Source organism: Salvia miltiorrhiza, chromosome 1 (genome assembly GCF_028751815.1).
Source record: "Salvia miltiorrhiza cultivar Shanhuang (shh) chromosome 1, IMPLAD_Smil_shh, whole genome shotgun sequence".
Classification (NCBI taxonomy): domain Eukaryota; kingdom Viridiplantae; phylum Streptophyta; class Magnoliopsida; order Lamiales; family Lamiaceae; genus Salvia; species Salvia miltiorrhiza.
Genome location: NC_080387.1, coordinates 68625745 through 68697544, shown reverse-complemented (window position 1 = coordinate 68697544; position 71800 = coordinate 68625745). Strand labels below are relative to the sequence as shown.

The window sequence follows — 71800 nt, the reverse complement described above, 5'->3', positions numbered from 1 at the left end:
GTTAAGCGGTTGTATATATACACTCCACACAATATATCTATATATGATATCACATATATAGCATATATTGATTGTATGATATTATAAAATGAATCTTAGGAACTAGCATAAAGGTTGTAGTATAAATTAAGTCCACATTTTAGATGTCTTTGACCCGCTATTGCAATCTAATTTAGAATGGCCATAATATCAATGAGTGGATTGTATACGGATAGATCCAAAATTATTGATTATCTGTTAAGCAATAGAGTAGTGATTTTAGTTCTAGTTCTAGACCAACTCGTTCAAACTCGAAACCTGGTCGGTTCAGACCCGATTCGACCCGCTTGTTTCGGGTCAGGTTCGATTGATTTGTGATTTTTTTTAATGATATTTTAAAATGATTTCAGAAAATATTTATAATGATGCAATAATATTTTCGGCCAAAATGAAAAGGTACTAATAACTTAAACATATACAAAGTTGGATTCAACAATAAAACTGCAAAAAAGGTTATGAAACCTGTAATTAAGTTCCATCAAGGCAAGCAAGAGAGACTCAACGGCGGCAAAGGTGAGCATCAGCAGTGAAATTTTGATTTTTGAATTGAATAAGGTTCTATCGTCCGCGTTTCTTAATTTTAGGTACCACCCATATAATACCTATTGGTTAATCCACCCAGACCGTTTCATTTTATCACTTAATAGTTAGGATCCAATCTAATTCCAATAACTAATGAGTCGATTCTTAACCTGAAATTGAAACAATATTAATGGCTATGATTCGGATGAAATGCGCCGATTAACATCCCTAGCCCGTATTATAAATATTATTTGTATTCATTATTTGGTCTTTGATAAGTATGTTGTGATTTTGGAATCCACCAATCTCTCCCCCCAATATTAGTGATATTGATTAGGGATAGGTAAATTTTGTGTTCTCAATTTTTGCATATAAAAAATATCTCCAATTTATGTGTATTATTAAAAAGTTTATCCCAATCAATTCTAAAATCATGCAAAAAAAAAAAATAGTTTCAACATCGAATGAACGTTTGATTCTCAATTCTAAAATCATGCAAAAAAAAAAAAATTAAAGAAAAGAAAAGAAGGCACTGTTGAAACATTTTCAAACTTTGTTCTAATTTGCATTCAAGGATAAAGGTCCAGAGCTATTCCCTTCATCTGTAGATAAGTGTCATATGACATAAAATTACACATATTAAGGAGAAGTATAATTTCACATGCATGTTCTTAATTATATTTTCTAACTTCAAAATTTCATTTTATTATAATATTAAGACATAGGTATAATTAGAAGGTTGTCCACGACACAATACTTGAAAAAGGACAAAAAAAGAGAGTTAACAATGCGACAATTATTAATTCGAATATGGAGGGAGTAATTAGTAATTATCTCATGATTTTAAGATTCGTTTTATTAAATCTTCATTTCATTAGATTGAGCAAACGAAAGCTTTAACATGGACGGGATAATTGTTGATGAGTCATGAATGATGCTGCATGATATAATAATTTGTACCAAGACAGATGTGCTAATCAACTCCAACCACAATCTATATATTTTTATATAAAGATTATATAGTGGAGTTGACTCACAAATAGTGTTTGACCACCAATGCATCAAAGCCATCAATATTTATTTCTTTTTAGAGCAAAGACCACTGCACTGAAAAGTTATTACTCCTACTAGATTTTTCTAAAAAGCTTCCACTTTGTTCATTTCTGGCATCATAATTTCATAACCTATACTATATTAAAAAGAGAGTTTATAATTTAAAATTAATTTGAAATTAATTTCAAAATTAAATGATAATTTTATAGTTATAATAAAATTGAAGGTTTATGTTTAAATTATATATTTTTATTTTCATTTTCTTTATATTTCTTTTCAAAATTATGAAATTCGATTAATTATAAAATATTTAATATGCATATCAAATTAAATATCACGATAAGAGCTTTAATATAATACTCCCTCCGTCCCACTTCAATTGGCACATTTGCCTTTTTTCTTTGTCCCACTACAATTGACACTTTCACTTTTTCTACACACATAAAAGAAGTGAACCCTACCTACTTTACACTCTTTATCCTTTATTCTTAATCTCCGTGCCCACTTCAAAAGTGCCAATTGAAGTGGGACGGAGGGAGTATATTTTATGAAAATATTTTATTTAAAATGTTAAAAATAAATTTATTTGAATATTAAATTTTTATAAATTTATCTCTCCTCTCTCATCTATTTTGAATAAATATATTTTTAGTTTTTTTAATTAGTATTTATTTTAAATTTTTTATCTTATTTTTTTTATTTTTGTTTTTCATAATATCAAATTTTATAATTGTGAATTCTTTTTTTTTCAATATTCAATTCAAATATATTCAATTAAAATTAATTTTTTATTATATTTATAATTATAATAATTGAATGAGTATTAATTTTATATAAATATAAAAATAAAAAATATTTCACCGTGCATTGCACGAGATGCAAATACTAGTTTGGTTAAAAAACCTTGGTTCTAATTGGTGGAAACAATTTATAATTTATTTGTCTAGTTAATCAATATTACGCGTACATTCATGATACAATAATTTACCCTGCAATACTATAATTTAGAGATTTTTCAAACTGATTTTTTTTAAAATATATATAAATGACGGTATTGAAAAGAGGAGCTCGCATTTTTGTATGAGTATTTATTGTCAATTAAATAACGCAGACATATATTCATCTATAGTTGGGGGAAAATAATAATTTTGTGAAATTATTTACCCGATAATTAGTTTTTTAAAAGGCAATAATTTTATTATTTAATTGTCCTCTCTGAGCCCATGATAATTGAAGGGAACCATTTTTCGTTGATTTATTGGCGTAGAGGCAACGTGCCATATTTTAAATTGCTTAAATATTGTGCTTCACCTTCTCCCCCAATTCTACAGAAACATTCATTAATGAACTGACAAATATTGCACTTCTTTTCTTCACGCTGACGCTGTAAATAATCAGATTAAGACGTGTTGCCTACTAATTCATTTCTTATTTTATTTAATATAAAAAATAAAGTTATTTCGATTACAAACAGATCAAAATATTAGCATGTGAGATCATACTCTTTTTTGAGTCATTTTGAAGTTATAGTGTGAACTTTGATCACATGTTAGTGTTTTAATTTGAATTTATAAATATTATAAATATAATCAATACTTATTTATTTTGTCCAATTAATAACCATGTCAAAATTACATCATATATCAACTTCCGGGTGAGATATATGTCACTTTAGTTGGTCAAAATATTTGATTCAAGTTGTTAAATGAACAACGCAAATAAGTACAGATTATATTTATAATAATTATAAGTTTGAAATAAAAAAAAAATCACTATGGATCAAAATTATAACCTATGAAATGGCCCGACCTATCTAGCAATCGTAGAGCGACAAATTCGACGCGTGACACGATTGGTGAGTGAAGCACTTTAAAATTAAAATGCTATAAGTTGGAATCGTGACAATAGTTTTCAATTGAAATTTCTATAAATAAAGTATTCCCACATGTAGCAAAGTATTCCCACATGTAGCTACATACAAAAATGAGTTGCTTAAATCCAAACAAATTCGTAAATAGCGGATAGGTAGAAGAAGAAAAAATCGAGCTATTTATAACGTACTCATAAATAGTGAGTTTTAAAAGAAATCAACGTGTGATGCCTTTATTCAATCAATTACCTTGGTATGTATAAAAATATCGAAATTATTTAAGCACAAATTAAATTCAACGCAATTGATGACCAAACTAAAAAAATGAAAATGAAAATAAAAACACATCTGTCCAATTTGATACGAGTTGTTTTCATACACTAACCACCTCTTTTAAAGTGATATACCAGAATAATGTGGATTCAAAAAATTTAAATATTTTAATCAGCTTAGAGCATCTGCAATGAGCTTACTTGATAGCGGGCTTACTTGATAGCCTACTTGATAGTGGGGGACCACATTGAGTAAGTAGTGCTGCATTGGGGTTACTTGATAGCCAACTTGATTTTTTTAGTTTTGATTTTTATGCTTTTCATTTAAATTAATTTTACTCAAATTTAAATAACATATTTTTCTAATAATTAAAAACTCCATTAAATTAAAAATCCTAAAAAATGTGGTAGGGAGAAAGGGAAGAGAGGGATTTTTAAAGAGGAGAAGAGAAAATATATATATATATATATATATATATATATATATATATATATATTGGAACGATCAAAAGACCGCATTCCAAGAAAATGCAACGGCCAAATCTTTTTCAAAATTCGATTTTTTTTTTGTTTTTAAATTCAGGCGCTCCAATTCTCTCTCTCTCTCTCCCTTGTGTATACTCGAAGGCTCGAGTAGGCCTCGAGTAAGGCCCCTCGCAACGCCCTACTCAAATAAGCGCTCGAATAGGAGCGTTGCGGGTGCTCTTAGTTACAATATCATGTTAAATGACTACCTCTTAAGTCTTAACTATATATATAGGAGACCAACATTTAATAGATAGGTTCACTTCACTAATTTCTCATGTTGTTAGGCAAGCTAAAATTCTAGCCAACGTTTGTTTCCTCCAAAAGTTCTTATGTAATTCACTCATAGTCTTTTCCTCAAAAAATAATAAAAAAAAAAAAAAAAAAACGATTCACTCATAGTTTCAAAATTACAATAAGAATTATATGTTGTTGTATCTACGTATCAAACCGACTAAAATTTTCCGTTTGTAGTACTGGAACCATATCATTACTCCAAATTAACTTTTTTAGAAGTTCCTACCAAATTAAACAATTTTACTTGTGATCAAATATTACTCCTTCATTCTCTTAAAAACATGTATTTATTGTCATTTTGGATCGTTTTATAAAAGCATACATTTTTTATTATTTAGCACTACGTCCATCATGTATTTTTCAGAAAATGAGACTTATTGCACTACAAAAAAACGCGCAAATAGCGACGAAAACTACCGACGGCGGCGCCGCCGCCGGCAATTACCGACGGCACGGCGGCAGCAAAAACGGCGACCCGCCTTTTGACTATTACCGGCGAATTACCGACGGCAAAACGGCCGCCGCTAATTAGCGGCGGTTACGCCGTCGCTAATTTAAATATATATTAATATACATATATATTATTTATTACCGACGGCAAATGCCGTCGGTATTTACCGGCGGCAATCGGCCGCCGCTAATCGCCACCGCCGGTGACATCCGGCGATAGCACAACCGCCGTCCGGCCAACGTTACCGACGGCATTTTTCCGCCGCTAATTACCGACGGCGAATGCTAATTACCGACGGCATTTGCCGTCGGTAATTAATTTTATTTTTTTTAATTTTTTTTTAATTTTTTTTTAATTTTTTAATTTTTTTTTTCATTTTTTTTTAATTTTTTTTCATTTATCATCTAATAAATTGATCAAAGATAAAAATACAAAAACATTGAAATCAAATATATATTGAAATACAAGTGAAAATTTAAACATTGATTATTACTAATCTAAGATTATTACTAAGAATTCAAGATTCTTAGTAAGAATCTTATAATTATAACTTAATAATGTTAATTTGATTAGTGATTCACTCATCAATCATCACTAATCCAAAATTATTACTAAGAATTCAAGATTCTTAGTAAGAATCTTATAATTATAACTTAAGAATGTTAATTTGATTAGTGATTCACTCATCAATCATCATTAATCCAAGATTATTACTAAGAATTCAAGATTCTTAGTAAGAATCTTATAATTATAACTTAAGAATGTTACATTGATTAGTGATTCACTCATCAATCAACACTAATCTAATATTATTACTAAGCATTCAAGATTCTTAGTAAGAATCTTATAATTATAACTTAAGAATGTTAATTTGATTAGTGATTCACTCATCAATCATCACTAATCCAATATTATTACTAAGCATTCAAGATTATTAGTAAGAAACTTATAATTATAACTTAATAATGTTAATTTGATTAGTGATTCACTCATCAATCAACACTAATCTAATATTATTACTAAGAATTCAAGATTCTTGGTAAAAATCTTATAATTATAACTTAAGAATGTTAATTTGATTAGTGATTCACTCATCAATCAACACTAATCTAATATTATTACTAAGAATTTAAGATTCTTAGTAAGAATCTTATAATTATAACTTAAGAATGTAATTTGATTAGTGATTCACTCATCAATCATCACTAATCCAAAATTATTACTAAGAATTCAAGATTCTTAGTAAGAATCTTATAATTATAACTGAAGAATGTTAATTTGATTAGTGATTCACTCATCAATCATCACTAATCCAATATTATTACTAAGCATTCAAGATTATTAGTAAGAAACTTATAATTATAACTTAATAATGTTAATTTGATTAGTGATTCACTCATCAATCAACACTAATCTAATATTATTACTAAGAATTCAAGATTCTTGGTAAAAATCTTATAATTATAACTTAAGAATGTTAATTTGATTAGTGATTCACTCATCAATCAACACTAATCTAATATTATTACTAAGAATTCAAGATTCTTAGTAAGAATCTTATAATTATAACTTAAGAATGTTAATTTGATTAGTGTTTCACTCATCAATCATCACTAATCCAAGATTATTACTAAGAATTCAAGATTCTTAGTAAGAATCTTATAATTATAACTTAAGAATGTTAGATTGATTAGTGATTCACTCATCAATCATCACTAATCCAAGATTATTACTAAGAATTCAAGATTCTTAGTAAGAATCTTATAATTATAACTTAAGAATGTTAATTTGATTAGTGATTCACTCATCAATCATCACTAATCCAATATTATTACTAAGCATTCAAGATTCTTAGTAAGAATCTTATAATTATAACTTAAGAATGTTAATTTGATTAGTGATTCACTCATCAATCATCACTAATCCAAGATTATTACTAAGAATTCAAGATTCTTAGTAAGAATCTTATAATTATAACTTAAGAATGATAATTTGATTAGTGATTCACTCATCAATCATCACTAATCCAAGATTATTACTAAGAATTCAAGATTCTTAATTAGAATCTTATAATTATAACTTAAGAATGTTAATTTGATTAGTGATTCACTCATCAATCATCACTAATCCAAGATTATTACTAAGAATTCAAGATTCTTAGTAAGAATCTTATAATTATAACTTAAGAATGTTAATTTGATAGTGATTTACTCATCAATCATCACTAATCCAAGATTATTACTAAGAATTCAAGATTCTTAGTAAGAATCTTATAATTATAACTTAAGAATGTTAATTTGATTAGTGATTCACTCATCAATCATCACTAATCTAATATTATTACTAAGAATTCAAGATTCTTAGTAAGTAACTTATAATTATAACTTAAGAATGTTAATTTGATTAGTGATTCACTCATCAATCAACACTAAGGTTATGAATGGTGTATAAACTAGATTGATAAAAAAAAAAAAAAAAAAAATCAAAAATTAATAATAAATTAATTAATAAATATTTTTCCGACATAAAAATAAGAACGGAAACGAGCCCAATCCGTAATTAACAACATTTTTTGTATATCATCTCGACATATTCTAAGGTTATGAATATATATGATATTGTATATTGAAGTAGACTTTAAATGAATTAATTGATACTATATATATCAATAATACGAGTGTTCTGTACTGGTGACAATTCGAAAAGAACTTCAAGGTTAAGCGTGCTTGACTTAGAGCACAACTAAGATGGGTGACCGACTGGGAAGTTCGTCTAAATTATGCAATACTGTATAAATACCGAAATAAATTGTGGATATACAATAAAATAAATAAATAAATAAAATAAATAAATAAAATAAATAAAATTAAAAAAATAAATTAAAAAATATTACCTAGGGCAAATGCCGTCGGTAATGCCGTCGGTAATTACCGACGGCATTTTGCCCTCGGTAATATCGTGAACAACCCCGGCGTGTGCGCCACCACCGTCCGGTGGAAATTACCGACGGTGATCTCGCCGCCGCTAATTACCGACGGCAAACGCCGTCGGTAATTTTCCGGCAAGTCTCCGCCGTTCAACGGCGGTATTTAACGGCGGAAATGCCGGCGGCTTCGCCGCCGTTAATTGCCGGCGGCGGCCGATCGCCGTCGGTAATGGCGTTGCCGACGAACCGTTTAGCGACGGCGAGTTGCCGCCGGTAACGCCGCCGGTAACACTATTTACCGGCGGCCGTCTTTTGTTACCGACGGCATTTCGCCGTCGGTAATCAACGATTTTTTTGTAGTGTTGAACATTGAATTTATTTGTAATACGCCCCATTCATAGGAGTTATATGTGTTTATTCATCATAAAAATAAAATAAGGTTAAATCACCGAAGTTCAGTTCAATTGGTAAGACGTTTTCTTTCCAACTATTCGATTGGAAGTTCAAGTAATCACGGATAAATGAAAAATTATTATTTAACATTTTAAAAAATCACGAATATAATAGTGCTTCCCAAAGTTAATTATGAAAATGACCTTTGTATAATTGAATATTTATTCTGGTACTCATACGTCCAACTCAGATTTTGAATGAGGCCTCTTAATTACTACATTCCCAAAAAATAAAACAAAATTATTCTTAAGATTGTTCAAATCAGTCCCATACGTTTTCCCTTCTCAACATATTCTCAACACAAGAACACAATAACATGGATATTAAATATTGAACAACTGCATTTATTTATTGATAAACTATGTCCTTTTCCAATTTAAATGAACGTGTTATATTTATTAATATCAATTTATACATAATAATTAAAAATGAAAATCGTATATCGGAGAAATTATAGAAAATATCTGTTGGGTATCTTCGCCTTGCCGGGATTACTCCTCTTGTTTCCCGAACCTCCGGTCCGTCTCACTTCGTGCTCAAGCACTTCTTCTTCTCCTCCTGTTCTTCTCTTCTCAGTTCCTCCTTCCCTCTGTCAGATCTGCACAAAAATAGACAAGCAAGGAGTAACAAGATACTAGAAAGAAAAGAACAGAAATACAGGAGTAAAAGTTCAGAGAAGGGGAAAAGGTGTCCTTCGGGACACAGGGGGCTCAGATTTTCCCCTTTAACTCAGCAACCCTTCCGGCAGCTGAATGATCAACGGCGAGGTAAGGACGATGGAGCAGCTTCACAGATCTCAACAGAGCCACCAACAGCAGGAGCCAAGGTCAGAAACTCCGGCGGCTCAGATCTTCTCAGGTAACCACCAAACAGGGCTCCGATGGTCAGGAAAACCCGGTGATACCTCCACCCACGTCAGGGAATCCCGTATTATCAAGGAGTTACTCACAAAGGAATAGCAGAGCCTTTCAGTCCTTGATAATCCGTATTCCCGGCATGAGAAAGCATCAGAGATTTAAAGGGAAGAGGGAAGAGCTGGACAGCAGTAATGGAGATGGAGGAACCGAGGGGATGGGCGGTGGAGCGGCGGAGAAGATGGAGAGTCAGGGAGAGAGAGGGATTAGGGTTTGGGAGAGAGAGCGGCGCTGAGTGAAAGTGAGAGAGAGAGAGAAGCGGGAGTAATATATCCGGGGTGTGAGTGGGCTAGGGTTAAGGGGATGGGCTGGGATGGGAGATTGGGCTCGGTTCTGGGCCCTGAAGTTGGCCCAGACCCAAAAAAGAAAAAGAAAGGGAGAAGGGAATGAGAAAATGGGCCAACCTCACATATCCACCTTTGGCACATTGATCATTCTGTCACCAGGGAAGGGTCATCAATAGAGTTGGAGTTATCATCACAGCCCTAATTTTTACTCTTATCTGCCACAAAGTCAAGACAAGAGAGGGTGAGAGAAATATTAAGCATATTTAACTCAATCTCAAACCACAGAGACCAACCCAGGGTAATCACCAATTTCTCAAACCCAAAGGGTTATCATTGAAGACACAGCATGCACACACAAAAGATCCACTCAAGGAACACAAAAGAAAAGAACAAGACATAGAGACAAGAGAACAAAACAGGACTCTCAACAAACCAGACACACAGAGTAAGAGAGAACAAGCAGAGCAGGCAAACACAGGACAAAGCAGAGGAACAGACTCAACACATGCAGCAAATAACAACAGACAAGAGCAGAAAACAAGCAGCCACAAAGGCTGAACTTGTCACAAAAGCACAGAGATTTCATCCAGGCCCAATGTTCAAAGTCCTTTTGCAAGATTCCAGCTTTGCAACTGGTAGGCACTTAGTGCCCATATCTGCAGGATTGAACTGAGAAGGGATCTTGTTTAGAATGACATCACCTCTTTCAACAACATCTCTGATGAAATGATACTTGACATCAATATGTTTAGTTCTATCATGAAAAACAGGGTTTTTGCACAGTTGTATAGCAGACTGACTATCAGAGAAGAGCACAGGTTTGTCATCAATAAAGTTAATATCAGAAAGCACACCATTCAACCATATTGCTTCTTTCACAGCTTCAGTAGCAGCTATATATTCAGATTCAGTAGTAGAGATGGCCACAATGCCTTGTAACTGGGATTTCCAACTAATACAAGCATCACACAAAGTGAACACATATGAGGTGGAAGACTTCCTACTATCTCTATCATTAGCAAAATTAGAATCCACATAACCCACACATTTCACATCATTTTTAGACTTAGAGAAAAGCAGACCATGTTTCATAGTAGACTTAAGGTATCTGAAAAGCCATTTCACAGCTTCCCAGTGAGGGAGACCAGGATTTGACATGTATCTACTCAAGCATGAGACAGCATAAGCAATATCAGGTCTAGTGCTTATCATCAAGTACATAACAGAGCCTATAGCATTTGCATAAGGTATGTTTCTCATTTCTTCAAGATCAGAATCAGAGGTAGGACATTGCTTCTTACTCAGTTCAAAATGGGATCCAAGAGGCACATTGACAGGATTACAATCAAACATGTTGAACTTATGCAAGACTTGATTCACATATTCAGATTGATGCAGCAAAAGGGTGCAGTTTTCCCTATCTCTTTCTATGCTCATGCCTAGAATCTTCTTGGCATCACCTAGATCTTTCATGTCAAACATTTCACAAAGGCACTTTTGAACATGCTGAATAGTTTTCAAGCAAGGACCCAGAATAAGCATGTCATCAACATACAAAAGCAAGAACACAGGAGACTTACCACTCAAGTGATACAAACAATGATCAAAACTGCTCCTAACAAAATTCATGCTTTTCATGCATTGATCAAATTTCAAGTTCCATTGTCTAGGTGACTGTTTTAGACCATATAAAGACTTTTTGAGTAGGCAAACATGATCAGGAAAGTTTTTATCAACAAAACCTTCAGGCTGCTTCATATAAATGTCATTTTCCAGCTCACCATGCAAGAAAGCAGTTGTAACATCCATTTGTTTCAGTTCCCAATTAAAATGAGCACAGAGAGCAAGCATGATGCGCACAGTAGTAAATTTCACAACAGGAGCAAATATTTCATTGTAATCAATGCCCTCTTTCTGTGTAAAACCTTTGGCAACAAGCCTAGCCTTATACCTGATACTTTCCACCTCATTTTTAATCTTAAACAACCATTTGCATTCAACAATAGAGCAGTCAGCCGGTTTAGGAACCAAAATCCAAGTGTTGTTATTATGCAGAGAGTTTATTTCAGATTCCATAGCAGTAATCCACTTAGCAGATTCATCAGAGTTAACAGCCTCAGAATAAGAACAAGGTTCAGCTTGATCCACATTGTTAAACACATTGAAAGCATACATGGACATATTGTATTCATCATACCTAGCAGGCTGTCTAACATGCCTTCTCTCTCTATCTCTAGTAAGTTGATAATCATTCAAGTTATCATTCACTGGCACATCATTTAGAGCAGGCTCTTGCACATCATGGTTATTCACAATAGTTTCAGGAATTACTGGGTCAAGGGGAGGAGTAGGTTCAGGATTGGGCTCAGGTTCCACCTCAAAAGGAATTACAGGAGTAAACATGAACTCATACCTAGCAGCATCATAAGCATTTATGTTCTCCACCTCACTTGGAGCAGCAGATTGTGAGGAATTCAATAAACAAGGAAAACTCAGCTCATTAAAGGAGACATCTCTGCTAATACAAGTTTTGAAACCTGGTACAGACCTATCCCACAACCTGTACCCCTTAACACCTTCAGGATAACCTAAGAAGATACACTTCTTTGCCCTAGGTTCCAGTTTATCAACACTTTGATGCATATAAGCAGCACAACCAAATACTCTCAAGTTATTCATGCATACAGGTTTATCCCAAAACACAGACTCTGGAAGCTTACCAAGCAAAGGCACAGAAGGAGATCTATTTATCAGATAGACTGCAGTCATAAGGGCTTCACCCCAGAAATGTTTTGAAAGACCAGAAGCAACAAGGAGACTCCTAACTCTCTCAAGAAGAGTTCTATTCATTCTCTCAACAACTCCATTTTGCTGTGGAGTATAAGGGACTGACTTGTGCCTAATGATGCCTAACTCAGAACACCATCTATCCATGGAATGATTACAAAACTCAAGACCATTGTCAGTTCTTATGCATTTAATCTTCTTCCTAGTTTGGTTTTGAATCTGCACAGCCCATTTAGACAACTTATCAAACACCTCAGATTTATGCTTCATGAGAAACACCCAAGTTTTCCTAGAAAAGTCATCTATCACAGACAAGAAATACACATTGCCACCATGAGTGGGCACCTTTGCAGGGCCCCAAACATCAGCATGCAAATATTCAAGGATTTCAGTGCTAACATGCTTTCTTGGATAGGGAACAGATGTGGGAAATGCAGACTTGTGGTGTTTTCCTAGAATGCAGGGTTCACAAAATGGGATGTCTGAAATCTTGTCATTTCCAAAAACTCCAGTCTTTTTCAGGATATTCATGCCCTTATTGCTAATATGACCTAGTCTAGCATGCCAAAGTGCAGACTTATCATCATGAACCACATTAGCAACTTGTAAAGGCACAGATTCAGCATGCACAACATACAAATTTCCCTTCCTAAGTGCAGAAAAGACATGCTCAGAATCTTGCTTGAATTGAAAACTCAGATGATCAACAGATCCAGTTACCCTATTATCAGCAATTTGAGATACAGATAACAAACTGAACTTCAAGTTGGGAACATATCTGACATCAGTCAAAGTGAGATATTTTCCATTTTCAAATCTTAAACAAACATCACCCTTTCCAATAATTTCACAATTTTGACCATCAGCTAGAGCTACATGACCAGACTTGACAGGTTGTAGGTTAAGAAACATGTGCTCATGAGGAGTAACATGAAAAGTACAGCCAGAATCAATGAGCCATTCACTGGAACTCATAGTTTTTGAAATAGCATTTGAGTAACTGATAAACTGAAAATCAAGGTCATGCATCATGTAAACACAATCATCCTCAAACACATTATTGGCATTCTGACTAGGCTCTTCAGGGGTGGGTTGCTTTTTCTGCTTAGGAAGTTTACATCTGTTTATGAAATGACCTGGTTTTCCACAGTTCCAGCAGACCTTCCTAGGCTTTTGATCAGAGTTTTGGTTCTGGTTTTGACCTCTATACTCAGAATTCTGATTATAAGGTCTCATATCCTTAGGCCTATCCTGGTTCTGACCTCTATTGAAGTTCTGGGGTTGGTTTTTATTCACATAAAGGATTTCACCATGCATAGGTTTTGACTTAACCAAATTTAGTTCACTTTCTTTAGACTTAAGACCATTAGTGATCATTTCACAAGTAACTTTTGACCCTCCATACTTCAATGCAGATTTTACCTCAGCAAAAGGCTCAGGTATAGAGTTTAAAAGAATTTGGGGGGCATACTTCTCAATAGAATCATCTCCAGCAAGCTTTAAATCATGCAGGAGTTTATTGAAATTTTCCATGTTAGTGTCTACATCCTTAGAAGGATCCATTTGAAAAGACATGAATTGGTTTTGCAAAGACCATGTTGACACTTCAGAGGGAGCAGCATATAAAGCATTTAAATCATCCCACAGGTCTTTTGCACAAGCATGATGAGCCACTTTTCTGACCACAGAACTGCACAAGTTTAACAAAATAGTGGCCCTAGCACTATCATTCATTTCTTGTAATTTAACATCAGTAACAGCCTCATCAATTTTTGTGGTTATTGCCTTCTTTACCTTTTCTTTAACCAAAATGCACTCAATTTTAATTTTCCAATCCTGAAAATCGTCCCTGCCATTAAATGGCACTACATGCATGTTGTTCATGTTGATGCAGATGAAAGTAAAGGAGATCACACAAGCACAGAGCAAGAGACACCACAGCAAAGGTCACCAGGACCTTAAAGAGGAAACAAATGGAGTTCAGGAGCAGGGAAGAGCCCAGATCTCAGCACAGATTTATCTGTGGAGCAAGGATACACACTGGTCCCTCCAAAAGTTCCAACAGGACTTAGCAGAGTCCAGAAACTCTCAATCTGAGGGAGTTTTCAAGGTATTCAACCTTTCAGAGAACAAAACAAAAAACACAGAGCACAAAACACAACAAAGGTTACAGGTGTACTACTGTAAGCCTCGTATCAGTCAAGCTATCCAGGCTACCACGCACGAGAAGACACTTTAAAGTGAATTCAGACGGACTGGACCGTAAGCTTAGACCAACGGTGAGCTTTTGAATGCTCTTGAGGTTACAGGAGATAACACAAGAACACAGACAGAGAAGAACAGCAAGCGGAAGCAAACAAGAGAGCAGGATCGCAAGATACCAAAAATAAGAAAATAAAAGCAGCACCTTGACCAAGCCTAAAAGCTAGGAGCTAGGGTTGCAGCCGATTTACCAGAGCCGACTTCCCAGGTAGGGGAAGAGTCGGTCTTACCAAAAACCTTGCTCGTCGGGAGCGAGTTGGCGCAGCCAAAGGGCGGCGGGGTGAGAGGGATGTGTTCGGGGGGAGCCCCGGCAAGGTCCCCGTGGCTCTGATACCACTGTTGGGTATCTTCGCCTTGCCGGGATTACTCCTCTTGTTTCCCGAACCTCCGGTCCGTCTCACTTCGTGCTCAAGCACTTCTTCTTCTCCTCCTGTTCTTCTCTTCTCAGTTCCTCCTTCCCTCTGTCAGATCTGCACAAAAATAGACAAGCAAGGAGTAACAAGATACTAGAAAGAAAAGAACAGAAATACAGGAGTAAAAGTTCAGAGAAGGGGAAAAGGTGTCCTTCGGGACACAGGGGGCTCAGATTTTCCCCTTTAACTCAGCAACCCTTCCGGCAGCTGAATGATCAACGGCGAGGTAAGGACGATGGAGCAGCTTCACAGATCTCAACAGAGCCACCAACAGCAGGAGCCAAGGTCAGAAACTCCGGCGGCTCAGATCTTCTCAGGTAACCACCAAACAGGGCTCCGATGGTCAGGAAAACCCGGTGATACCTCCACCCACGTCAGGGAATCCCGTATTATCAAGGAGTTACTCACAAAGGAATAGCAGAGCCTTTCAGTCCTTGATAATCCGTATTCCCGGCATGAGAAAGCATCAGAGATTTAAAGGGAAGAGGGAAGAGCTGGACAGCAATAATGGAGATGGAGGAACCGAGGGGATGGGCGGTGGAGCGGCGGAGAAGATGGAGAGTCAGGGAGAGAGAGGGATTAGGGTTTGGGAGAGAGAGCGGCGCTGAGTGAAAGTGAGAGAGAGAGAGAAGCGGGAGTAATATATCCGGGGTGTGAGTGGGCTAGGGTTAAGGGGATGGGCTGGGATGGGAGATTGGGCTCGGTTCTGGGCCCTGAAGTTGGCCCAGACCCAAAAAAGAAAAAGAAAGGGAGAAGGGAATGAGAAAATGGGCCAACCTCACAATATCTCATGCCGATTCAATTTCAGGACGTCAAGATTTTAAAAGAAAACTTTGATTTTCTATTGAAAACAAATTTAATTTGCATTAATTATTTTTATCTCTTAAATAATGGTAATGTCGCATTTTTGTTGTTAATTGTCAGTAGAATTTATATTTTCTTTGACGGGAAATTTTGTATTTTAAAAATGAAAATGTTAATTGGGTTTTCCTAGAAAGAAAGGGAATGTACTTAGTTCTATAAACTCAGTAACTCATAGTTCGATTTATTTTTATTTAATCAAATATAAGTCACCTGTAACCACTACATCACAAAAAAAAATTACATTTATTTTTATTTAATCAAATAAGTCACCTGTAACCACTACATTACACAAATATAAAAAAAATTACACTGTACGCAGACAAGATTGAACCCAAAACATCTCATAAAGGTGAGTCTTTGAGTACATCAACTTTGCCACTTGAGCTAGGACTTATTAGCACTTATAATTCGATTTATTACTACCTTTGATTTCCACCTTGACTGATGGACATCGTACAGATCAATCAAGGCATTGTAATTAATAATATACTCCCTCCATCTCATTTCCCCTTGTCATTTTGGGTTATCCCATTATAAATGATCATTTTCAAAAAAGGAAATCCGTTGATCTCACAAAAAGTTGTGGGCTCCATCACTTTCTATTATTTTCTCATTTAATCACTCATCTTCTTAATAACGTGCCAAAAGTAAGGAGTCGTGCTTAGTGGGACGAAGAGAGTGCTTTTTATTTTTTATAGATTTTTTACACCTTACTTATAAGTCAAATATATACTCTCTCCATTCCAGTTTTTAGTACTCATATTTCCATTTTAGTAAGTCCATATTTTGGTATCCATTTCTATTTTTAGTAAAAAAAAAGGTAAAACCCTTACTCTATTTTAATTACTTTTACACTCATATAAAAGTTGGAATTTATTCCACTCACAACAGACTCAATCACTTTATTAAAATTCATGTCACTCTAAAATAAATATTAAAAGTTGGATAGTATATCTTTACTCTCTCTATATATATATATATATATATATATATATATATATATATATTAAAGAATAACATATATGATAAAACCAATACTATTAACACCTTTTAACTTAGAGGCACTCTCCCGTGCAACCGGTTGCACCGTGCAATTGGTTTCGGAATGACACTACTTCAACATACAAATGACACTTGAAGAGTGTCATTTGTATGTTGAAATAGTGTCATTCGAAAATGTTCAAGTGTCATTTACCAAATAAAATAGTATCATTCTGAAAACTAATTACACGGTGCAATCGATTGCACATGAGTATTTGTGTTTAACTTATTAACACTCACATGATTTCCACCTTCTACCCACCAACAAAAATAAAAGAACTATCAATACACATAAAAGAATTGCACTATTGCAATAAACTACTAGTAGCTATGTATTGATAAATTATTTTTTCTGAAACCATATATTTATTGATTAATATTATATATGAAGTGTTACTTTCGTAGGATAAAATTATGAATATTTGTTTCAAGTTGGAGATGCTGTCCAGCTACCTCCTATAAATGGGAATTATACATTTATACATATATATACTCCTGTCACACCTACGCCTAAAATATACTTTTATATACATTCACCGGATATATAATATGTCACACAGACACATACACCTATATATATATTGGATTAAGATTATACTACAAACTTATTTAGAATTACGAAATTATTCAACAAAGCCGAAGCGATGAATTCATTGTAAATCTTCACTAATTTATATTTTAAAATAGTATTTTATTTTATCAAATCTATATATGCATATTTGTAGTATGAGTATTAAATATTGCATACTTGAATCAGATTAGCGTCATGTTCAATCGCGCGCATTTCCTTTGTTTTTTTTTTTGGTTCTAGTTAGTTAATTAGGTATTCGCCTCCAAAAAAAATAAAAAAAAATAGGTAAGCATGTATAAATATCGAGAACATTTAACGTTATTAATGTCTGCCATAAAATTTCCACCCAATAATTCGTATAAAACGGTTGTGAAATTGTTAATGAGAGGTAATAATTATTGCGAAGTATGATTGCCTGATTTACAGCTTTACAACTGATTTTTAATGCAATTTCTGGTTGGTAAATAAACAATTCTAACGTAAAATAAATAAAGAGAATCCTAATCTTTGCTCATAATTACAGCACCACCAGTAACTTAGCTGGCAATTATTTGAAGTCCAAAAAACTTAGTAACACCCTTCTCGAAAATTTAATAACTTTCTATTTCAAACCGTGCAATTGAAATGAAAATTTTAATAGCAACTTCTTGATAATTTTTTTATAGGGAAACATATTTATATTTTCTATTTCGTGGGATTATCGGTGCATGTTGTAAGATAAGATAATTAATTTGACCACCTCAACAAAAAAAAGAGAGGCTACAGTGAAATTGTGTCCAGACAATTTAGCTGCGATATTTAGGTCAAATATCCAATATATATTAATTTTAGCTCACTATCTATAGGTTGAATTTTTGTAGTATTCAATCTCGATATAATATATAGATTTAAATTTAAACTACACATTTTATTTATGTGACACATTAAAAATACAATACATGATAGAGTCTTCTAGTACCAAAAATATAGAGGGGTAAAATATGAATTAATAATTAAAAAAAAAACAGGTGTATCATTAAATTCACGAGGATCTCAAATTTATGAATATTTGTGTTTAACTATATGCATATTGTGTTCAAACAATTTTATGTATGACATATTTTTATTTTTTGGGATGACAACCAGTGCAAGATGTGCAACTATTATCGCCTGCTCCTCATCTCTATTATCCACCGAACAATTTATTCTAACAACTGACTTGGCCGCCGCCATTTAGCGTCATTGGCCCACCTTCGACTCACAACCAACAGTAGTCTAACGTCATCGTCATCAGACCAAATCTTGCTTTGGCCGACATGAGCAGTACACAACCATTGTCGTCGTCTTTATACCCTTTGCATCGTACACACCAACGACACCACCACCACCCATAATAGATAAACACACCGTAGGATAAAGAGAAAATATGAACTATAATTGATGGCAATAGATTAAGACTTATACATACTTATTTGTATGCAATATTATGCATATTCATATGTAACATCATATATATTTATGTTCAACAGTATAAATATTAAAAACACATTAAGAAATTAAAAAAATGCAGAAAACCCCAAATCATCATATTTTTAAAAGATAATAATACATCTTCGAGTTTTTTTGGTCTCTGCCACATGTTGCTTTTTTATGTCTACATAAGTATAATGTATGATCCAAATTTGAATCTATATATTATCTAGGGAAAGATTATCTATATGATTCATTTACTATATATATATATATATATATATATATATATATATATATATAATATATATATATATATTATATTTTTCAAGATCCATTCCTACGCTAGTATAGTTAGTATTTTGATGTATTGTTTGCGTCTCATTAGTAAATCTCTGGGAAAAAAATAGTCCTTTTATGATTAATTCAAACTTAATTAAGTACTCAAGTTTTTGTACCAACGTGTTTATCGTAAATAGACAACTCTAATGATGAACGGACTTATCAATTGACATATCTTAAAAAGAATAGTCGTACTCTCACTTTTGATTTTACTTTATTTTTAGTCTTGTATGGTACTTTAATATATAATTATTTTGAGGTGATCGTGAGTACAATCGAGTGTACCGTACAATCGGATTACACTCTCACTTAGATCCTAATCGGCACTCTGATCCGAACCACCCGTATCTTGATTCGAACCTTATAAATAACACTATTACCCAAGTCTTTGTGAATTATTTTTAGTCTTACCAATTGACATATCTTAAATGTGTAATATTTATCAAGAAAAATTTCTAATTATTTTTGAAGATTCAAATAGATTATAGTCATTCAATCAAAATAAAAAATAAAAACGGGCAAGGATGTAGTGAAATAAGAAACAAAATGATCGACACGAGCCAATTTTAACTAACCTATCAACTACGATGTCTTATTCTGGCCAAAACTTCTAGTAATGTTTTTAGTTTAACTTTGTTGAAACTAATATTGCAATTGCGTGTACATTTGTTCTATACATTAATAATGATAATAATAAATAAATAAATCAAATCTAAAAGCCATCTTAGAATTGACAAAAATTAGACAAAACAATAAAAAGGAACTCCAATTTCATTAAACCCAAAAAAGAAAAATCTAAAGAGCATCAAATGCACAACTACATGAGCGAGAAAGTACAATGATTCGTGGCCGAAGAAGCTCAGTCACCGCAGTAAGGTATAGATCCATCCGACGTCGTCTCGAGCACACTTAGTCTCGGAATCCGAATTCGCGATCCATATTCAAACACGACCCGACCCGTCAGAAGCTGTATCAGGCACCGCCGGCGAGTGTTGCAAAGTTGAAGAGAGAGAAAGAGATAAAGAGAAAAGAAAAAGGAAAGCTTTTACTGCGCAGCAGTGTTAATTAGAGAGAGAGACTATCCATTACTATTACTGACTATTCTGCATTTCAGTAAAATCACAACCCGATTTTCTCCTCTCCCCACCTAAAACCCAAACGATTTGACTTGTTATATTAAATCCCCTTTCTCTCTCCTCCGTCGTCGACTGAAGCAAACTGAAAGAGGAGAAGACAATCAGGAGAGAGAAAGTGAAAAGAATATACTATAGAGCTCTGAAGGGGAGAATCACATCACAACTTCTTCGGATTCACTTTTTCTCATCATCCATAAAGGTGAGCTCCCCAACAAAGCTTATTTCTTCATTTATTTATCGTAGCTTTTCTCGAATGCCCGCCAAGATTTAGACCAAAATGCATACGCGCACAATTCCTGACTTCCTACACTTGCAAACGATGCTTGAATGTATGTACACGCGCATGAATGTGAGAGGAAAAATTTCTCGTGAAGCTCCATGAGGTTTGAGCAGAAATGGTGGATCGGTGGAGCAGAGTAGTTTACATTTGTTCAACTTTGTTGTTTTTGCTGTTTGGTTGCACAGTTGAGCAGCAATTCCTGATTTCTAGGCAGGAGAGATTGGCTCTGCTTCAGTTGAGATCTTCATTAGGGTTGAGGACTAGGGAGTGGCCGATAAAATCCGACCCGTGCACTAATTGGGTCGGTATCCAATGCAGCAACGGCAGCGTTTCGGGAATCAACATCTCAGGGTTCAGGAGAACTAAGAGGGGAAGTCAAAACCCTCGATTTTCAGTTGATGCCCTTCGGAATTTGACCCTCTTGGCGTCGTTCAACGCCTCAAATTTCGCCCTCCCCGGCCCGATTCCGGAGTGGCTGGGGCTGGGGGTTGCCTCCTTACGAGTGCTTGATCTTAGGTCTTGTTTGATCAATGGCTCAATTCCATCAACTTTAGGCAATTTGAGTAGCTTAGTTGAGCTCTATCTCTCTAGCAACGCTCTTGATGGTGCCCTTCCCATGAGTTTAGGCCAGTTGGATGGGCTGTCTGTGCTTGATCTCTCTAGGAATGCACTTACTGGCTTGATTCCGGTGGCTTTTGGTGATCTCCGGAACCTCACCGTGCTGGACCTGTCGTTGAATCATTTGTCTGGGGAGATTCCTCCTGGGATTGGGACATTGTCGATGTTGAGGGTTCTAAATCTCTCGGGGAATAGCTTGTCATCTTCGATACCTCCACAGCTCGGTGATCTTTCTAGTTTGGTTGACCTTGATCTCGGATTCAACTCTCTGTCGGGGTCTGTGCCCCTAGATTTGAGGGGTCTGAGGAGCTTGCAACGGTTGATAGTCGGGGACAACTTGCTCTCGGGGCAGTTGCCTGAGAATTTGTTGCCTGCTTTGACTCGCCTGCAGTTTTTGGTTTTGGGCAGGAATGGCTTCGATGGTGGCGTTCCTGATCTGCTGTGGTCGTCTCCCTTGTTGCAAGTCCTTGATTTGTCCGTGAATAACTTCACCGGAACGCTGCCAATGAATGTCAGTGCAAGAGTTAATAGTACTAGTAGTGCCGTAGCTAACATCTCTCACAATTTGTTTTATGGAAATATTAGTACACCTGTAGTTAGGCGGTTCGATTTTATTGACATGTCAGGGAATTATTTCGAGGGTCTGGTTCCTGTATCTGCACGTGGCAGCACGTCACTTGGCACGAACTGCCTCAGAAATGCGACTAGTCAGAGGAGCAGGATGGAATGTGCCACATTCTATGCTGAGAGAAATTTGGTATTTGACAATTTTGGTGAGCCGAGCGCCCCTCCTTCGCCTCCTCCAAAACCCGACAAGAAGAATCACAAAGCTGTCATTTTGGCTTCTGTGTTTGGAGGTGTTGGACTCGTGGCACTTGTTATATTTATCATTGTGTTGTGCATTATATGCAAGCGCAAGAGTGGCACGCCTAACCAGAGAGATATTAGTGTAGGGCCAGTTCCAGCTGGTGGAAGCCCTCCTCCACCTGGCGCATCATTGAATTTTTCGAATCTTGGAGATGCATTTACATACCAGCAGATTCTCCAAGCCACAGGTGAATTCAATGATGCTAATTTAATGAAGCATGGCCATTCGGGCGACCTTTTCCATGGAATGCTTGAAGGTGGGATTCATGTAGTGGTAAAGAAGGTGGTTTTGGATTCATCGGTCAAAAAGGAATCTTACATGTCGGAATTGGACCTATTTGGCCGAATCTCCCATCCTAGATTGGTACCCCTCTTAGGGCATTGCTTGGAGAATGAGAACGAGAAGTTTCTTGTTTACAAACACTTGCCAAACGGGGACCTGTCTAGTTCTTTATTCAAGAAAACAGATTCAGAAGATGGTTTACAGTCACTGGATTGGATAACCAGACTCAAAATTGCGATTGGAGCTGCAGAGGGTCTTTGTTACCTACATCACGAATGTGTTCCACCACTTGTTCACAGGTACTTTACGATTCATTCATGTCTATCCACATCCCAACTGCGTTATCATCCTTACATTTTATATTCCTTTAACAAGAATTCCAATCTTGAACTCGTAGCATGTGGATATTCATGTTGGAAGTGCAATGGTTGCTGATTAATGCGAATTAAATGAGTGACAGAGCTATCTGCCAAAAACACAACGCAGCGGAATATTTATTTTATTTTCTTGTATGTCAGCTTGGTGCCACGCGTTGAAAAATGAATTCACATAGATGGGCTAACCAGAAGAGCAGTTGGCTGTTTTGAGAATAGGAACATGGTTGATACATTTCATATCATATTTAAGTCACTAAGAATTTACTTTGTGAAATGTATGAATCCACACAAATAACTGCCTGGTTTGAACCTGGACAAATTCGTAGGATTCACCACTTGGCATTTATAAAAGGTGTAGATTTTGTTTAGTATCTCATTCTGTCTTGGTATTTGATTGATTGTTCGAATCCAGTTTAAGATGGTACTCATTTATGTCAACCGTTGTTTTAGCTTATTTCCTTAAATGGACTTGAATTAATCTGAATGCCATACCCAACTGGAAAGTTGGCTAAATGAGAAAGAGACAGAGAGTTTTCCAGGAAACTAAGAGTTAATGCTGTTATTGTACTAATTATCGTTTGGATACAAATGCTTATCTTGGTGGCTGTATATGTTTATAATTCTATCAAACTTTACCCTTATTCCATTATTTGTTTTACATTTCTTGATGATTTAGTGGTGCCTTGGGTGTCATCTGTGTATAAATTTCTTTAACCACACACTCTGCATAAATGAGTAGAAAAGGAGACCGAACAAGAGAGGATATACAATTTTTCAAGACTACGTTTTTTAGTTGATGAGTGTGAATATTGCTAGTGCTGACTCTAGGAAATTTTGCACTACATAATCTCTCTAAAAAATGATCAAATTTATAACTGTCCATACTCTTTTATATTTTTTAAGGGATGTCCAAGCCAGTAGCATCCTTCTTGATGATAAATTTGAAGTACGATTTGGAAGTTTGAGTGAGGTTTGTGCTCAAGAAGGTGAAATTCATCAGAATCGGATCACAAGGTTGCTGCGCTTGCCACAGTGAGTACTTACTCTTGCAATCCCGAGCGCTGGATTCATTTTATAGTATAGACAAGTCAATGCATCATCATCCTTTTTGATATCATTTCAATTACTATTATTATCTTAAATGTCTATTAGGTTTGGCTCATATTGTAATATGAAGTTAGGATTAGTAACTTAAAAAATAGCTTTTAATAATGGTGGTGTGATTTAGTCGTTGCTGTGTTGCTACACTGTTCTGACCTTTTATTTCCCTTTGTGCAGGACGTCGGATTCAGGTGCTTCAGGTACATCTAATTTCTGTGGTTATTTATTTATTTATTTATTTATTTATTCCTTTTCTTCATTAGTTTCTCTGTGTTTGTATGCTATCCTCCTATACTGCGTGGGTTCTGCAAAACTATAAGAACAGTTTAATGGTGTTCCTTGTCGTTGTTTTTTTGTTTTGGCTGCTCGGGTTAGACTTCGTTCTTGGTCAACTACTAAATTCAATAGTTGGTTTGGGCAACCTTCGGAGGTGAAACCGAAACTGACCTTGTTATCGGGGATGCTTTTGATACCTAACCATAAACCGGCGGTTTCCCCTCTTTAATTATTTTTATGGATTTTGTAATGAAATATGTACGGACTATACTAACTTAAAATGTTTATTTGAGGCTTTTGAACTAAAAATGATGAACAAAAGTAAAAGCTTTGCAAATTTGACAATGAATTATGTGTCATTACATACATATGTAGTGCTCTTATGATCATTATGCTATGATAATGTTGGTAGTAAGTGCATGTTGTGGTAGTAAATTTGATAAACGCCTTAATATGCTTCTAGTTTTATCATCTGAATCTCTTGTGTAACGATGGCCAGGTACGCCGAACGCAATATGCGCGTACGATGTATACTGTTTTGGGAAAGTTTTGCTCGAGCTCGTCACCGGTAAGCTGGGCATCAGCTCGTCCTCGGATGTGGCCATGAAGGATTGGTTGGAAATGACATTGCCTTACATCAGCATATATGACAAGGAACTCGTTACGAACATCCTGGACCCATCGTTGATTATAGACGAGGATCTACTCGAGGAGGTCTGGGCCATGGCGATCGTCGCCAGGTCTTGCCTGAACCCGAAGCCCACGAGGCGGCCGCTAATGCGATACATCCTAAAAGCCCTAGAAAACCCTCTCAAGGTGGTGAGGGAGGACAACACGGGCTCCGAGCGGCTGAGGACCGCCTCGTCAAGAGGGTCGTGGAACGCCGCCCTATTCGGCAGCTGGCGGCACAGCTCTTCTGACGTGGCGAACATACCGGCCGCTCAGAAGATCGAAGGCACGAGTAGTTTCAAGCAGTCGGGGACGACGGGGTCGCAAGGGAGTGGCCCGAACGGCGACGGCAACGGGCACTCGTCTTCGGCTAGGCGGCACTCGAAGGAGATATTCCCGGAACCTTTAGACGAAGAGGATGTCGACGTCGGGAGGAGAGTGAACGAGGATTAGGGTTCGGAAATCGGAGGTTATATTGTTGATTCTTTGGCAATAACGTGGATGTGTTGCCCCATGTACATTCTCCTCTGCCTTGGGGTGGCATTGGCAACCCACCATTTTTTTGTTGCTCAATTGTTTGCAGGTTTAGGCACAGTTTCTCTCTCTTCTTTCTCTCTCTCTGCAGGGGTTGGGTAGTTGTGGTTCTTTGTATGTTTGAAGGCTTCTTTCTGGGTAGACAAAACCACATATATTTTTTTTTTGTTTTTATTTATGTAAGTTACATCTTTCAACATTGGTCTTTTTTTGGTGAATTGTAAATTAATTGCTCCTAGAAGTTGGGAGGAGAAAAGAACCAACTACAATTTTTTGGCCTACATAAATCCAAGGCTGGAATCGAGATTATTGTGATTGTTTATTTCTCGTGTGTTTTAGGGGATCTTGAATGAGATGTTGGTTGGGATGCTTCTAGATGTTTTTGGCAGATGTATCGAAATCATATAACTTGTGCAAGATTATTTCATTGCCAGATGCTCAACATCCGCATCTAAATTTATGTTTTAACAGCATATATTTGTAATCGAGTTGGTATTTATAATAACAATATGTAACCAAAAATGAATTTAGATATGGATTTGAATCTTGATTCGTCTCACAGCAAAAAAATATCTCACACAAAACTCACGTATTTGAAATTTTCGTAAGCAAAGTGAATATATTTTGAGGAAACACGCTCACAGCTTAGATTATAATGCAGTGCTACTCGTAGTGAGCATTTAAAAACTTATATAGATAAAAGGGGATTGTAATTTTCTTTCATTTCACATCGACGAGGGAAATGGGAGAATAATTTTTTTTTGTAAGTTAGAAGTTGATTCTTATGCTGCAAAAGCAAAAGGACTAACATTTTCTATCAGTTTGAGTAATATCGTTTCAGTTATTATTTATTCGTTTCAAAAACAAAAATGTTGTTTCATTATTAAATGAAAATAATATGAGATGTTATAAAAAAAGGTCCTACCGAGATTTGAACTCGGGTTACTGGATTCAGAGTCCAATGTCCTAACCACTAGACCATAGGACCAATTTGGAATAAATGATCTTTAAATATTTTTTGTTGTTTACTATTTTCACATATTTTTCGTTATTATACCATTTCTCTTGTATTATAAATTAAATAGGACGTGCAACATTAGTTGTTACGTTGATGCTTATATACTACACTAAGCTGACAATTATGGAGCAAAATTAGAAAACTCCAATTATCCAATATCATGCACGTTGTGTAATATCCAACACCAAAAAACAAAATCATATTGTAGTAAGACTATAATTGATATCTAATTATAAATGTACTATCTATCATATTTGTCATACTTTACCCAAAAAGAAAGCTAGACATGTCGATTTCCAATTATTAGTTGTATATTTTAGCGTTTCATTGCAAATTTGCAATGCCATGACCTTATAGCAATTTTATGAATTTGAAATGATATTTGTCATTCTTCAAGTAGAAAGTGAATTCTTTTGAAAGGATTGGTTTTTCTCTATCCACGGACGATGTTTTATCGATCCCACTCTTTCGCTTCCAACAAAAAAAAGTGAAATACTTCCTCCGTCTAACTTTTTAGGAATGAGGAGCACTGGTTTTAAGATAAAATTGTTGAGTATATTAGAAGTGGTGAAAAAATATTATAATATTAAAAGTGATGAAAATGTGTTATAATAATTAACATATATATATATATATATATATATATTGGGAGCGGTGAAAGTAAAATTAAATGAATTATTATTAGTGATGGATTGTTTTCCAAAATGAATAGAAAATTATTTAGGGGACGATTCAGAAAGGAAAAATAGAAAGTTATTTGGAGAAACGAAGCGAGTAATAAATAGAGGGAATTTTTCCCAAACTAGAGAAATTACAAAACAAGGAAATTCATTAACTTATTATTTTAGGATTACACAAAGGATGAAAATAAATATACCCACTTTATTAAATTGTATATGAAAAATATTTACTTTTATAAAAATATGTAAAAATTTACATAATTTTAAGCGAAGAGATAAAAGGTCATTTATCGAAACAAATCATTAGACTTTTGTGTGTCCTCATTTAACATTGAGCATCATATGATATATCTATAATTTATATAAAAATTTGTATTTTACATATGCACTTATTAAAACGTGAGTAGTTTTATCTGTTAACAGCGAACAAAATGTAGTCAAGTTTATGTCTGAACCAAAACGACATTAGCCAGTATCAGTCCCGCTCTATCCACACTGCAAAAATGCTGGTGTCGCCACCGCACCACCACCACCTCTCCGCCCTCCTCCACCTCCAAGACCGCCGCAATTCCCTCCCACCACCCACCTCCTCCAAGCGCCACATCACCCTCCCCATCTCCTCCTCCTCCTCCCGCCGCCACCAGGCCCTCCCACCCCACGACAACGACGCCGCATCCACCAGCGAAACCCACACTCGCCGCACCCACAACGCCCGCTCCGCCGCCCTCCTCCTCCAACACCTCTCCCCCCAAACCCCAGACGAAGAAATTCACGAAACGCACCTCCCGCTGCTCAAGCAAGACAAGGAGAAATTGCTCGAGATTTCGCTGCTGGGCAAGAGGACTCCTCAATTTCCCGGATCAATCTACGCGAACCCTAATACTTCGCTCGTGCAGAGCGTTTTCAGAAAGGGGAAACCCGGCGATGCCGATGAGGTGGATGATGAAATGCTCGTGAGAGCGCTCGAGATAAGGAGGAAGGTGACTGCCCAGATTTTCAAGGAGGCTATGAAAAGGGGCAAATTTGGGATCACTTATTGTGAGAATTTGGTTTCGACTATACCTGAGTTCATCGATTATGTGATGATTAAGGCGGTTTCCATGAAGGAATTGCCTGAGTTTTCACGGTCGTCGTATAATATTCGTGCAGAGTTCTTCATTCAAGAATGTAGAGTCGTGCCGCTCATAAGGTGCTTGTTTTAACTAGTGTAGTTAGTGTGTTTGAGTAATTTTGGTTCATGTTTTAACTAACTTACCATCTTGGTTGAAGTGATGTTGTGTAATGGATGTCTCATTCAAGAAAAAAGATTAAGTTTTCAAAACACTATGATCTTATGAAATCTCAATATCTAAATATTTCATGGTAGGTGGTTGAAGCACAACTCTCTATCATACCCGCAAATTGGGAAGCTTATAAGTGCATCAAAAGGGAATCTTGATCACTTAAGGTGTGTGGCAGAATGGTTGAAGACGATCCATGTGAATGGGAGGTACATAGGAGTCACGTTGACTCGGGCTGGTGGGAACGTGTTGGAACGCAGCATGGAAGAGTTTGACGAGCTTGTTAAGTATTTGGAGGACAATGGAGTGAGGAAGGACTGGATGGGGTATGTAGTTAGCCGGTGTCCTGAGATACTGGCTTTTAGCATGGACGAGCTTAGGAAACGCGCTGAGTTCTATTTGAATATGGGGATGAATAAGAATGATTTCGGAACCATGCTTTACGACTGTCCAAAGGTGATCGGTTACTTCTCTATGGAGGAGATGAACCAGAAGGTACCTTACTAACTACCCAGAGTTTTTTGCATTATGAGGCAATATTATTGTTTTGCTACTGCTCTTGCAGTAGTTATTCATACAATTATGAGAAATTTCATCAGTAATGCCCCGTGTGGACTCTTGTTATTGGTGTTAAGTGTAAAGACATAGAACATATGAGTATGGATAAATATGATTTTTAGTATGTTATGTAGGAGATGAACTAGAAGGTACTAACTACTTGAGTCTTTTGCAATATGAGGCAATATATCGATTGCTACTAATCTTGTAGTAGTTATTTCCACATTTACATGTAGTAGTTATAAAGATATCCCAAGGTCCTTGACTTTTTCTAAAGGGGTAATTTACTTGATTTATATCCTCTTGAAAGGGCTAGGATTGGAGGAATCCATGTGACGAGGATAATGTATATTGTTAATCATGAATGGTAAACGCTCCCTGAAGAGAAATTTAATCAGTAATGTCTTGTATCGACTTTTGTTTTGGTTTGAAGAGTTGATGTTAACTCTTGTTTTAGGTTACCATGTTCAAGAATCTGTTTGTATTTACATACAAACTGCGTTTATTGCAATCTATCTATAGGTATCATATCTGAAGGAGTTTGGGCTCAGCAATGAAGATTTGGGAAGATTATTAGCCCACAAACCGCAACTGATGGCGTGTAGTATCGAGGATAGATGGAAGCCTCTCGTTAAGTATTTTTATTACCTTGGGATCCCGAAAGATGGCATGAGAAGAATCCTCACCTTCAAGCCAATCATATTTTGCATTGATTTGGAAAGCACCATTGCACCAAAGGTATGCCTTGTTGTTGCTTCACTACTTTAGCAACGCACGAGCTTTCAAATCCCTTACCTCTAAATGGGTTATCATGAGTCTTGATATTGTGATCAGCGTGTATTCTCGTGTAGTATGGTTGCTAGAGGACGACTCTATGCTGCTGCGACTAATTTCACCCTGTTCGTTTTAGGTTCAGTTTTTACTGGATATAGGCGTTCAGCAAGATGCAATTGGAAGCATGCTTACCAGATTTCCCTCTCTCATGACATATAGTCTCTACAAGAAGATACGGCCTATGGTATGTACTCAACTAGGAGCCTATGTTCGTCTACTTTTTACATGAATAAACAGGCAAATGGTGACGAGAGGGGCGTTTTTTGGGTTGTGGCAGGTGATCTTCCTCTTGACAAGGGCGGGGGTTTCTCAACAGGACATTGGGAAGGTGGTAGCCCAAGCACCGGAGCTCGTTGGGTGCAGCATAGTGCATAAACTAGATCACAATGTGAAGTACTTCTTTTCTCTTGGGATAAGGCTACCGGTGTTGGGGCAGATGATCGCGGATTTCCCCATGCTGCTCCGCTACAACATTGATGTCCTTCGCCCCAAGTACCGTTACTTGAGAAGGACGATGATACGACCTTTGAAGGATCTCATTGAGTTTCCAAGGTATATATACTTATGCATCATCTCACACACACACTAACACTGAGGATGAGTTTCAATGGCTGATTATTGAGGGTACAACAGGTTTTTCAGCTATTCGCTTGAAGAGCGAATTATCCCTAGGCACAGGATTATGGTGGAAAACCGGGTTAATTTTAAGCTACGGTACATGTTGGGAGGCTCGGATGAAGATTTTCACACGAGAGTGAGGGAGGCGGTCGAGAGACGAAGGCGATTTGAATCTGGTGCTGTTATAGGTGAAGAAGAAGCATCAGATTCTGAATATGATGATCAACCAGATATGAAGTCTGTTTCTCAATTACCAAATGACTTGGAAAATGATTCAGAGCATTATTAGCAAACAGAATTTCTTCATTTGTTTTTGTACATTATGGTTAGTTACTAGTTCAATAACATGTATAGCACTACGAAATTTTCCTTGTGCATAACATAATGAATGAAATTGAATTATGCTTATAAAAAATTTCCCTTGATATTAGTTATGAAAACCCACAATGAAATGGAATAAAATAATACAGCATAGAAACATGATAGCAAACAAAAGATCAATCTCACTATTGCAAATGTATTATTTCAACTGGGACTGTACTAACACCCTATGAAGCATAACTCAATTCAGTGCTGCTGTCAGTGACAACATATTACATCTAAGCAATCAAAACACAATAACTTGTTTTTAGCTTTCAACATGTCTAGCAACTTATTTCACCAAACAGGATGAAAAGCTTGCATTACCATGTGACTACAAACCTTAGTTAAGCTGCTGTCTTCATCTCAGCAGCAGCCGCGTCGCCCATGTTTGCATAGACTGGATGCAGTTCGTGACCTTCCTTGGGCTCAACATGAATCCACTTGCGTCCAGTTAGCTTGTTGCGCTCAAACTTGACGCATCCTTCCTTCAAGGCGTAGAGGGTGTGATCTCGACCCATGCCAACATAGTTCCCTGGATGGAAACGCGTACCCCTTTGACGAACAATGATGTTTCCGGGAATCACTCTCTGCAACATTCGCCACACAACAACATCACATCAACAGAAATGAAAATTCTCAAGTTTCAAGTGCAAGATTCGATATCAATGCTCTCACCTCTCCACCAAATTTCTTGACCCCGAGATTCTTGGGCAACGAGTCGCGACCATTTTTCGTGGATCCTGCCGTTTTCTTGCTAGCCCATCGCCTCAACACCAAACTCAATCCCTCCCCGGATACATCTATAATCTCAAAATATGTACATTATAATTTATGTTCCAAGACAATTGCAACTACATTATAATTTATGTTCCAAGACAATTGCAACTTCACTATTTTTGCATAAAAAAGGGGATAAAGTTCATACCAGTAGCTGAACTGTAAACAGGCGTGTTGGAGATCAGATCCCTAATGCTTAATCTTCTGTACAGAGATGCAACGGAATTCATGATGTTTGCTTAATACGCAGCAGTAGATAAATCTGATTCAGGATAACATGATGATCAATGTCAATAATTCTGAATTAAAAATTATCACACCGATTTTAGCACTTAACAGAATCAGAAAGCTGAAAATCGAAATACAAAGAGTATAAAGCTGAAGAATACAGCCGATGCCGGTAACCCTAAAAAATTATGGTGCTAAAGTACAAATTTGCAGAAATATCGCATAAATTTGGGGGCGTGGGATGTCAATCTCCATTCCTAATTCTGAGAAACTACAATGTGAAAAAGAGGGAGACAATTGTCTTTGAAATAAGTGGTTCAGACATTTCATCAAACACCTTATACGAAAGCACAGCATAAGGCAGCATAAAGCGAGACGCTTCACACTCCTGGAAAATTTATAGTCCACCGGAATTCCACCGGCGGTGAGATGAAGAAGAAGACTGACTGCGTGCGAGCGTGTGTCTCAGTGAGAGAGAGAGAGAGAGAGAGAGAGCAAACCTGCGACCCGCCCCAGTGAAGATAGGCGGCCCAGTTTGTAGAAAGCGGTCTTTATATGCGGCCAATGAACCGGGCCCGGGTCTGTTTAACGAGAACAAATTATTCCCTCAATAAAGGAAAAAAAGAAAGTTAATTAATCAAATCTTTATTATTATTAGTAATAATAATAGTATAATAATAATAGTAGTGATAGAAAAAGTAGTAGTAGTATTCAATTCTATTTTTTTATATAATAATCTTCTATATATATATATATAAAAGTAAAATAAGCTATATCCTACGTGGCGTAATAGAATCACTCGATTCTTATTTTCCTCAATTCTCATTCATTCTTATTTTTTCTAAATTTTTAATCAATAAATTTCTATATATCTAAATTTTTATTTATCTAATTTCGAACCTATCATCAACATCAACAATATATAAAAGTAAAATAAGCTCCATCCTACGTGGCGTAATAGAATCACTCGATTCTTATTTTCCTCAATTCTCACTTTTTCTAAATTTTTAATCAATAAATTTCTATATATCTAAATTTTTATTTATCTAATTTCGAACCTATCATCAACAATATATAAAAGTAAAATAAGTTCTATCTTACGTGGCGTAATAGAATCACTCGATTCTTATTTTCCTCAATTCTCATTCATTTTTATTTTTTCTAAATTTTTAATCAATAAATTTCTATATATCTAAATTTTTATTTATCTAATTTCGAACCTATCATCAACAAATTTTTATATCTAATTTCTTATGCATTGATTTCTGGCGGCAGCAAAATCTATTGTTCTTACTATAATATAAATTATCTATTTATTAGTCTACGTAATGATATTCATTCAATCGAATTGGTTTTGGGAAGAAGGAGCTGCGTATTATGATTATTTTTATGAATCAGTGTTGTTCTTTACTTGCATTTGATGATGCAAATTCTTAGACGTGATCAAACTTAATTTTGTTAATCAATTTACTACCTCTTTCAATGTCTGTCTTTTTCCTTTGCAAAATAATTTTCTTGGCAAAATAAATCTTATCCTACGTGGTACCGTATAATCACTTCATTCTAATTTTCCTCAATTCTCATTCATTCTTATTTATTTATATATTTCTAATCAATTTTTTACATTATAGCAAAATAAATCATATCCTACATGGCATCGTATAATCACTTCATTCTAGTTTTCCTCAATTCTCATTCATTCTTATTTATTTATACATTTCTAATCAATTTTTACATTTAAAAATTATTAAATAATCATATAAATTTATAGATAAATTCTATACTATTAAATAATCGTATAAAATTATTAGATAAAGTCTGTATTATTAAATAATTGTATAAAACTATTAGATAAATCCAACATATCTATTTAATTATAAATCCTACATATATTATAGCAAAATAAATCTTATCCGACGTGACATCGTATAATCACTCTATTTTAATTTTCTTCAATTTTCATTCATTCTTATTTTTTTCTAAATTTTTAATCAATTTCCATATCTAAAAAAAATTATATTTGTATTTTATTTTATTATATAATATTAGTTTAAGTTTATCACATCATACTCACAAATTAATATGTATATATATAATACATTTATATATAGATGTATTTACTTAAATAATTAACTGTATATATATATATATATATATATATATATATATATATATATATATATATATATATATATATATATATATGATTGAATATGATTTCAAATTTGACGATGTTGTTTAAAGTTTGAGACGAGATTATTCTCATAACTTAATTATAGTTTCACAAATTCTAGACAAAATGATACTTACAAGTAAGTTATAATCTTCAAGCTCCATACAAGATGATGCTCAAAATTCAGATGTGGTATTTCAAACTCCAATGAATATGGTTTTCAAAATTTTGACGTTCAAATGTCGCATGTGGTTTTTAGAGCTTCATATGATTATCTGGTCTTATTAGGTCCATATGAGATGATACTCAGATGACATATGCTTAATTAAATTATTTCTTATCCGTCGAATTTAAAGAATTTGAACAAACTTAATAATACTCAATCCGTCCTCCAAACATCTTCCTACCAGAGGATGACACGTGTTTTAATAAAAGTTAGTTATGCATTTGATAAGTGAAGAATGAGTCTCACAAAAAGTGAAATTGTATGAGTGATAGTTAGTGAAAGTGGAGAATGGGTCCCATAAAAAGTGAAATTGTAAGAATAATAATTAGTGAATTTGTTTTCAAAAATAGGTTAGGAAGATATTTTGGGGACGAACCAAAATAGAAAAAAACAAAAAAAAAGGAAAATGTTTAAGGGATGGAGAGAGTAAATATTATCGATATACGATTAACAATAAATGTGACACATCAATCATACATCATATCATACTTCAAATTTACATTTTTTTTTTCTTCTAAAATATTCAATCCCACATCAACTTTTTATAAACTTCATCAAATGAATATTTATATAAAAATATAGTTCTATTAGCACAACCTACATTTAATTGAAAAAAGTGATTAAGATTAATATTATTTCAAATATTGTATTACTAATTTAATTTGATCACATCAAATTAATTAAAGAAATCATTTATATATAAACTATTTCACATGCTATAGTAATAAAAATAATTATAAATAATGACATAAAATAATTCCCGTCGAATTTCGACGGGAAGAAGGAGCTGCGTATTATGATTATTTTTATGAATCAGTGTTGTTCTTTACTTGCATTTGATGATGCAAATTCTTAGACGTGATCAAACTTAATTCTGTTAATCAATTGACTACCTCTTTCAATGTCTGTCTTTTTCCTTTGCAAAATAATTTTCTTGCCAATCATGTGAATAATAGCATAATATTTGATAATTTATTTACTTACTCTAAATATAGGAAATGTCGACGAATAATGAAGCTATTCGTTTGAATGCCATCAAGTCAAAAATACGAAATAAATATGTGGTTGTCATAATTTTGCATTAAAAACTTTCAAGTAGTGGAAAACAAGCCTAACTTCAGCATGCAAAAATCAATCATGAGTGGAAAATCGGTTTTAACCTTCCCGCTCCTCTTTCTTTTCCTTTTTGTTTTCGTTTTAGACGAGTACTATTTTTTCCTTCTATGGTTTTTCCTATCGGGTTTTCCGTAAAAAGATTTTAATAAGGCTCGGCCCTTAGTCTGCTTCTTTTGTGCTTTCAAGGGTTTCTTAGGTTTTTCTTTTCTTTTATATATAATCGCATTATAATAATGTGTTATATGAGGATGAATATATTTCATCTTTTACTCTATCATGTTTGGCTTGGAACTTCGAAACTTACTTTTTTTTTTCTTTTTTTTTTTTGAGGGGGAGACATAAGTTGACTTTTAAGCATCAAAAATTTTTAAAATCACCATAATCAGATTGGATTGGTGGAAGTGTCTAAAATTAGTTTCTTACAATTAGCTTCTGAGTTGAGAGAATTGTTTGACTAAAAATTAGTAAAAATATAGTATTTAGTTAACATCTTTTACTTTAAAACAAATTTATTTAATGCTTTATTTTAATGAAAAAGATTCATCAAATAAAAAATGTATTGAATAATTACAAATATTTATATGTTTTCATTTATTCCCGTCGATATTCGACGGGTTACCGACTAGTTTAATGTTATAACGTATGAAAGGTCTACGTAAATATACGATGAAAGATTTCATATATCAATTCATCAAACATTGTATATATTAACATATCATTAGTCGGATATTTCTGAAAATACCATTGGTCGGAAAAGTTTCTAAAACAAAATGTTGCCTAAATTGCATTTAATGTAAATTTACATTTTTCTAATCAAGGACAATTTATATAGAGTGTTTACTTAGTTTTGCTACATAAAAATAATAAGGATAACTTATTGTTTATTTTGATGGATTAAAATTTGGGATATTTCTAAATTTTTAATTATTTATATCATTTTTGAGCTAATTTTACTTGAATCATATCTCATTGAAAAAATGAAATGAAAAAAATTATACTCTTAAAAATAAAAATATTCAATAATACAATGCATTTTATTAATCATGCAAAATAAACGTCTACATAGTATTCGATGATGTCTTAAACCTATTGGAATTGAGCCGTATAAGAAAAGAAAAAAATGATTCAAAATAGACATCATTCAAAATTTTCAATGAGTGAAAAAAATATAACGACACGAATTTTTCAAGATTTGACGATTTGTTTATTGAGAAATATTGCCATAGAGGAAAAAAGAATTATGTCGAATATTTTTGGACGTGCCACAAATCTAAAGTGAAATTATCATCGTAACATTTTATAATTCATGCCTAGTATATATCAAAATTAAATCGAAGTAACGATTACTTTTTTAATTTACCAAGTGACCCTATCTTTTTTGAGGTTAGCATTCCGTACACTTTATTTTCATGTATTTTTTTAACAATAACTTAATATAATAGATAATTGTTTGCAATTCAATTTATGCATTCTTTTAAAAAATATATTTCATTTTCTAAACAAATAAACTAACTTTCATTGTTAATAATTAGTAATTTTACTTTTAACTTAAGAATGGATTCAAATTCAACATTAAAAATTAAATAAGATAAAAATAACATAAATATAACAAATCAATGTACTAATGGAGTAATTAATATGGATAGTTGGATACATATAAATAATGTATTGTATTTTTTCTTATATTTCTTATTTATATACACATATACATATACATATATATATATATAGATATATAATATAAAATATATATCTATATTAAATTTTTTTAACTCAAAAATTGGGAGGGGGCTTCAGCCCCCAGCCCCTTGAATCCGCCACTGTTAACACACCATAATCTACATATTTGATTATGTCACTAATAATCCCTGCATATAAAAGAATATCATTCCGTTGATATGAGGCGTGCGTGAGTGAGAATATATGCAAATATATAAATAAAGATAATTAATTAAAACGATACTAGTGTATTACCCGTCGAAATTCGACGGGTACATATTTTTTGTAATTTATATATTTTATGTTATTCTTATGATAATTATATAAAATAATTTTTTATGTAAATTATTTATATAATTAATTAAATTAAATTAAATTAGTAATACATTTTAAATTATATTAATCTCAACAACTTTTAGCAATTAAATTATTAATTTTGTTGAGATCATAAAAATATCCATTAGTTTTCATATGAAATTTTATAAAAAGTTAACGCATAAGAAAAAAAAAAGAGTAGAAATACATATAAATTTGACATAGGTATGATGGCGGATTGATTTGTTGCATTTGTTGTTACAAGATTTATTAATTTTGTTCAAATTTTTTTTTATTTTGCCTTTTGACCATAATTTTATATGGAGTTTGAAAAATCATAATTGAATTGTGAGTATCATATAATTCCGAACTTCTAAAATCATAACTAATTATGAAAATAATCTCGCCTGATATTTAAAAGACCATAATTGATTTATCGAACATCGTATCATTTGGAGTTTTAAGACCAACCAAGTTGTGGGCATCATCTCGTCGCAAACTTGACAGATCATCTCTAACTTCTGAGCATTATCTTGTCTGAAACTTGAAAGAGAATCATCTCGTCTAAAACTTGAAAGAGCATCATCTCGTCCGGAGTTTTGAGCATCATCTCATCTAGAGTTTGAGAGAGCATCATCAAATATGAAATTATATTCAACCATGACTCCAATTGTCAACTATCTAACAAACATAAAACAATTTAGATATTTTATTTATATATGTAATTTTATTAGTTCAAACTCTAGAGAGAAAGGAAAGAGAAGAGATCTTAAAACAGTAAAAGAGAGTGCGTGTGCTTTATTTCATCATCGTAGGTATTTATAGGCATTACAGTCGGGGTAAAGTAGTAAATTCGTTTGGTCATCTATTCCGCATGCTCGCCATTAAACTAATTAAGGCTATTATTAGATTATAACTTGTCAGGTCGTTGTCCCCTAATTACAGAGCTAGATTCTGTCCTCATCATCCCGCTCTGTCTAGTAGCTCTGGATTTCCTTCCTTGGGGCAGACTTTTACTCTTTGGCTCCGCTCTGCTAAATAGCTCCGCCTTCTGGCGAATTGTCTCTGACGTGTGGCTCCGCGCTCTGGCTCCAATAGCTTAGCTCTGACTCTGGATCTGGCGATTTGGCTCTGGCTCTGACTCTAACGACTTAGCTCTGACTCTGGATCTGGCGACTTGGCTCTGGCTCTGACTTTAATGACTTAGCTCTGGCATCTCTGCTCTGGCAACTTGGCTCTGGCCCTCTGGAAGCTCTGCTCTGGTTAGCTCTGGCTCTGGCAGCTTTGCTCTGGAAGCTCTGCTCTGGCAGCTCTGCTCTGGCAGCTCTGCTCTGGAAGCTTTGCTCTGGCATCTCTGCTCTGGTTAGCTCTGGCTCTGGCTAGCTCTGGCTCTGGCATCTCTGCTCTGGCAGCTCAACTCAGCGGTGACTCGGCAGCGGACGAACCGCAAGCTCAGCGGCGACTATTTTGTCGGAGTTTAGAAGAAGGAACGACAATGGGTTATAGGAAAAAGAAATCTTAGGGCTCTTGTATTAATTGCTTCGAATGGAGAATTCTCATGGGTTTAAGAAGTGGAATCAGAATCGAACTAATTAAGGAATGGAAGAGGGAGTTAGAGATGAGGCGGAGTAACGCCGCCCTTAGGACGGCGGCGACGCCTGAATTTAGAGGGAGAGAGAGGCGGGCAGTTTAAGGGGGGAATTAGGGCTCAATTTGAGTGTGCAATCGACTTTAGAGAGAGAAAAGGATTGAGAGAAGAGAGAGACAATGAAGGGGGAGACGACGCCGACCTGATTCAGGGACGGCGGCGATGGGGTGAGGAAAATGGAGGCGTGAGGAAGAGGGAGGCCTGACTTTTGTTTTAAAAGTGAGAATGAGAATATATAAATTGGATTCTCAAATGCCACGTTGCAGATTGAGATTGAAAAGAAAGAATTTGAGGCCTACCACGTAGGCTAAGGCCTAATCGTATTATAGAATAGATATTATTATTATTATTATTATTATTATTATTATTATTATTATTATTATTGTTGTTGTTGTTGTTGTTGTTGTTGTTGTTGTTGTTGTTGTTGTTGTTGTAGTAATGGACACACAGAAGCAAATAAAGTTTGCAGAAATGAAAAATATATTTTTCTTTCCTATATAAATAAAATGTATGGATTTATTTTATAAAAAATAAAAATAAAATTTTAATTATTTTGATAGACATATAATAAGATTTTGTTTTAAAGTAATCAGTTTATAGAATTTGTGCCTTATTATGCAAACATGTAAATCAATGACCGGACCCGTTTATAATTTACATATACGTGCATGTCTCAATTCAAACTTAATTCAAAATTAATTTTATTGAAAATTAAGAATATAAATATTATATATATATATATATATATATATATATACAATATAATATATTGCAACATATACATATAATATGTACGCTATTGAGAAATATAAAATTAATAACAAATATACATCTAATCACTAACATTCAATTAAAATAATTTATCGTATATAGATTATATATAATTTTTTTCTTATCAGACATGTAAATCTAATTTTTATATTGAAAAAATAAATAATAAAATTTATTAATTTAGATTATATGTAATGTTAATATTATATATATATATATATTATTAATTATATTTATTATGATTAATGAATCTTTATATAGAATGTAATAGTTAATTAATTAATAAATGATGAAGATTATATATGGTAAATTTTGAAATGGTGAGATTTTAGATATGCCACATAGGTTAAGGCTTAATCCTATTATATAATAGATTGAGTATTTCACCAGCTTCAAGCCATTTAAAAATGGTGTTTTCGCAGCATACAAACCAAACAAATTTAAGACAATGCTGCGGCTGATTAAGAAGAGAGGCGACGATCGTCGTCGTAAAAAAGGTGGAAGAGTTGTATTGCTTTCCGATTAATTAGTTTCATTTGGAAATGGAAGGAGGTATTAAATGTTGAATTTGTTAAAGTTTCAGCAAATTGCTCTTGGTTTGTGGCGATTGAGAAGCGTGCTGTTTTAACGGAAGTTAGGAGTTTTGGTGATCCTCATTTGGATAAAGCAAGATGTTTGCCGGTACTCTTTTTTATTTCTGCAGCTCTAAAATTAATTTCCAACAGTTTTTAGTTAAAATTATATAATTATTTTGGTTTCTGTATGCTTTAGATCATCAAAAGCTTCTATATCTTCTCAATCAGGGTGAAACATTCACGAAGGTCACTCTCTCTCTCTCTCAACTTTTTTATTCGAAGTATTTCCTGTTTTCCATTAGGCATTTTGCGATTCATGATATCTGAGAATTATCTGTGACTTGAATGCGTTAAATGTTTCGTGTAAATCCTTTTTTTTTTGTGTTTATGAATAGTGTAAGGATATTTCTGTCTTTGAATTTTCAGCTTTGCACTCACGAAACTGTTTAATCTTTTCAGTTTTCCAAGTAAAACATTTCAAAAAAGTCATCAACATATGAAGAAAAAGATTTCAAAATTTTTGATCAACATATGATTTTCCAATTTAGTTGAGGTTTCCACATACTGGTGTAGAAAGTGGTAACCCTTAAATTCAAATATATATGTGTTAGGATACCATTTGCTTTTATTAGTGTAACTAGTAAGATGATTACGTGCATATTCCTATTCTTCATTGTATTGACATCCTAATCCCGTTTTGTAGACTGAAGCTGCAGTAGTACTTTCTTCTGTTATAAAGTTATATCGATTTCAAGATATTCATTTGAGAAGAATGTTCTACCTAATAGCAAAGGAGCTCTGCCCTGTTGCAGATGAGGTACATAATTCCTGGTCTTTTAGTTGCTTCTACTTGTTCTTCTCCAATCTAGCTAGGATTTAGGTTTTATTTTTCGCTTTAAAGGTTGAATTGGTCACTAGCTCCATACTCAAAGACACCAACAGCCGCACTGTTATTTATCGAGCAAATGCTATCCGTTTACTTTGTCGGATCACTATTGGCACATCTTCAACTGCAACCCAAATTGCGAAATGCCTCAGCGATGCTTTTGGGGACAAAAATCATATTGTTCAAAGTGCTGCCCTTGTGTGTGCTATTAATCTGATAAAGGTATTATTACACGTTTGAGGAATTGCAAAAGTTGTACAACTAGTTGAAGTATTTATACTTTTATACTTATATTCTTGACAGAGAGATCCAATGACGCGCTACAGAATCATGATCAGAAACCTTAGAAAAGTGTTTCGTGCTCCAGCGTTTGTGGAGTACCATACCTTTTATCCAACTTTTATGGTAAGATGTTAAATGGTGCATGTATAGACTTAATATCCTACCTTTATATAGTTGGTTCTTCTAGTAGAGTTATATTTCTTTTATGAGGGCACTGGCTCGATTCACTTGGATTTACATGTTGTAAGAGCTTGCAGTTGCGGATAGCAGGGGACAATGTGTTGGAAGGTGAAACGTTGGTTAGCATTTATACAGAGTCGATTAACGATATTGGGTTTGCTCGTTATTTTTCTTCTCCTCTGAGCCCATGCTTCCTGGCTCGCCTCATAAGACAGGTATTGTTATTGTTGCTAGTATAATGATCATATCTGGTCATGTTGAAGGGAGGGGTGATTGTTTTTAGTGCTGATATGATATCGATTGAGATGTGTAGATTTCCCGAGCTAGGCATGTCAGTGTGGTGTATCATCCAAGTTACTTGGAATTCCTCAAGTCTTGTATCTATCATGAAGATGAAAGGGTTGCAATAGAAGGATTTCGGTCACTGCAAGAGTTGAGAGACATCAGTTTTAGCGAGATTAAACCTGCACTGTATGTTATACAACAATTTTGTTGTGTTTCTCCCAAGCCTGTGCTAAGGTTTGGTGCTTTCAGGGCATTGCAAAAGGTTGGTATTCCATTTGTTTGCTCTAGGTATTTAAATTCCTAATTTCTAATCTTGCTTTCTCCTCTACGTAAGTTGATCGAGTTGAACTAATCTTTTCTCCAAATGTAACTTCTTTTACTCAATTTGCTGCTAACAAATCATAATAATTTGTACATTTCCTCAAATCTCATTGTGATGTAGCAGGTGTGTGCGGCGCAGAGACAGGCGTGGGCAATTCCTAGAGATTATATTGCAATATGTCGGGACGAGAATGCAATCAAGTTATATCATGCGTCGGATCATCGTGTAAATCATGGATCCATCAATCTGCATTTTTAGTTATTTATGGCAAGGACTAATATTTGTTTTTTGAACAATAGGAGAATGATGCTCGAGCTGATGTGACTCAAGTGGTTAAATCTCAATCTTATGCAATGAAGGAAGCTTCTACTCATAACCTTAGGAGGAGACAAGTGCAATTGCAGTATATTGGGAATCATCATCTGCACAAGATGTAATTGATTAGTATATCATGCATTAAGGTGCATGTTTTAACTAGTTTATCATCTTGGTTGAAGTGATGTTGTATAATGGATGTCTCATTCAAGAAAAAGGATTGAGTTTTCAAAACACTATGATTTTATGAAATCTCAATATCTAAATATTCATGGATGGTAGGTGGTTGAAACACAACTCTCTATCATACCCGCAAATTGAGAAGCTTATAAGTGCATCAAAAGGGAATCTTGATCACATAAGGTGTGTGGCAGAATGGTTGAAGACGAACCATGTGAACGGGAGGTACATAGGAGTCACGTTGACTCGGGCTGGTGGGAACGTGCTGGAACGCAGCATGGAAGAGTTTGACGAGAATTGTGAAGTATTTGGAGGACAATGGAGTGAGGAAGGACTGGATGGGGTACGTAGTTAGCCGGTGTCCAGAGATACTGACTTTTAGCCTGGACGAGCTTAGGAAACACGCTGACTTCTATCTGAGTATGGGGATGGATAAGAATGATTTCGGAACCATGCTTTATGACTGTCCAAAGGTGATCCGTTACTACTCTATGGAGGAGATGAACCAGAAGGTACCTTACTAACTACGCAAAGTTTTTTGCATTATGAGGCAATATATTGTTTTGCTACTAATCTTGCTGTAGTTACTCATACAATTATAAGAAATTTCATCAGTAATGCCCCGTGTCGACTCTTGACTTTTTTTGAAATTCTGGGTAATTTACTTGATTCGTATCCTCTTGAAAGGGCTAGGATTGGAAGAATCCATGTGACGAGGATAATGTATATTGTTAATCATGAATGGTAAACTCTCCCTCAAGAGAAATTTAATCGGTAGTATCTTGTATCGACTCTTGTTTTGGTTTGAGAGTTAATGTTAACACTGCAAGGTTTTTAGGTTACCATGTTCAAGAATCTGTTTGTATTTACTTACAAACTGAGTTTATTGCAATCTATATATAGGTATCATATCTGAAGGAGCTTGGCCTCAGCAATGAAGATTTGGGAAGATTATTAGCCCACAAAACGCAACTGATGGCGTGTAGCATCGAGCATAGATGGAGCCTCTCGTTAAGTATTTTTATTACCTTGGGATCTCCAAAGATGGCATGAGAAGAATACTCACCTTCAAGCCAATCATATTTGCATTGATTTGGAGAGCACCATTGCACCAAAGGTATGCCTTGTTGCCTTTGCTACGTTAGCAATATACGAGCTTTCAAATCCCGGACCTCCAAAAGGGTTGTCGCGAGTCTTGATATTGTGATCAGCGCATATTAATCTCGTGTAGTATGGTTGCTAGAGGATGACTCTATGCTGCTGCGACTAATTTCACTCTGTTCGTTTTAGGTTCAAACTATTTACTGGATATAGGCATTCAGCAAGATGCAATTGGTTGGAAGCATGCTTACCAGATTCCCCTCTCTCATGACATATAGTCTCTACAAGAAGATACGGTCTGTGGTATGTACTCAACTACGAACCTATGTTTGTCTACTTTTTATATGAATAAACGGGCGAATGCTGACGAGAGGGGCGTTTTTTGGGTTGTGGCAGGTGATTTTCCTCTTGACAAGGGCGGGGTTTCTCAACACGACATTGGGAAGGTGGTGGCCCTAGGGCCGGAGCTCGTTGGGTGCAGCATAAACTAGATCACAATGTCTTGTTTCTTGGGATAAGGCTACCGGTGTTGGGGCAGATGATCGCGGATTTCCCCATGCTTCTGCGCTACAACATTGATGTCCTTTGCCCCAAGTACCGTTACTTGAGAAGGACGATGATACGACCTTTGAAGGATCTCATTGAGTTTCCAAGGTATATATGCTTATGCATCATCTCACACACACACTAACATTGAGGATGAGTTTCAATTGCTGATTATTGAGGGTACAACAGGTTTTTCAGATATTAGCTTGAAGAGCGAATAATCCCTAGGCACAGGATTATGGTGGAAAACCGGGTTAATTTCAAGCTGCGGTACATGTTGGGAGGCTCGGATGAAGAGTTTCACACGAGAGTGAGGGAGGCGGTGGAGAGACGAAGGCGATTTGATTCTGAATATGACGATCAATCAGATATGATGTCTGTTTCTCAAGTAACAAATGACTTGGAAAATCATTAAGAGCATTATTAAGCAACAGAATTTCATCATTTGTTTTTGTACATTATGGTTAGTTACTAGTTCAATAGCAACATGTATACCACTACCAAATTTTCCTTGTACATAACATAATGAATGAAACTGAATTATGCTTATAAAAATTTTCCCTTGATATAGTTATGGAACCCACAATGAAATGAGACAGCATTGAAACATGATAACAAACAAAAGATCAATCTCACTATTGAAAAATGTATTTTCGACTGAGATAATACTAACAACCTATTAACAACATTTTACATCTAAGCAATCAAAACACAAAAACTTGTTTTTAGCTTTCAACATGTCTAGCAACCTATTTCACCAAACAGGATGAAAAGCTTGCATTACCATGTGACTACAAACCTGAGTTAAGCTGCTGTCTTCATCTCAACAGCAGCCGGGTCACCCATGTTTGCATATACTGGATGCAGCTCGTGACCTTCCTTGGGCTCAACATGAATCCACTTGCGTCCAGTTAGCTTGTTGCGCTCAAACTTGATGCGTCCTTCCTTCAAGGCGTAGAGGGTGTGATCTCGACCCATGCCAACATAGTTCCCTGGATGGAAACGCGTACCCCTTTGACGAACAATGATGTTTCCGGGAATCACTCTCTGCAACATTCGCCACACAACAACATCACATCAATAGAAATGAAAATTCTCAAGTTTCAAGTGCAAGATTCAATATTAATGCTCTCACCTCTCCACCAAATTTCTTGACCCCGAGATTCTTGGGCAACGAGTCGCGACCATTTTTCGTGGATCCTGCCGTTTTCTTGCTAGCCCATCGCCTCAACACCAAACTCAATCCCTCTCCGGATACATCTATAATCTCAAAATATGTACATTATAATTTATGTTCCAAGACAATTGCAACTACATTATAATTTATGTTCCAAGACAATTGCAACTCCACTATTTTTGCATAAAAAGGGGGATAAAGTTCATACCAGTAGCTGAACTGTAAACAGGCGTGTTGGAGATCAGATCCCTAATGCTTAATCTTCTGTACAGAGATGCAACGGAATTCATGATGTTTGCTTAATACGCAGCAGTAGATAAATCTGATTCAGGATAACATGATGATCAATGTCAATAATTCTGAATTAAAAATTATCACACCGATTTTAGCACTTAACAGAATCAGAAAGCTGAAAATCGAAATACAAAGAGTATAAAGCTGAAGAATACAGCCGATGCCGGTAACCTAAAAAATTATGGTGCTAAAGTTCAAATTTGCAGAAATATCGCATAAATTTGGGGGCGTGGGATGTCAATCTCCATTCCTAATTCTGAGAAACTACAATGTGAAAAAGAGGGTGATAATTGTCTTTGAAATAAGTGGTTCAGACATTTCATCAAACACCTTATACGAAAGCACAGCATAAAGCGATACGCTTCACACTCCTGGAAAATTTATAGTCCACCGGAATTCCACCGGCGTCGAGATGAAGAAGAAGACTGACTGCGTGCGAGCGTGTGTCTCAGTGAGAGAGAGAGAGAGAGAGAGCAAACCTGCGACCCGCCCCAGTGAAGATAGGCGGCCCAGTTTGTAAGCTGCGGTCTTCATCTCAGCAGCAGCCGCGTCGCCCATGTTTGCATAGACTGGATGCAGCTCGTGACCTTCCTTGGGATCAACATGAATCCACTTGCGTCCAGTTAGCTTGTTGCGCTCAAACTTGACGCATCCTTCCTTCAAGGCGTAGAGGGTGTGATCTCGAACAATGATGTTTCCGGGAATCTCTCTCTGCAACATTTGTAAGGTTGTTTCCGGGAATCTTTCTCTGCAACCTTACAAAGTAATATGATGATCAATCTCAACAATTCTGAGTTCAAAAAATGTCATGCCGATTTTAGCAGTTAATTAAAATCGAAATACAAAGCGTATAAAGCTGATCGAATTCAGTAACCTAAAAAATTATGGCGCTATAGGAAATCACGAATAAGGCAGCATAAAACGAGACGCTTAACACTCGCGGAAAATTTCTATTTCAACGGAATTCCCCCGGCGGCGAAGAAGACGACTGATTGAGTGAATTGGATTATACACAGAAAAGGATTATATACGAAAAAGCATAGTAAACATAAGAAAACTAAGGGTCTGTCTCACCCCGTTAATAACATAATAGATAAACAAACGTATTCACATCACTTACACACACTAGCAAGCATGCTTGCTTTCATTCAACATACTAATTACTATATCACTAGCATCACTAACGGTAAGCATATATATAATAATAATAATGTAGCTCCAGCATTCAGTTGACGCTGCTGGCATCCTTCGGAGTGGAGGGAGCACTCGGTGGCGGGATGTGCGGGACGATGAACTTAATGACATCACCGACGAGCAAATTGGTGGCCCTCTCAATCCATGCAGCAAATTTCCCTTTCTCCTCCAGCTTGGGCAGAAGCTTCTTTCTCTTATCCTGCGAGCAAGTCCATGCAGCCGAGAAGAGGTTGGTGAGAACCGTGGACACCAGGATCATAAAGAAAGCCTCCATCACGTTTGCCCCCGAGGTGGCCTTTGACAATACATACTTAAACACCACTCCAATAGCAATTGGAGTGACCAGCAGTCCAAGGGCCAGCCCATGAAAGTGACGCCTTTTTTGCTCGTGCACCGTCTCAATTTCCTCCTGTACGTTCTTCACCATTTGGTTGGCTTTCCCGTTCAAATCAGACAGCTTGGAGATCAGTGTATCCATCTGCTGGTCATACCCCGAGTGAGTTAGGATGCTCTGCCCCAACACCGACTTGATCCTCTCCATCGAGAGGATCGTTTCTCCAGCCAGCACCGCACAGCTGCCGTCGCCGCTTTCGTCATGGTCCCGGACCCAGCACATCAGCTCAACAGCCCTCTCGATCCCCGAGGACACATAGCGAAGCTTCTCCTCGAGGCTCGAGAAGGCTGGCGGCTCTGGGATGGAGGCGAAGCGGATGCGCAAGTCGTAGTTCGCGGAAACTGAGCTCGCCATTGCCTTAGCTAATTTTCAAATAAGTGATTGCCTTAGCTAATTTTCAAATAAGTGGATGCATTGATAACTGGTATGGCTAGTATATATAGAACCTACTGATGATCATCACTTTTCTTAATACCAGTGCATGCGACTGCGAGATTGGCAATCACCATCAGCAAAATACTATATATGTAATTCGCATTAAATCAAATTGGCTAAACCTAAATCTTAATGAGAAAATTATTAGCCATCCATGGACCATGTGTGCTTTGACCTCATGATTACTTATGATTCGCTATATATATACATTTGTAAATAGAATTTCGAAATATGTTTGAGGTAAAGAAAATTAGCACTTTGATTATAATATGATAATTCTCTCTATTATATATATATATATATAAACCAATATTAACATGAGAAATGAGAACTAATTTTGATCATGTGATTTTACAATTCAGTGGTTATAAAGAATATGTCAAATTTTAACGGTTTTTTTTAATCTTTTATTTAAAGTTGTATTTTATTTATTTATTTATTTATGCATAAGAGGTTAAATATGTCAAAATTACTTATTTTTAATTAAAGAAACATGAGACTTTTAAGGGATTATGTAATCCATCATCTATCAATTTGGATTATTTTCAACTGTGAAATAAATTAGTGTTGTTCATTTTGATGGTGGTCTTTGTGCAAAATGATATTGCACACATGATAGTTTTAACTTGCACGAATTCTGTAATGTGTGGGAAGAGTGTTAGTATATTTCATAAATTTAAATAAAAGATTCTTGTTGCATTTGTTAAGGTTACTAGTTGCACTGAAATATGTAATATGTGTTGTTGCACAGAAACGTGTTAGTTGTTGCACGGTTGAAGTTAATTTTGTATAAGGTTATAAATTGTAATTTCCTTAAAAATCACAATAATCGTACAGAATAACACTATAATGTGTGCAACAAAAAAACTTAAATTTTTTCCACACATTTCAACCATACAAAAACTAACACATCTCTGTGCAACATCAAATTTATATTCAAGTTCAAAAATATATAATACTAATATTTTTCCCACACATCACAATAATCGTGCAACATAACATCAAATTTCTTCCTAAAATCATGTTACAATTATTAAGTAAATGTTTATTTACATTTCTATCTTTTTTTATATTTCTATGATTTATTATAATGAAAACGTGTGCATCTATTATCTCAGCCGTTTAGTTTTTTTAAAATCAAAAGTTGATATCGGTTCTTAGTTCTCTTAGAGAGGGTTTCTATGTTAACCCTATCCTATCTCAGCCGTTTAGTTTTTTTAAAATCTAAAGTTGATATCCCTTCTATTCATTTTGTAAGTCGTTTTTACTTTTTATTTATTTACAAATTAATTGTCGTTTAAGTTTTTAGAATCAAAATTACCTCTATTTATTGAACACCTCGTTAATTTTCAGCTTTCCTCAAAATCATTTTTTCGTGATTAAAAACACTATGCAGAAGCCTCAAGAAGATGAAGTGTTTTTCCTTTTTTTCGCGTACAAAATAATGATTATATGATTAAGGATAATTATCATTAATTAAGGTAATTTTGGGTAATTTTTCTTTTTATTAATTTGTGTGTCAAGCTTAGAAAGACTTATAAATTGAATAGGAGGGAGTACTTCTTAGTCATATGATATAAGTCATTTTGTAACATTTGATTGTTTATATTTTAAATAGCATTTTGAAATTTAATACCAAAAGTTGCCTCATTAATTCTCCTCATTTATGTTTTTTTTTTAATGTTTTCCACTAGATAATAATTGTTCAATTAAAGATACATTATCATTAATTAAGATTAGTTTAAGTATAAATTCTTTATATTAATATGTATACAAAAGTACACAAAGACTTATATTAATTATAAATAGGAAAAGTCTAGAAAGACTTATGAAAACATTTTAGTAAGCAGTCAATTTTCAAAAAGATGTCAACATTAATAGCTTGTCCTAGACTCAGAGGAAAATATTTGATGTCAAATTTAACAATACATTAATAGCTCATCGTAGACACAAAGGAAAAATATTTGATGTCAAATTTAAAAAGTCCATTTTCTGTAAAGAGTGAGATAACCGAATAAGGTAGTACAAGTTTATTCGGCATTTCCTTTCTTTTTATTTTATTTTTTTAATTTCTTTATCTGTCATTATCCTTTTTTAAATATATAATTACATATATGTGAAAATGTATAAAATAATCTCTACACCCATAATATAGTACCATGCATGCATATTGACATTTGCTTTTAAGCATGGCTAATAAAATAACGGTAAATATCATATTAAAGCCTAAATTATATTCGATTTATCAAAAATATAAATTATAAAAAATATTTTTAAAAACCTTAAACTATTAAGTTTGTATCAAAAATATCTCATGTTCATTTTTTGGTCTCCGGAATCAAGATGTGGCTCAACAGATGGCATCGTATAATACATATTTTATTGTTTTAAATGACATGACACAAAGCAACATCGTTTTGTGCCATATCATTTAAAAAACGACATCATTTTGTGCCACATTAGTTGATTCAAATCACATTAAAGGTCAATTTATCTAACATCAATTTTAAAAAATAACGTGATTTTGTGCCATGTCATTTACAAAAATAAAATATAAACTATACGATTCACGACATAATTCCGGGGATCGGAAAATGAACACAGGACATTTTTTATACAAACACAATAGTTATGGCTTAGTTTATATAAACTCGAGTTTGTGAAATTTTTCGTTTAAGAGATATGTGAATTTGCAAATATGGAATTCGTAGTGATGAGCATCACTTTCATTAATATTTGTTTCTAGAAAAAGGGATTCATGCAGAAGCAACTAGGGCTGAAAAAATATACCGAAAACTCGATATACCGGCCATACCGTACCGTAAAATATCGGAAAATGCCGAATTTAAGGTATACCGATTTTTTTGGTAAGGTATGATACCGTACCGAAAATTTACGGTAAGGTAAAGGTATGGATTTTCCAGATACCGGGGTATACCGGTGTATACCGATACCGCGGTATATATCGGTAGAATCAATAAATACCGTATTAAAGGTATATACCGGAACACGGTATGATACCGTATTACTGATATACCGAATATTACTGTATATACCGGTGATGCGGTATCATACCTTATTCTAGTATACCTTAATATTCGGTATATACCGGTAATAAGGTACAATACCTTATTCTGATATACCGCAGTTGTCCGTATATATTGGTATACCGAAAATCACGGTATATATCGTATCAAAATTTATAGTTTTAAAATATATAATATATATTTTTATGTTTATATTTTGAAAAATATTTATAAATTTTATAAAATGATGTATATAATCTATATTATGTGAATATATACAATTGTATATGAATTTATAAATATCATCAAATGATACATAAATAAATAAAATATAGTATATAGTATAAGTAATACAATAATATAAAATTGTTTATTTTGATATTATAGTATAGTTGTAATATATAACTAAAATTATTGTTTTACAATAGACTATACATCTAACTTATATTAGTTACATATATAATAGCATAGTTATAATATTAGTATTATATTATAAATAATATTACGTCTAACATATAAATTATATGTAACTTATAACATCTAGTATATAATTTACTATATATTACATGAATGCATACAAGTATGCAAATATAAATATCATCAAATGATATAAAAGTGAATAAAATATAATATAGTATGTAAGTTATATAATTTAATATAAATGAATTATTTATATTTATATCATAACACAGTTATAATATAATATTCTATATTATATAACTAAGATTATTGTTCTATATTAAATTATACATCTAACGTGTAACATCTATGTATATAATAGCATAGTTATAATTAATATTGATATTATATTATAACTTAGATTACATCTAACTTATAAGTCTCATATAACTTTACATTGATATCATTAATAATAAATGTATTACTTTTTGTTTATTTGTGATATATTTTAATTATTATGTCATTATTATATTTGTTAAATATTATTCATTATCTAAACATGTTTTAAATAAATAAGTTATCAATTTTTTACCGTATTGAATTTTTTCAATTTCGGTAATACCGATTATTTTGGTATACCGTTAAAGTGCGGTATACCGTGAAAGTACGGTATGCCGAAATTCGGTAAGGTATACCGAAATAAAGGTACGGTAAAGGTTTTGTATATTCTTCATACCGTACTTAAGGTATACCGAACTAAGGTATACCGTAGGTAAAGGTATAAATTTTCTCCATACCGGAGGTAAAGGTAAGGTATAAGGTATGGTCGATTTAATATAAGGTATACCGTACCGTCCCACCCCTAGAAGCAACAAAAGTAGTTAAATAAATCTCTACTCATAACCTTAGGAGGAGACTAGTGCATGCGATTGCAGGAGATTGGGATTCATCATCACTTCATCAGCGTAATATGTATACATTAGTATACGTACCATGCATTAAATCAAATGGTCTAAACCTAAATCTTAATGAGAAAATTATTAGCCATCCATGTGTGCTTTGACCTCATGATTACTTAGGATTTGTAAATAGAATTTCGAAATAGGAGTATATTATATTCTATACTAGTACTTCTTAGTCATGATATAAGTCTTTTTGTAACATTTGATTGTTTATATATTTTAAATAGCATTTTGAAATTTAATACCAAAGTTGCCTCATTAACTCTCCTCATTTTTTTATTTTTTTATGTTTTTCACTAGATAATAATTGTTCTATTAAAGATACATTATCATTTTTTAAGATTAATTTAAGTATAAATTTTTTATATTAATATGTATAGAAAAGTACACAAAGACTTATTAATTATAAATAGGAAATTAAAAGTCTAGAAAAACTTTTGAAAATATTTGAGTTCAAGAGTAAGCAGTCATTTTCAAAAAAGATGTCAACATTAATAGCTTGTCCTAGACTCAGAGGAAAATATTTGATGTCAAATTTAACAATACGTTAATATATAGCTCATCCTAGACACAAAGGAAAAATATTTGATGTCAAATTTAAGATGTCCATTTTCTTTAAAGAGTGAGATAACTAAATAAGGTACAAGTTTATTCGGTATTTCCTTTCTTTTTATTGAAATTTTTAAATTTATTTCTCTCTCATTATCCTTTTTTAAATATATAATTACATATATGCGAATATTTATAAAATAATCTCGACACCCATATTATGTACCATGCATGCATATTAACATTTACTTTTAAGCATGGTTAATAAATTAAGGCTAAATATCATATTAAACCCACCCTAAACTATATTCGGTTTATCAAAAATATCCTGAACTATAAGAAATATTTTTAAAAATCCTAAACTATTACGTTTGTATCAAAAATATCCCGTGTCCATTTTTCGGTCTCCAGATTTAAGACGTGGCTCGCCGGATGCCATTGTATAATATATATTTTATTGTATAAATGACATGGCACAAAGCAACGTCGATATCATTTTGTGCCACGTCAGTTGATTCAAATCGCATTAAAGGTCAATTTATCCAACGCCAATTTAAAAAAATAACGTGATTTTTTGCCATGTCATTTACAAAAATAAAATATACACTATATGGTGGCATCCGGCGAGCCACGTCATAATTTCAGGGATCGAAAATGAACGCATGACATTTTTGATACAAACCCAATAGTTTGAGGTTTTTAAAAATATTTGTTATAGTTCGAGACATTTTTAACAAAGTGGATATAGTTTGAAGCTTAATATGATATTTACTCATCAATTAAAAATGCTATGAAAAAAATTGAATTAAGGGTAGAATAAGATTAGAAAAAAAATTAAAAGTGCTATGAAAAAAAATTGAGTTAAGGGTAGAATAAGATTAGAAAAAAAAAATTAATACTCCTATATTTATACATAGTGTGTATGAATAGCACTACCCATCTAGAAAATCTACATATTTAATACTCCTATTTTTCATAGACATATTATGGGGTAGGTACTTTCCCCTATTAACACTATTTAATATGTAAAGAAAGAGAGTAGATTACATGGGTTTTGATGAAATCCCAAATAGAACTTTTTTCCCTTATAGTATATTCGATGGGATTCGATGAATATATTAATCAATGTGTTAATTTGACGCCTCAAAAAAAAATTGTGTTAATTTGAAGAAATGTTTAAAATTGTAAATTCATTTGAGATGGTAGATAATATAAAAATAAAAGAAAGTTAAAAAAATCTACAGAGTGCAGAGTTTTTAAGAAATACTAGTAAATGGAAGTCGAAAACATAAATTCAAGGGTTAATTAATTAATTAATTAACTTGATTCAAGACTCGCTTAAAAGAGTTGTTTATGCACCATTTAGAGGGTGTGCTCAGTTGATGATTTTTTTTGTGTCCCTTTTTGTAAAAGTGAAAAAGTAATATTTGTTGTTTGTAGTAACAAAAAATGGCCACTCGTCTCTGAGATTTCCTTCCAACTTACTCAAGTTAGCAAGATCACTTTTTCAAATTTTGTAATTTCCATATCTATTTTTAAGATTCTGATCGAAAATTTTTAGAAATTCAGTTGAAAAAAAAAAAAACAAATTAGTCCATGAAAAATTTCCTACTTTCCCTATTATAGGATGTCCAAAAAAAAATCTACCTATTTTTTGGATTGCAATTATAATATTTTTCATCATTCTCAATATATTCAATAATTAAAATAAAAAAATAAAAAATTGCGTCACTCATTCCTAGCTTTATTTTCTTAGCCTTTTTCAACCTTTTCTAATCTTTTATAAAGTTTTTTAATGGATCACAAGAGAAATACTATCTAATTAAAATTGAAAAGTGATATGATTAACTGTTCGATCGTAATTTCCATGACTCAGGTCACAATTATCATGAGTTCGATCAACCAAAATATTGGACATTTTATTAACACAATAGTGCACAAAATGATTTGCAATTTTTTTTAACTTGATACAATAATCTAGACAAAAGAATTATTCTGTAACAATAGTCAAGATCACATTATTTTTTTCGATAAAAAATATTTAAAAAACAAAATAGACGTGGGGTTACGTAAATGTCAAACTTGGGTATTCCTTGCATAGTTGCATGTATTCATTTTTATAAAAGTGGCTAGTAAAGCTATTGTCACAGCCCACTATCCCAATGACGGGTTAACCGGGGTTATGACTTGGGGTGAACAATAAGAAACGGAAATTAAAGGGGATTTACTAAGTAACCAACATTAATAACAAACTAGTGGTATATATATATAACCACTTGGGTAATTCACAAATGAGTCTGCCATAACGACTAGACCCCAACTGAAAGTTAATTAAAATGAAGTAGTAATAAGTTCAAGTAGAAATGATAAATAAGTCAGAGTGTTTGCAGCGAAAAAAAACGTGTGAGTTATGCATATGGAGATGCATACTCAAGGTTTCATTACATAAACATCAAAAGGGAAATCCGCTCAACACCGATCCATTCCATCGCCTGCTCAACCTGCACATTTAGAAATACATGCAGGGCTGAGTATAAAAATACTCAGTGACATAAGCCGAAAATACAACATGCATACATATATAAATTGAACTGCCAACAGTAACACACAAGGGTTTTCTTGAATGACCTGCGCTTACTAAAACATTTCATTCATTTTCATAAAGGTGGATGCGCATCCCATTTTCAGTCTATATGATCCATATCTGTCCTTTCTGTCACGCGCCGGGAAGGAGGCCTCCTTACCACGGACGCCAAGACCGGTCGCAAGCGACTCGCGGTCTCCATGAGTGTACACGTTAACCCTAGCTAGCGACCTTTGTCTAGCATAGGATCCCAATTGGATTTCCTTTAAAGTTGGCGAACCAACACAGATAGGATACATATAAAAACATAAACATTTTTGGCAGTCAATCATTTCATAAACATTTCATTTCATTTCATGAACATTTCATTTTCATTTCATAAGAGTCATTTATCATTTGGGCATAATAATAAACTGAAATTAACAGTTAAAATCATCTCATGCATATATTCGTATAAGAGGCCTACGACACGCAGGGGATCTCTATATACGTATAGTAAAAGTAATGCCCACCTCAATTGTTCTTAAAGCTGGCGTGGAGTCGTTTCTTCTTCGGCTTCACTTTCTGTCGCCCGGTCCTTCATTGATGAAGAGTCGATAAGTTCGTGAAGAAATTGTCATAAGACAAAGTCTAATTCTACGTGCCTAGGGTATCTTTTAATGTTTTAGGGTTCTAGCATCCATAATTCGTTACATTAAAGACAGTCAAAAATCAATCATACCTCGTCTAATCTCATTCAAACACATAGGCAACACAAACACATAAGGCACATAAGAATCACAATCAATCATCATCAAAACATGCTCTGTTTTTTACACTGACTCAACTTCAAAATTTAATCTGTTCTGACTCCGACATCTCCTGGACTCGAGACTCATACCGAAAGAAAGATCTTCGAGTCTAGTTTCATATAAAAAAAAAGTAGAGTCGAAAACTCCAAGTGGTTTGAGAGATATGACGTTTTTACCACGATCTACCATGTTAGGCAGTTTTGAACAATCGAAAACTTGGATTTTTGAAAAATAGTAAACGTTGTCAAACTGGGCTCAACTTTGGTGGATATCTAGCTAACACAATAAGGTTAATACCATAAAAATTTGGAAATCTAGATCACACAGGAAGATACTTAAATGAATGACTCTTTCCTCTGTTCTCTGAAATTCTCGGTAGTAATGTGCAGTTTAGGTTTTGCATTTTAAAGAAGTATCAAACGAAGTTGGAATGGCTTGAAATTTTACCAGGGTACTCAAGACTCATGTAGGGACTTGCTATAAAATTTTCAAAGCTATTAGACATCGAAAAACCGTCGATCAGAGTAGGTCAGTAGGCCTACGAAATTCATATTTATAAGTCCTTAAAAAAATAATTTATATAAATCAAGAAATAAGAGTTTAATCCCAAAAATATTCATTAAAAGTCAATCATAATTTAAATAAAAGAACGGACCTCATTTAAAATAAATAGTCCCAAACTCGTTACGCACATATACTAAATCTTTCATGAAACATCCTTTAAAATAAACTTTGATACATAGAAAATAATTCAACAACTTGAGCTCTTAAGAGGTTGTTTTGCAACAGACATCAAATCTGCCTCGGATCTCCAAATGAGGCTCCAAAAGACATTCTGGAAACTAGACATTTCAAGGATCATTCTCCAATTTGAATCGAATGAAAAAAAATTCAAACGAGCAAGATATGCCCTCTCAAAGATGGGTATTTAACAAGCAAAAATCTGAAAATTTCAGATTTCCAGATTACAACCAAGTCAGTGGGCTTTCTTTAAAAATTCATATCTCCCTTTACAAAACTCCACTGGGAACCCCAAGGGTCAATCTGGAAACTAGGGAGAGATCATAACACTCTACAGTTGGATTTACTCCAAGAGCATTCATGGTTTAGAAGATATGACTGTCTAAAGTTCAGTGCACAAAAAGAGTTCAAGTTTGGCAGATTTAGAACATAAATCGGAAAAACCACTTTAGGCTTCACAAAAAATTCTAAAACTGAACAAGTAAGTTCCCAACATGTCAGTGAATATTCAGTAGAAAGATAGGCTTGAGAATCAAAGATTTAAGTCGGCCTTTGCCACCTCAAAGTCGTAGGTTTGTAAAATCTACTGGATGGTACAAGGAATAAGAACTAGATTTCAAGAATTTATACCGGTTGTTTCCCTTACTCAAAAATGGTGAGACTGATGTCAAAAGAAAGATACGGGAGTCTAGAGTGACATATTCAAGTTTCAAAGGTTTTCACCGATTGAAACTTTACTTATGGCCTCCCAAAGATTGTTTACCAAAAATGTATTCCAGATGGGCAGTGATGTTTACAAATTCATAAATAAATAATAAGAGCTCCAAACCTTCTGAAATTTTACCAAAGTATAGAAAACATATGAAAGATGATACACAATTAATTTGGGAAATTTTGGGAACCGTTTGGATGGCTGGAATCGCCTTGCAAAACACTGCCGAGCAGTGTGCTTATGGCAGATTCGCTGCCTTACCTCATGCACGGTTTTTCACCCAATAAACTCTACCAAAATAATCATCCAAAATCATAAAACATATCCTCACATAATATAGCACACAAATGTGTAAAAATCCATGGCCATAAAGCATTTTCAGTTGAGAAAAAGCAAAGAAAAACTCACCCTCGAAGCACAACCTTCACTCTATAGTTTTCCCACACTCTCCCTTGCTTTGCTACTTCTCTTGGGGCTTCAAAGGCTTCTATGGAGTGTGATAATGGTGGGAGAAAAGTTGTGAGAGTGGGAGAAAGAATGTAGTGGTGGGGAAAAGAAGTAGTGTGGTGGAGAGGTAGGAGTAGTGGTAGGGAAAAAGATTAGTGGTAGGGAAAAGAAAATATTAGTGATGGTAGGGAAAAAGATTAGTGGTAGGGAAAAGAAAATATTAGTGGAGGATAATGGGGTGTTACATTAAGTAAATATAAAAATGTGGTGTAGTAATAACACATGTGTAAGAAAAAAAATATATGTAAGACTAATCATCAATTAATAAAATGCTAGAGCATAAAACTCTTGTGATCAAAATTAGAATAAATAGCACTAACATTAGTGCACTCTCTCAATTTATAAATACATCATAGGAAAATAATTTGAGAAAAATATTGATGGAAAATTTTTATAACTCATCATTCCTAAATTTCTCGGTAAAAATAAATAAATACATAAATTTTTTTTTTTCGATTTGAAAACTCAAAATAAATCTTTGAGCTCCATCATTCTCTTAATGGACTCAAAATATATTTTGAGTGCATCATCCGTTGAAATAAAAATAAAAATAAATTATCACGTATGTAATCATCAAATTCACATAAGTCCGTATTTTATTAATGGATGCTGAACCCTAATTACCATAAGAAATTCTTAAATCAATAATTAAAAGTCTATAATCCTTAATAAAAGTCGGGGCATTACAGCTATTTACCCATTTTTAGTTATATTAAAACAATGAGTGTAGAGATACAGCGTTCTGAAATTAAGCAGAATTGCTATCGATTGCGAAAATAACTTTAAAGTTGAGTGCAACCATTGATAGGCTTTTCTTGGTCAATTATAAAATTAGAAGAACGATCTGTAAATTAAGTTGTCAACACTGAAAACACGAAAAGAGTAAATAAATGAATTCAATTCAAATAAACAAATAAATATATTTCTTAACCATTACCTGCTTTACTTCAGGAATTTTGTGGCTTCAAATTTTTGACGGAAAGCAAATAATCATAGCTTCATTAATAAGTAATTTATGATATGTTGTTGATTTTGGCATCGTATCGTACCCGGGTGATATTGTTTTGTATTGTATTGAGAATTTGAAATATTTTTTAGAAATTTAAACTCTGTAACACAGGAATCAAGTTAACCATTAGAGGAATTAATAATATATTTTCTGAATAAGTGTAAAGATTTACGACTTTGTCCGATGCAAGTGTAGTGTAAATTTTTGTTTTAGGGGAGTATATATTGAGAATATTATATGAAACGTAAAGAGCATTAATTGCTTCCCTCGCAAACCAAGAATATGCAAAAATAGTCGGCAGACACATGAAAATTGGGTAAATATCAGTTTTTGACCCATCGTTTTGACGTTTTTTCAAAAATATCCTATCCTAAGCGTAATTACAAAATAATACCTATCGTTTCATTTTTTTTCTTATTTGTGGCCCGTAAAAATAATCCGGCGACCGGTAATTGACGTGTCCGGTCAAGTGCCATGTTGGCAGTACACATGGAATTAAAAAAAAAGGGTTAATTACGCCAAAAACCATGAACTATACCTCCATTTCCAAATTTACCATGAACTTTGTTTTTTATCAGCAATTCCATGAATTTAAAGGGTTGATCAATTTTCCATGCTTTTTTGCTCCGGTGAAGCTCCGAGCTGAGATGGCAATTACGAGCTGACATGGCGCCGACATGGCGCCTACTATGACTGAAAATTGACACATGGCAACTACGGGCTGACATGGCGCCGACAGGGCACTGCCCTCTGCCGCCGCCGCCCTGCCACCCTTCTCCACCACCATCTCCAGATCAGCCACCCTATGCCGCCGCCCTCTGCTGCGTTCTCCCACCACCACACCAGATCCGCCGCCTTCATCTTCCCCCTCGCGCCACCACCACGCTAGATCCACCGTCTCCCTCCCTCCTCCCACCCCCAAATTGAAACCCTAGGACCGCCTCAAACACGCACCAGAGGCGATTCTGGTGCGCGAGCTCGGGAAGGATCGGCATCGGAGTTTTGAGGAAGAATTTGACGTCGTCGGAGAGCTTCGATTGGAAGCGCGAGAAGAGGCTGGAAAGCGAATTTTTGTGGCTTGGCAAATAATTATGGCAGCGGCCGTGGTTGTGGTTCAATTTACAGACCTCGCAGAACACGAATTCATGCGGTTCGTTTCTGCTCTTCTTCTTCTTGTCGCTTGAAATTGAGTTCGCCGCCTTTGGCTCTCCTTTTCCAAGCCCGGCGCGACAGCAGATCCGACCTGCGACCTAACAGCAGCACATGGAGCCGACGTCTCCCTCCCTCCTCCCACCCCCAAATTGAAACCCTAGGACCGCCTCCCTCCTCCCACCACCGGCGCCGCGCCACAGATCTTAATTTCAGAATCGCGGCGGCGGCGCACGACCTGGTGGCGAAGATGTGGCCCTAGGACCGCCTCCCTTCTCCCACCGCCGCGAAAATCTGACTCCAGCGAGCAGCAGACTCCCTCCTCCCACCGCCAAGCGGTCCCGATGACGTCTAGTGAATTTCCCGGCTAGGAGGCATGGTTGGGGCTCAAAACGACGTCGTTTTACCCCCCAACTAAACAGCGTCGTTTTGATTCAGTTCCGGCGATGCCATGTCAGCATTCAATTTGGGGATTTTTGAATGTCATGGAAAAATTGATCAACCCTTTAAATTCATGGAATTGCTGATAAAAAACAAAGTTCATGGTAAATTTGAAAATGGAGGTATAGTTCATGGTTTTTGGCGTAATTAACCAAAAAAAAAAAACTAGAGAAAATCCACCTACTAAAAAATGCAGCTATAAATAAAATTAAAAATAATTTCTTCCTTGGAACCATATTCTAATTTCTTCATCGTTCAGATTCAGACGTGTTGCCTTCTACCATATCCTCCCCTTCCCCTCCCCTCCATCGCCCACGCCGCTGCTCACCACCTCCACCATTGGCGCCGCAGCTCTACTTCATCATCCTCAGCACCGCAACTTTAATTCAGCAAATGCTCTGATATGGGGATGACATTTATGATTATGAGCTCTCATCTTCGAAGTTTTCATCAAAAAAATTGGGTTGAACTTTGAAAAATCATGCTTAATTTCAATCTCTATCCCCCTTGCAACCACCACAATCTGCTGTCGCCGGATTCCCACATCCTCTCAAATCTACCTCAACAACCCCCAAAACTTCCAAGAAAACTACACTCAACAATCGGGCCCCACCATTTCCTCCTTGCTCAACCGCATCACCGCATTGGAGTGCGCTCCTTCGTCGCTCATCCCCCTCCCAGTCCCTCCGCGCCGCCACCGCCCGTTCCATTCTAGCCCATTTCAGAGCCTAACTCCTCCCTCCTCTGCCATCTCCTCCGCCGGCGCCTCCCTACCATCATCTCCACAGCGGAAGCTAGAGGACGGAAGAGGAAGCCCCTTGTGCTTTCTTCAATTAAGGCCCTCGTTGATTCTTTGCTCAATTCGCTCACCTAAGGAAATACATTTACTTAATTGATAAAGCTTGAACCTTTACAACTAGAATCTGGCGAAGGGATTGAAGCAACACAGACAAGAACAAAAAATTTCAAGTTCACAAATATATAATACTCCCACACATCACAATAATCGTGCAACATAACATCAAATTTCTTCCTAAAATCATGTTACAATTATTAAGTAAATGTTTCTTTACATTTCTATCTTTTTTATATTTCTATGATTTATTATAATGAAAACGTGTGCATCTATTATCTCAGCCGTTTAGTTTTTTTAAAATCAAAAGTTGATATCAGTTCTTAGTTCTCTTAGAGAGGATTTCTATGTTAACCCTACCTTATACAGTTATACTATATATTTTGTACTGCTCCCTCCTATTCATTTTGTAAGTCGTTTTAGACTTTTTATTTATTTACAAATTAATTGTCGTTTAAGTTTTTAGAATCAAAATTACCTCTATTTATTGAACACCTCGTTAATTTTCAGCTTTCCTCAAAATCATTTTTTCGTGATTAAAAACACTATGCAGAAGCCTCAAGAAGATGAAGTGTTTTTCCTTTTTTTCGCGTACAAAATAATGATTATATGATTAAGGATAATTATCATTAATTAAGGTAATTTTGGGTAATTTTTCTTTTTATTAATTTGTGTGTCAAGCTTAGAAAGACTTATAAATAGAATAGGACGGAGTACTTCTTAGTCATATGATATAAGTCATTTTGTAACATTTGATTGTTTATATTTTAAATAGCATTTTGAAATTTAATACCAAAAGTGGCCTCATTAACTCTCCTCATTTATGGTTTTTTTTTTTAAAGGGAAAAGGTGCAGAGTGGCCCCCGAAGTAGTAGCCCCTATAACGTATAACCCCTCTTACTCACTGTGTGTGTGTGCAACTAAACCCCTGAACTCCGAGAAAAGGGTGCAAATTCCCCCCTCGCCGTTAAGTGTCCGTTAACGTTTGAGTTTAATTGCACCCTCTACTTCAGGGGTGGATCTGCAACTTAATTTTTTTTATTTTTTTTTTATAATTTCAGCAACCCACCTCCGGCATCAACTTAACCACCCCCGTACTCATCGATTCTGACTTGCACCTTGTCAGCTCGCACGCGCCCAATCTCTTGGTTGTCGACTGCCCACCGCTTACATGCAGCAACGCCACCAGCTTCTTCACCGCCCCGCACAACAGCATCTCCTCCAACACCTTAACCTTTTAGGTTTATCTTATGATATTAATTGTGTATATATTTATATATATAATATATATTTAAATTTTATTTATTTATTTTTGAATAATTATTAAAACTCTAGTTAATAATTATGATTTTATTTTTGATTAATTTAATATTTGTAAATTTATTTCAAAAGAGAGAAAAAAGAATGAATCCGGGTCAGGACTCGAGACCCTGTGAATCTAATGGATCTGAACATGAATCTCATTTTTTTGGACCTAACGGATTTGGACCGGATCCTGACCTAAGTAAAAAAAATACGGATATGGATTTGGACCAAACATGATTCGATCCAGGTCCACATCTGGAGTTGGTGATGCTGCTGCATGTCGGCGGTAAGCAGTCGACGATCAAGAGATTGAGCGCGTGCGGGCTGACAAAGTGTAAGTTGGAGCCGATGAGTACGAGGGGCGGTTAAGTTGTGCCGGAGGTGGGTTGCTGAAATTATAAAAATAATACTCCCTTCGTCCCTGAAATGGCTTCCTCTTTGGGGACGGCACGAGTTTTAATGAAAAGTTGTAAAGTGTATTGATAGTGGAGAAAAAGTGATATAATTATTATTGGAAGTTATGAAAAGTGTTATAATTAGTATTGGAAGTGGTGAAAACTGAAAAGTAAGTATAAATAAAGTACTATTAGTGGTGGAGTAGGTGTCCGAAAATGGAAAGAAAGAAATATGAAGTTATTTGGGGGACGTCCCAAAATGAAAAAAGAGGAAGTTATTTTAGGGACGGAGAGAGTAATAATAATAATAAAATAAAATTAAGGTACAGATCCACCCCTGAAGTAGAGGGTGCAATTAAACCCAAACGTTAACGGACACTTAAGGGTGTTAGGTCAGAGGGGGGAATTTGCACCATTTTCTCGGAGTTCAGGGGTTTAATTGCACACACAGTGAATAAGAGGGGTTATACGCTATAGGGGCTACTATTTCGGGGGCCAATCTGCACCTTTTTCCCTTTTTTAAATGTTTTCCACTAGATAATAATTGTTCAATTAAAGATACATTATCATTAATTAAGATTTGTTTAAGTATAAATTCTTTATATTAATATGTATACAAAAGTACACAATTAAAGACTTATACTATTAATTATAAATAGGAAAAGTCTAGAAAGACTTTTGAAAACATTTTAGTAAGCAGTCAATTTTCAAAAAGATGTCAACAGATTGTCCTAGACTCAGAGGAAAATATTTGATGTCAAATTTAACAATACATTAATAGCTCATCGTAGACACAGAGGAAAAATATTTGATGTCAAATTTAAAAAGTCCATTTTCTGTAAAGAGTGAGATAACCGAATAAGGTACAAGTTTACTCGGCATTTCCTTTCTTTTTATTTTATTTTTTAAATTTCTTTATCTGTCATTATCCTTTTTTAAATATATAATTACATATATGTGAAAATGTATAAAATAATCTCTACACCCATATTATGTACCATGCATGCAAATTAACATTTACTTTTAAGCATAAAAAAATCACGACAATTGCCCATCTCAAATATATCAAATAGCGGATTACATGGAATATTAATTTGGATTATTTGAATTCCAAAAATCACATAATTATCCATTATTATATACGAAAAGATATTTAGCAATTTAATAAAGGATAATGTCTAAAATATTTTCCTTCGTCTGAAACGTCCAACTAGTATAAATCTAGGGTCTAGAATGGTTCCAAGTTAACACATAAGATTTGGTTTCTATTATAACCCCTCCTAGTTATATTAGTTTTAGGGGTTATTGTTGGAAAACACATGTAGTTTCTCAATTTTCTGGTTTATAACATGACTTTATAATTTGACCAGAAAATACATCAATTTTTAATTTAATCGCAATTATAACATGACTTTATAGTCTGACAAGAAAATTCAACAAGTTTCAATTTATTCTCAATTGTAACATGATCTTATTTAGATTATTTTTCATCAAAGATGTATTAATATTTATTGTATTTATATTAAATTGTTATGAATAAAATATTGTTATTAATTGATTAATTTTGATAAAAATTAAGTTAGATGATTAACATATATATATATAAGGCTAAAGTTCAATGAAGAAGGCCTAAATGTAAGAAAGAAGAGAGAATTAATCTAATCCGTTGATCTTATCTAATCTAACGGACATGATTTATTCACGCCATGTTCAACGGATTTTTTCGTTGAACATATGGGGGGCCGAAACCCAGAACCCCCAAAAATATTGTATATGTCCACGGAAGTTCAACGAAAAAATCCGTTGAACATGGCGTGAATAAATCATGTTCGTTAGATTAGATAAGATCAACGAATGAGATTACTTCTCTCTTCTTTCTTACATTTAGGCCTTTTTCATTGAACCTAACCCTATATACATACATATATATATATATATTATATATATATATATATATATATATATATATATACATTTTCAACACACAAATGCACACACACACACACACACATATATATATATTTGATTTTAATATTCTATTAATATATTACATACTCCCTCCGTCCCTAAAATAACTTCCTCTTTTTCCATTTTGGGACGTCCCCCAAATAACTTCCTCTTTCTTTCTTTCCATTTTTGGAAACCTACCCCACCACTAATAATACTTTATTTATTCTTACTTTTCACTTTTCACCACTCCCAATACAAATTATAACACTTTTCACAACTTCCAATAATAATTATATCACTTTTTTCTCCACTATCAATACATTTTACAACTTTTTATTAAAACCCGTGCCGTCCCCAAAGAGGAAGCCATTTCAGGGACGGAGGGAGTATAAAATAAGTATTTATTTATTTAAATTATGAAATTATAAAATATTAGGACCAATAAATAATTTAGGTACATATATAATAGAAACTATGTTAAAAAGTAAATAATATTATATATTATTTACATATAGATGTATATTTATCAAATATATATATATATATATATATATATATATATATATAGGGATGGGCTAAAATAAAAACAGTTTTTAGTGTATAAAATATAAACTAATATCACTCATTGGATTAACAAGATCTAATGGATCAGATTTATCTCATTTTTAAGCATAAAAATCACGCTGCATTTTTAAAAAGGATAAGAAGGTAATTTGTTCTTTTAAAATCGGTTACTTCCTAATTAATCAAGATATCATTGATTGATATCAAAATATTTTCTATATCTGATAATGGTATTGTAGTAATCATTATGCTATATATTATTATAATTCCTCATACTTTATTTTCTAATTTTTTGTAATTAACTCAATATGTATGGTCATTGTTCATAATCATAAATATATTGTGTTCTATTAGTAAGGTTTTGTATAAATTAATTACAAGGTATTGTTATAATTGAGAATAAATTGAAACTTGGTGTACTTTCTTGTCAGACTATAAAGTCATGTTATAATTGCGATTAAATTGAAAATTGATATATTTTCTGGTCAAATTATAAAGTCATGTTATAAATCCGAAAATTGACAAACTACATGTATTTTCCGGCAATAACCCCTTAGTTTTATACTATTACTATACTATTAGTTTTATACTCCCTCCGTCCCTGAAATGGCTTCCTCTTTGGGGACGGCACGGATTTTAATAAAAAGTTGTAAAGTGTATTGATAGTAGAGAAAAAGTGATATAATTATTATTGGAAGTTGTGAAAAGTGTTATAATTAGTATTGGGAGTGGTGAAAAGTGAAAAGTAAGAATAAATAAAGTATTATTAGTGGTGGGGTAGGTTTCCAAAAATGGAAAGAAAGAAAGAGAAAGTTATTTGGGGGACGTCCCAAAATGGAAAAAGATGAAGTTATTTTAGGGACGGAGGGAGTATATAATAGTATAAAACTAATACTATATAGTATAAAACCATTCATTAATCATTGCTAGCTTACAGTGTTAATATGCCGCGTGAGTGAAAATATATGCAAATTAAAAAAAAAATGATATTTGAGAATTTCACCAGCTTCAAGCCATTTAAAAATGGTGTTTTCGCAGCATACAAACCAAACAAATTTAAGACAATGCTGCGGCTGATTAAGAAGAGAGGCGACGATCGTCGTCGTCAAAAAGGTGGAAGAGTTGTATTGTTTTCCGATTAATTAGTTTCATTTGGAAATGGAAGGAGGTATTAAATGTTGAATTTGTTAAAGTTTCAGCAAATTGCTCTTGGTTTGTGGCGATTGAGAAGCGTGCTGTTTTAACGGAAGTTAGGAGTTTCGGTGATCCTCATTTGGATAAAGCAAGATGTTTGCCGGTACTCTTTTTATTTCTGCACCTCTAAAATTAATTTCCAACAGTTTTTAGTTAAAATTATATAGTTATTTTGATTTCTGTATGCTTTAGATCATCAAAAAGCTTCTATATCTTCTCAATCAGGGTGAAACATTCACGAAGGTCACTCTCTCTCTCTCTCTCTCAACTTTTTCATTCGAAGTATTTCCTGTCTTCCATTAGGCATTTTGCGATTCATGAAATCTGAGAATTATCTGTGACTCGACTGCGTTAAATGTTTCGTATAAATCCTTTTTTTTGTGTTTATGAATAGTGTAGGGATATTTCTGTCTTTGAATTTTCAGCTTTGCACTCACGAAACTGTTTAATCTTTTCAGTTTTCCAAGTATAACATTTCAAAAAAGTTGCATCAACATATGAAGAAAAAGATTTCAAAAATGTTGATCAACATATGATTTTCCAATTTAGTTGAGGTTTCCACATACTGGTGTAGAAAGTGGTAACCCTTAAATTCAAATATATATGTGTTAGGATACCATTTGCTTTTATTAGTGTAACTAGTAAGACGATTACGTGCATATTCCTATTCTTCATTGTATTGACATCCTAATCCCGTTTTGTAGACTGAAGCTGCAGCAGTACTTTCTTCTGTTATAAAGTTATATCGATTTCAAGATATTCATTTGAGAAGAATGTTCTATCTAATAGCAAAGGAGCTCTGCCCTGTTGCAGATGAGGTACATAATTCCTGGTCTTTTAGTTGCTTCTACTTGTTCTTCTCCTCTCTAGCTAGGATTTAGGTTTTATTTTTCGCTTTAAAGGTTGAATTGGTCACTAGCTCCATACTCAAAGACACCAACAGCCGCACTGTTATTTATCGAGCAAATGCTATCCGTTTACTTTGTCGGATCACTATTGGCACATCTTCAACTACAACCCAAATTGAGAAATGCCTCAGCGATGCTTTTGGGGACAAAAATCATATTGTTCAAAGTGCTGCCCTTGTGTGTGCTATTAATCTGATAAAGGTATTATTACAACACGTTTGAGGAATTACAAAAGTTGTACAACTAGTTGAAGTATTTATATTTTTATACTTATATTCTTGACAGAGATATCCAATGATGCGCTACAGAATCATGATCATAAACCTTGAAAAAGTGCTTCGTACTCCAGCGTTTGTGGAGTACCATAGCTTTTATCTAACTTTTATGGTAAGATGTTAAATGATGCATGTATAGACTTAATATCCTACCTTTATATACTAGTAGAATTATATTTCTTTTATGAGGGCACTGGCCCGATTCAGTTGGATTTACATGTTGTAAGAGCTTGCAGTTGCGGATAGCAAAGGGCAATGTGTTGGAAGGTGAAACGTTGGTTAGCATTTATACAGAGTCGATTAACGATATTGGATTTGCTCGTTATTTTTCTTCTCCTCTGAGTCCATGCTTCCTGGCTCGCCTCATTAGACAGGTATTGTTATTGTTGCTAGTATAATGATCATAACTGGTCATGTTAAAGGGAGGGGTGATTGTTTTTAGTGCTGATATGATATCGATTGAGATGTGTAGATTTCCCGAGCTAGGCATGTCAGTGTGGTGCATCATCCAAGTTACTTTGAATTCCTCAAGTCTTGTATCTATCATGAAGATGAAAGGGTTGCAATAGAAGGATTTCGGTCACTGCAAGAGTTGAGAGACATCAGTTTTAGCGAGATTAAACCTGCACTGTATGTTATACAGCAATTTTGTTGTGTTTCTCCCAAGCCTGTGCTAAGGTTTGGTGCTTTCAGGGCATTGCAAAAGGTTGGTATGCCATTTGTTTGCTCTAGGTATTTAAATTCCTAATTTCTAATCTTGCTTTCTCCTCTACGTAAATTGATCGAGTTGAACTAATCTTTTCTCCAAATGTAACATCTTTTACTCAATTTGCTGCTACCAAATCATAATAATTTGTATATTTCCTCAAATCTCATTTTGATGTAACAGGTGTGTGCGGCGCAGAGACATGCATGGGCAATTCCTAGAGATTATATTACAATTTGTCGCGACGAGAATGCAATCAAGTTATATCATGCGTCGGATCATCGTGTAAATCATGGATCTATCAATCTGCATTTTAAGTTATTTATGGCATTGATTAATATTTGTTTTTTTGAACAACAGGAGAACGAGGCTGGAGCTGAAGTGACTCAAGTGGTTAAATCTCAATCCTGTTATGCAATGAAGGAAGCTTCTATTCATAACCTTAGGAGGAGACAAGGGCGATTGCAGTAGATTGGGAATCATCATCTGCAGAATCTGTAATTGATTAGTATATCATGCATTAAATCAAATAGTCTAAACTTAATTAGAAGATTATTAGCCATGCATGTGTGAATCATGATGATTTTTGACATCCAAATTAACTATTCATTCATAACTATATTAAATGACCTCAATCCATTGTTATCTTCATGAATCATGCATAATATTATACCTTGTTTATTAAGATTCTTGTTTATTAAGATGGATTAGAATATTTGGATATCTCAATAAATGAAAATAAATTAAACTCTACGAAAATATGAAAGTTCGAATCTGAATTGATCACTAAACAACACAACAATTACAGAGCTACCTAGACACACACTAACGCGCACACAGAGAAGGGCAGAGGGATTTGATTGGTGAAGTTAATTCAATTTCACGTAACCATGCATTTGATAAAAAAATCTAATCTGGGTATGATACGTCAAACCATCAAAATAACAAAATCAACCGCAATATTTTGAACAATCTGCAGTGATGAAATACAAGTGTGTTCTAATCTGGCAGTGAGCATCTTTCAACTAAGTCTAAGGCGAAATATCGGGTTTCTTTTAGTGAGAGACAGATCCACCAGCAAAACCGTAGCAAGAAGTCCAATCATGCAACCAAGTAAAGATGCAAGAGTGATAGAAATGGACCACTTTTGGTCACTAGTATATATTCGTCGAATTAAACAAAATGTGCGATATGAACACAAAGGGATCTCATCAAAGAAGTAAAATGGATTATTGATTACAAAATCCAATACCTTATTAAGCTTGATAGTAAACAAAGCGATAAAGCTGCACATCTTACCTTGTGGCTTAAGAGATCTCTGATGTTGTCAATCCCGTAAAGAATATCATTATATGAATTACTAAACCAAAATGATAGGAAGAAAGGTCTAGTTGATATTCCCAGACCAAAACAGGTGGAGATGAAAGCACTGCACATCTTCCGCAAGTCCCGTTGGCCGCAACATTTCTGGTCTAAACATACCCATTTCTTAAGACCTTCGTGATAGCTGACAGAAAAACACTTTATTAGCTTGCATTCAATGGTAAAGCCACAGCCATGATAGAGGACTTCTTTTAATCATCACCTCAAGATTTCCATGCTCGGTTCAATATAAGGATTGTAGGCAGGCTTGAACTCAAGCTTAGACATCCCTGAAATTGAAAAGATGGAGTCACCCTTTTTAACAATAAGTCCATTTTCCTTGCTACATATTAACTAGATTATTTAAGTAGAGTGAATATGTATTGAATATCAACGGAAAGCTTGTATATTTACCTATCCGAGAGAAGAAATCTTCAAGAACTATTCATTTATTAAAAAATAAATTCATATCTTCTCAATGAAGAGAGTGAGATACATGACAGAGTTCTGAAAGTGAAAACAAATGATTATGGAAGATATGATCCTGCGCCAGCTTTCGTTAAGCCTCCTTTCAAACTCATTCCCAACTAATATTCAAACTCCACCACCACCGACATCATCATCGTATAATATATATCTATATATATATAGTATGTAATATATGTGAATCATAAATAACTAGTGTGTCACAAAAATATATACTAATGAATGTATGCATGTATTTATACGATGAATGTTGGGTTTCGTATGTCAGGCTTTTCAAGCCACAAATATATATATGTAGGATGCTATATGTGAAATATTATGACTTTATGAGGTGCCTCGTTTTAATTTTGCATCTAATTATGTGGGTATGTTAAACGTACATAGGTTTAATTAATTTCATGAATATTTTATTATTACTTGAAATGTTATGAGGTACTTAGCTCTATACTCCATCCGTCCACGAAAAAACTTTATAGGAGGGAGCGACACGAGTTTTTTAAAAAAAAGTTGTTTGGTGTATTGAGAGTGGAGAAAAGATTGTTGAGTGTATTGGAAATGGTGAAAAAATTGCTTTAATTAGTACTCCCTCCGTCCCATTATTCATGACACGTATTCCTTTTTGGGTTGTCCCAACCTACATGACACATTTCCTTTTTTGGAAAAAATCAGGGGTCATTTAAGTATTAAAAAAATTGCTAATTACAGATTTACACTTAAAACACACCCTTAATTATTTGTACTTTTTCGGACCTCAAACAATTTTATTCCATTTTTGCTCCCTCTTCACTTCCGCCGCATCGTGAACCCTAATTTTACCTCCCCTCTCTCTCTCTCGAATGTTCCGCCTGAAACCTCAACTCTTCATCATCCTCCTCTCCTCGTCGGCTTTCTTGGGTTCCGGCAGCCGACCTCTCTGCATTCGTCTCTCACCGTGCCCGAAAATACCTTCGCCATATCCCCCCA

At 34.5% G+C, this 71800-nt stretch overlaps 5 protein-coding genes, 1 long non-coding RNA gene, 1 other non-coding gene and 1 pseudogene across 19 annotated transcripts; 4 read left to right on the top strand and 4 right to left on the bottom strand.

Moving 5' to 3' along the window:
- The first annotated feature begins 20098 nt into the window (after positions 1-20098).
- On the top strand, positions 20099-25801 carry LOC131005345 (probable LRR receptor-like serine/threonine-protein kinase At2g16250). The gene is made up of 4 exons (XM_057932266.1): positions 20099-22821; positions 23803-23931; positions 24178-24200; positions 24776-25801. Exons 1-4 carry the CDS (start codon positions 20870-20872, stop codon positions 25396-25398), a joined length of 2727 nt encoding a protein of 908 aa, XP_057788249.1. The 5' UTR covers positions 20099-20869; the 3' UTR covers positions 25399-25801.
- A 594-nt stretch (positions 25802-26395) lies between these two features.
- Positions 26396-26467, bottom strand: TRNAQ-CUG (transfer RNA glutamine (anticodon CUG)). Its single transcript has one exon. It is a non-coding gene; the product is annotated as a tRNA-Gln (tRNA).
- Positions 26468-27586: 1119 nt separating this feature from the next.
- On the top strand, positions 27587-30831 carry LOC131005351 (transcription termination factor MTERF2, chloroplastic). Its single transcript, XM_057932273.1, has 6 exons — positions 27587-28366; positions 28544-28952; positions 29538-29753; positions 29926-30033; positions 30127-30401; positions 30483-30831. The coding sequence occupies exons 1-6, from the start codon at positions 27681-27683 to the stop codon at positions 30754-30756; spliced, it is 1968 nt and encodes a 655-aa protein (XP_057788256.1). The 5' UTR covers positions 27587-27680; the 3' UTR covers positions 30757-30831.
- Positions 30832-30950: 119 nt separating this feature from the next.
- Positions 30951-32423, bottom strand: LOC131005444 (uncharacterized). 3 transcript variants are annotated; one of them, XM_057932447.1, is made up of 4 exons: positions 32336-32423; positions 31756-31869; positions 31506-31630; positions 30951-31417 (listed from the first exon to the last, which is right to left on the bottom strand). In XM_057932447.1, the coding sequence occupies exons 2-4, from the start codon at positions 31835-31837 to the stop codon at positions 31175-31177; spliced, it is 450 nt and encodes a 149-aa protein (XP_057788430.1). In that variant the 5' UTR covers positions 31838-31869; positions 32336-32423; the 3' UTR covers positions 30951-31174. The 3 variants fall into 3 exon arrangements, with proteins under 3 accessions (XP_057788430.1, XP_057788431.1, XP_057788432.1); XM_057932448.1 differs by having other exon boundaries at positions 32173-32392; XM_057932449.1 differs by having other exon boundaries at positions 32159-32344.
- A 7759-nt stretch (positions 32424-40182) lies between these two features.
- On the top strand, positions 40183-69624 carry LOC131005388 (coatomer subunit gamma-like). Of its 8 annotated transcripts, none has more exons than XM_057932349.1 (10): positions 40183-40300; positions 40387-40484; positions 67293-67343; positions 67805-67918; positions 68003-68209; positions 68294-68395; positions 68520-68657; positions 68756-68989; positions 69173-69274; positions 69350-69624. In XM_057932349.1, the coding sequence occupies exons 1-10, from the start codon at positions 40252-40254 to the stop codon at positions 69458-69460; spliced, it is 1206 nt and encodes a 401-aa protein (XP_057788332.1). In that variant the 5' UTR covers positions 40183-40251; the 3' UTR covers positions 69461-69624. The 8 variants fall into 8 exon arrangements, with proteins under 8 accessions (XP_057788332.1, XP_057788331.1, XP_057788334.1 ...); XM_057932348.1 differs by having other exon boundaries at positions 40196-40300; positions 40381-40484; XM_057932346.1 differs by lacking the exons at positions 40183-40300; positions 40387-40484 and adding exons at positions 66851-67019; positions 67106-67203.
- Positions 42880-45021, top strand: LOC131005454 (transcription termination factor MTERF2, chloroplastic-like; annotated as a pseudogene).
- Positions 45088-46945, bottom strand: LOC131005445 (uncharacterized). 4 transcript variants are annotated; one of them, XM_057932451.1, is made up of 5 exons: positions 46821-46945; positions 46426-46701; positions 45861-45974; positions 45611-45735; positions 45088-45522 (listed from the first exon to the last, which is right to left on the bottom strand). In XM_057932451.1, exons 3-5 carry the CDS (start codon positions 45940-45942, stop codon positions 45280-45282), a joined length of 450 nt encoding a protein of 149 aa, XP_057788434.1. In that variant the 5' UTR covers positions 45943-45974; positions 46426-46701; positions 46821-46945; the 3' UTR covers positions 45088-45279. The 4 variants fall into 4 exon arrangements, with proteins under 4 accessions (XP_057788434.1, XP_057788435.1, XP_057788433.1 ...); XM_057932452.1 differs by having other exon boundaries at positions 46426-46945; XM_057932450.1 differs by lacking the exon at positions 46821-46945 and having other exon boundaries at positions 46277-46443.
- Positions 55147-58284, bottom strand: LOC131005461 (uncharacterized). Its single transcript, XR_009095261.1, has 3 exons — positions 58142-58284; positions 56002-56066; positions 55147-55406 (listed from the first exon to the last, which is right to left on the bottom strand). It is a non-coding gene; the product is annotated as an uncharacterized LOC131005461 (long non-coding RNA).
- Positions 69625-71800: the final 2176 nt, after the last annotated feature.

What these genes read in the sequence shown, in the direction of transcription:
- LOC131005345 (XM_057932266.1), top strand. Translation starts at nt 20,870, where the DNA reads ATGGTGGATCGGTGGAGCAGAGTAGTTTACATTTGTTCAACTTTGTTG. An exon ending in GTTCCACCACTTGTTCACAG is followed by an intron (nt 22,822 to 23,802) that starts GTACTTTACGAT and finishes ATATTTTTTAAG; the next exon opens with GGATGTCCAAGCCAGTAGCA. An exon ending in AGGTTGCTGCGCTTGCCACA is followed by an intron (nt 23,932 to 24,177) that starts GTGAGTACTTAC and finishes CCCTTTGTGCAG; the next exon opens with GACGTCGGATTCAGGTGCTT.
- LOC131005351 (XM_057932273.1), top strand. Translation starts at nt 27,681, where the DNA reads ATGCTGGTGTCGCCACCGCACCACCACCACCTCTCCGCCCTCCTCCAC. An exon ending in AGAGTCGTGCCGCTCATAAG is followed by an intron (nt 28,367 to 28,543) that starts GTGCTTGTTTTA and finishes ATTTCATGGTAG; the next exon opens with GTGGTTGAAGCACAACTCTC. An exon ending in TGGAGGAGATGAACCAGAAG is followed by an intron (nt 28,953 to 29,537) that starts GTACCTTACTAA and finishes ATCTATCTATAG; the next exon opens with GTATCATATCTGAAGGAGTT.
- LOC131005444 (XM_057932447.1), bottom strand. Translation starts at nt 31,837, where the DNA reads ATGAATTCCGTTGCATCTCTGTACAGAAGATTAAGCATTAGGGATCTG. An exon ending in TGTTTACAGTTCAGCTACTG is followed by an intron (nt 31,631 to 31,755) that starts GTATGAACTTTA and finishes TTGAGATTATAG; the next exon opens with ATGTATCCGGGGAGGGATTG. An exon ending in TCAAGAAATTTGGTGGAGAG is followed by an intron (nt 31,418 to 31,505) that starts GTGAGAGCATTG and finishes CGAATGTTGCAG; the next exon opens with AGAGTGATTCCCGGAAACAT.
- LOC131005445 (XM_057932452.1), bottom strand. Translation starts at nt 45,942, where the DNA reads ATGAATTCCGTTGCATCTCTGTACAGAAGATTAAGCATTAGGGATCTG. An exon ending in TGTTTACAGTTCAGCTACTG is followed by an intron (nt 45,736 to 45,860) that starts GTATGAACTTTA and finishes TTGAGATTATAG; the next exon opens with ATGTATCCGGAGAGGGATTG. An exon ending in TCAAGAAATTTGGTGGAGAG is followed by an intron (nt 45,523 to 45,610) that starts GTGAGAGCATTA and finishes CGAATGTTGCAG; the next exon opens with AGAGTGATTCCCGGAAACAT.
- LOC131005388 (XM_057932345.1), top strand. Translation starts at nt 66,872, where the DNA reads ATGCAAATTAAAAAAAAAATGATATTTGAGAATTTCACCAGCTTCAAG. An exon ending in AGGGTGAAACATTCACGAAG is followed by an intron (nt 67,344 to 67,804) that starts GTCACTCTCTCT and finishes CCCGTTTTGTAG; the next exon opens with ACTGAAGCTGCAGCAGTACT. An exon ending in TGGCTCGCCTCATTAGACAG is followed by an intron (nt 68,658 to 68,755) that starts GTATTGTTATTG and finishes TGAGATGTGTAG; the next exon opens with ATTTCCCGAGCTAGGCATGT.